This window comes from Pleurodeles waltl, chromosome 4_2 (genome assembly GCF_031143425.1).
Source record: "Pleurodeles waltl isolate 20211129_DDA chromosome 4_2, aPleWal1.hap1.20221129, whole genome shotgun sequence".
Taxonomy (NCBI): domain Eukaryota; kingdom Metazoa; phylum Chordata; class Amphibia; order Caudata; family Salamandridae; genus Pleurodeles; species Pleurodeles waltl.
The window spans coordinates 958213839-958285927 of record NC_090443.1 but is presented as its reverse complement, the minus strand read 5'-3'; the positions used below and the strand labels follow the sequence as shown (position 1 = coordinate 958285927).

The following is a 72089-nucleotide window of genomic DNA, read 5'->3' as shown; positions in this document are numbered from 1 at the left end:
TTGAAAGAATCTTCCTCTCGTTTCAAGGAAATTTTTTTCACCTGATCAAAGTTCGACGTTTTTTATATTATTTAGGAGATGCTTTTGAACGTGGGACTGCAAATAAAGGTGCCTCGTTTCCTATCCCTGAAAGTGAGTATAGGGATGGGAGCTACACAGTGTTTCATCTGTAAATAAAAACGTGCCGGAGCCCAAAGCCCTTCACTTAAACACGCGGCTGCTACACTGAAATGTGCGAGCACAGTATACCGAGGCAACGTAATCCTGAAGCCATCTCGGACCTCTTTAATCCATTTACAGCCACTCCCTGCCCTTCAGCTCACTACTGCAGCTTTCTGCGTTCTCTCTTTGTGACGCGTTTTCGTTTCTCTTCCTCCATCTTTTTCGTATGTGCCTTTTGCTCTCAGTAAATGCTTGAGGCAGAAAAATAAGTGCCGGTCCTCAAAAATAAGTGCTGGTGCCCGCACAGGAAATCACCGGATCAAATTAAGCACTGGAGCTACAGTGAATGCTCACACCTTCCTTTGCAACTCCTCGCAACCCCCTGGGTGCAAAGCAGATGCACTGCAGCCAGAGGGTACAGAATGTCAGTGTGTGGTTGGAAAGGGGATCGAAGCTGCCCTTGGGACCCTCCACTAGCTGCCAGCCAGAGAGACAGAAATCGATGGGAGCGAGAGAGAAAGACTCCAATGGAAGGTGAACTCTTCTCATTCAGCCACTTTTAGTATACTATTCTGGGCTTTCTACCTATTAAAACCTTGCAATATAAAAGTTCCACTTTCAATCCCATGCTCCCAAATGAACAATTTGTTCTCTGCTTTACCACCACTGACCTGAAACTCACTGGCCTTCTCCCGAGGTCTGCTGATAGACGTTTTGTGAAAAACATATTGTAGAAACTTGTCAATCTCTCACTGACACCTGATCAGGCTCAAACTAACTGCATTTTTTGGAGGGGCTTCCTACCTAGAGTGACCATCTCTCCACACTATTCTTTAGTGCACGTACTACCCAGGCCCTGCTCATGCTACCTACTTCACTTAATTTTATTTTAATAACTAACCTACTTTTTATGACAAAGATTCTGTAAAGGTTTGCAATATGGCATATTTGGAACTAAACAAAACAAAATCTTTTAAAAAGTAGGCAATGACAGTCTATACAAAGTCACTGAGGGCAGCAAAAAAGACACTCGGATACAATCCCATTGGTCAGAACAAGCAACCAGATTCCACTGGAAGCAGAAAAAATGGGGAGTGGTGGCAAAGCAGAGGATACATGAGAAGATAGCTACTAGTACCACACAGAGAGGATATTAAGAGTTATTGATGAATTCACGATATTATACATGCCTTGGCCCCCTTGGCCACACATGTTGTATGGCATCTCACAATCCATCCTCTCTGAGCATTTGAAGTGAGAAAGGGGTGCAGGCCTCCGGTTGGGCTCTGTAACTACTGCACCATACCCATCTGAATGTAATATCTCTTATTCTATCTGGAGGACAAAGCAAGCCAAACCAAAATGTCTGCTCTTCTGCCACCAGTCACTTCAATCAAGGGTAAGGACAAGGATGGATGCATGTCATGCCAACAATGTTCAGGCTTGAACGGAGGTTTGAATTCGCAGTAGTCCAGGATCCGTAGGCTCCCTGTTTATAAATAGGCCTCCTTGTTTTACATCTGGAGGTAATCCAGGACTCTTAATGCCACTTGTGATTTGCCTGGGCTCACAGAAGCGAAAGGCACAGTAGGATCAGATCAGAGCTTCTGTGGCTCAGTGTTGCTGCTGGACCCTATAATGCTCCCTCTCTCTAGTGTGTGTTTGTGTGTATGGTTGTGTATATGATGCGGAGTGATGTACAGAATGACAAAGAGACTGTATCTAGTATGTCACTAGTCAGTGCCATTCATCCGCCCCACACCATCCTCTATACCAAAAAAGCTCTTTCTTACCCCTTCTCCTTGATCACCACCATCAGGTATTCTTCCCTCAACACCACTACTCCTAGAATATCTTCTCAACTCATCATCACCCATCAACATAAACCCACTCCAGCCATCTTCTTCTCAATTCCTTTGGCACTTATCCCCCCTTTGATAGGGTGCCAGCCTATGTCTATTCCACTTGCCACCATTTTCTAATATAAAATATCATTCTTGGATCTCTTTCACTTTAAACACCCCACATTAATTTAGTGAGTCCTCTTCTTACACATCCATCTTTAACCTTGACCCAATCATCCACTCTGATCAAGCATGTCACACTCTCCTGACTGAGTTGGGGTTTGACCTTCACATTGCAATCTTTCAACCAACTCAGTAAGAACTTAGATCTTGGTTTCCATCCTCTCATTACCTCAAACAGAGAAACAAACTTCACACTGTTCACTGTGGGACTGTGTCCACATCAATTTATCAACAATGCTGCACACATTGCCACCACTCTGAATTGCCTTTGATATGCTCCTTTCACCAAACGGTTAGCCCTTTCTGCAATACCATTAACTTGGGGAATGTACAAAACAGTGCAATGTTGTTTAACAAATCAATCACTCAAGATGTTTTTCATTTCCTGTGAGGTAGGTTGCCTACTCTTATCTGTGATCAGGGTATAAGGAAAGTCCCCCTCCTTGAATACCTCTTCCAGGATGGAGATGTTTTTTTTTGTGGTAGTTTCATTCATATATTTCACCACCAACCACTTCCAATAGACAGGTACTAAAACCATGGCAAACCCAAACTTCCTACTCACTCCAGTCAATGATCTAATAATATGTATATAAACAATATGCCTTGCCTCTCTGAGATCCCATATATGACCTCATGCAGACTGTGGACCAATCTTGATCCTCTTTTCACTGTCTTTGCACACAGAACAACTCTCCACCCACTGAACAGTTTGAGTGCCCCCCTACCCCGGCCACCAAAAGTCCTCCTTTACTCTCCTCTTAGCCACTGATTGACCTAATGCACCTCCTAAGCAAACTGTATTATTCTCCTTCGCAAATTCTCAGGGGGAAAATATTTATTACTTCGCATTAACACATGCTGATCATTCAAAGATAGCTCATCCAAAATCTTGATAAAAGGCCCCACAGGTGGAGCAACAGCACTCTTTCTTTGTCCTTCTTCAACAAACATGTGACTCACTACCCTCAACACACCATCAACCTTCATTGCACATTCCCACTCATCCTTGTTAAATGCCCCACTGTCACATGTCATCCAGCCAAGCCACTGCCCCTTCCTTTTTGCTAGCTAACACCGCCTCTTCATCCACAGATCACCAATTCACAGGTAAACAGAAGAGACCATCAGCTTGGGCATTTTGCCAGTCAGAAATATATTCAATATCATATTGATATTCCTGCAAGTGCGCTGATAGGCTTGCGCATCTGGATGAGCCCTTACCCTGTCTCCCTGGTGTCAGCACCTTGACAAGTGGCTTGTGCAGCATATATATAGTTTAAAGTTCACACCCCACAAATAGGTTCTAAAATATTCAGCACTCCAAGCCGAGGGCAATGTCTCACACTCAATTACGGAATAATTGTGTCCAACTTCCATCAAAGAGTGCAATGCAAAATCCACCATTTTCTCAGCAGAACTGTGCAATTGGGACAGAATAGCTCCAATGCCCATACAGCTGCCCTCTACAGTCAAAAGAGATTGTAAATTTGTGTTGAATGGTTTGTCTTTGATGTGTTCAAAACACTTGAATAATTCTCCAACTCATATAAACACACACCCTTTCCTCAACAAGACTCTTAAATTCTCTTTCTTAGGAGAAACGTTCTCTACAAATTTCTAATAATATTTCATCAGCCCAATGAAGGACCTTATTTGATCATTATCTTGTGGTTGAGGGGATAACTTGATGGCATTAAAAAGGTCTGTTTTGGGTTTCAACCCTTCACCTGGAATTGTGTGTCCCAAATATTCTATTTCCTTGACTAAGAAAATGCATTTAACCTCGCACAGGGAAAGCCAAGCCACAAGCAATCTGTCCAAATCCTGTTTTAGAGTCTGATTGTGCCGTTGTACCTTTGTCCCTAAGATGAGAATATCATCTTGGAAATAGTTGATGTAAGACAAACCCTAGAACACCTGAGACATCATGCGTTGAAAGACACTTGCAGTTAATGATAACCTAAAAGACATACATGTAAATTGAAAAGTGCTTTCCATAGTAATGAGTGCTGTTAGACTCTTGGGATCCTTATGTAATCAGATCTGATGGTATGCAGTCTTCAAGTCCAATTTTGAAAATAACTTACCACCACTCAACAACAAAATCAATGAATTGATATTGGCTAGGGAGAAAATGTCAATGACACTCTTCAAGTGTATGCAGAATCTCAACGGGCCATCAGACTTCTGCATTATCACCCCCGGTGATACTCAATTGCAAACTTCTACCGGTTCTATAACTCCCTCCTTTATCATATCACTTAACATATTCCTGACTTCATTCCTGACTACAATAGGTACCTTCCTCAATCTGTGTTTTAATGGTCCTGCCCCGGTTTGACAATTATGTTATGTGCATACCTCTTTACTTCTTCAGGTTCTTCTCTGAACACCCTATGAGCCCCATCAATATGTCATCAACACTCATTTCTTCCCCCACCACCATTGGGAGCCCTTGGGTTAATGATATAAGGTAAGTCATATTGATGCATCCAACCTAGAACTGGTGGGCCACTCTCCACAATATAAACCTGTGGATCCACTACGGCATAGAGATCAGACTGCAAGCACTCACTGCACGCCGAATCATTCTTGAAGTCCCTTCCTCGCTTGGAATCATTCTTGGAATCTCATCCTCGCCGCCAAATTGAAGAACGCGGTCTAGACAGCTTGAATGTCGAAGAAGATGAGTTTAATGTCTCCTTCCTGAGCGTGACATTGCTTGAGCCAGGCACACTTCTGAGTCAAATAAAACCCCACACTTCAGAAGAAAACAACGAAACACTAATTACATAAAATTCCATATCAACTTTTAAAGGCACAACAAAGGTCTTGCAACAAAAGGAGATGAGAGGTCACATTTCTTCTACCCAGAAAAGTACAATCAAAATTAGAAATACATATGTACATCGACACACTCCGGGCGTGTGTGTTTCACCATTTGTTTTGTCCCTGCTCCTGGGAGTCAAACTTGCAGCCTACCCATTACTTACAATTGGATGACTTTCCTGTCACTCTCATTTGCTTGATTTCAATTTGATGGCTTTCCTTGCTCTTTCTTGCCCATGTGCTTCTCCCCCCACCCGCACTCGTGTTACTCTCTCTCTCACCCATGTACTTCTCTCCCCGTGCTCTCTTTCACCTGTCTGTTTCTCCCTTTGCCTCCGTGTTCCCTGCCTCATGTTGCTCATTCCCTCCCCTCTGCTTCTTCTTCCATCCACTGTTGCTTCATCCCTCCCTTCCCAAACTGCTCCCACAATCGTTCAATCATTTAAACCTTATTTAAAAAAATATATATATATTTCGTGCTAGGTTTTAAAAAGTGCTTTTGCGCTACTTTTTCATTTACCGATTAATCTTGGATCTGCAGATAAAAAGTAAAAAAGGCCTGTTTGCTTTTGCAGGCCTGCAGATACGTGTTGACCACGTGCAGATGCCTTCCCAAATGAAGGTGCAGCCATGTCATTATGCCTTTTTTTAGGTCGAGCGCGCAAGCCCTCTGGCCTGTTGTAATCTCTCTGGGGGCTTTTAACCACTCCCACAGCACGACCATCACTATCACTTGTTAATGGGCTTGCCTTTCAAAAATCCTTTATCATTGGTAAATGCTATTTGTTTGTCCCTCCTTGGGGCAGTTTTATTAACGCCTTGGCCATAGACCCTGCATCATGGATAACTGCACGTTTGCTGATATGTTCGCCTACGAGCAAACTTATTTTTTCTTTTGTGTCTCTCCTTCGCGCTCACACTTATGGCGGTCGTGGCGCTTTGAATCGGCTCGCTTATGTCAACTGTTTTACTTTTCATTTTCAATTTATGTGGCAATAAAAGTCCAGTTAGGAATTTGGGGCCAGATGTAGGAAATTCCAGCTTTGCGACTCGCAAATTGCGAGTCGCAAAGCCGGATGCAGGATGGTGTCCCTGACACCATATGCGAGTCGCAAGGGGGTCGCAAAGGCCACCTCATTAATATTAATGAGGTGGGTCGCAATTTGCGACCCCCTTGCGAGTCGCAGCACTCACAGGGATGGTGGCCTGCTGGAGACAGCAGACCACCATGTCTGTGACTGCTTTTAAATAAAGCAGTTTTTTTTTTGTAATGCAGCCCGTTTTCCTTAAAGGAAAACGAGATGCATTACAAACGAAAAAATGAAATGTGTCAGTTTCATTTTTTCAGAGCCATTCACAAAGGGGAAGGGGTCCCATGGAGACCCCTTCGCTTTTGCGAATGGGTTACGACCAGTGTGACACTGGTGGTAACTGCGAATTGCTTTGCGACTGCGTTCGCGGTCACAAAGCAATTCTGCATCGCGATGCGACTCGCAAATAGGAAGGGGAGCACCCCTTCCTATTTGCTACTCGCATTCCCATTTTGAGAGTCGATAACCAGGTTACCGACTCTCAAAATGGGAATGGGCATCGCAATGTGGCTTTTGTGCCTCGCAAACAGCAACTTTCGCTGTTTGCGAGGCCCAAAAGCCTTGCTACATCTGGCCCTTACAGTGCTAATAGCTCTAACTCAAGCAAACCAAGACCCATTGCATTGCAAATGCTTGTTAAGCCTTTCTATACATTGACTTTAGCTTTAACATGTCAAAACTTTGATGTTTACAGAGTGAAAGTGCACGGTGTCATACTACATTCAAGTTAAGGACTGCCTGTTGAGCAGAATTCATGTTCAGTTCAGATATATTATACTTGTGATTATTTCGTATTTTTTAATGAATTTACTGAGCACTGGGCTGTCTGCACTGTCTGAATGTTGCTTACTACAATATGTAAACGCACCATATACAGCACAACTGGGTCATTTCTCGTTTTTGTGACTATACATAATAACGTGTATCATTGAAATTGCTACTAGTAACCATACTTAGGCCTCGTGTACAAAGTTTTGCCGCACGGCAGCGTTGCAAGCCTTTTTGCTGCGCTACCCTGTGTCAAATCAAAAGGGCAGGAATGTGCCATAACTACAAGATATGGCACAATCCTCTCCTTCTTGCCTGCACTGGCACACAAGTTGCTCCCATGTGCCAACACAGGCACCCTTACACCATGGTGCAAAGATGCCGGGATGATTGTTTATGTGCAGAAAGGGACACCTTCCTGCACAAAAACAATCACAAGAGGAAAAAACAGGGAGAAATAATGCTATTTCTCCCTGTTGTGTCACTCTTACGTCACTCCTGGGGTGGTGTAGGAAACAAAGGTATTCCCAGGTTTATGAAACTTTGTAAATCTGTGAATGCGTCAGAATACATGGGTATTGCGTGGGAACACCCACAGCAACACTCATAGAACGCCCCTTTCACGCAGAGTATTTCTTGAAAGGTGTGTCATGTTTACCAGGTCATTTAAAGCCAAACAAAGTGCCTTTGCGTGGCCTTGTAGATATAGCCCTGCAGCCTGCTCTGCTGGTGCGTCAAAAAAAGTGACGCACCGGCAGAGCAGGCTGCTTGTAAATGAGGCCCTTAATTAGGCATTATTATGGTAGATTATTACAGGCACTATATTTAGTGAACCCTAGGGAGAAGTGGGTATGTTTATATTATAGAGGTTCTGGTTGGGTATAAGGGTATAGCCTGGTTCATACAACTAGATCTTTGAATAAAGCATAAAAAAAGAAATACAACACCAATATCATGTTATTACTGATCAAGGAGTGCTAGGAGAAGTGATCAATAAAGCTCCAGCGTCAACAAGAATAACAACTAATGTCCTTTCTCACGCTATGTGAATATTATTCAAAATGTATTCACAATTTTGGAGATAAGACTGAAGTTTTAAGACAGCTCATTAAAAATAACAGCCCTTTTATCTGGGAAGAGAAAGACAGAAATGTTCCGAGAACATTAAAAATGTATTGTTTCTGCCAAAGCTTTAAAATGCTTCAACCCACCTCTAGAACACATCATCACTGTTGATGCCAGCAGTTATGGCATTGAAGCAGTTTTAAGCCAACAACTGTAAAGAACACAATTGCATTTGCATCCATCTGCGTGCAATTACTCTGTAATTGAAAAAGAAACCCTAGCTTGTTCCTGGGCTGTTGAAAAATGTAAGATAATGTAGATACTGTTCCACCAGTCTGTTCCACTACTGAACCGGTGTATATTGTACCACCACTGCAATAATGGATACTTTTCCAACACTGAACTGGTGTATATTGTACCAGCACTGCAATAATGGATACTGTTCCACCACTGAACCGATGTATATTGTACCACCAGTGCAATAACGGATACTGTACCACCACTGAACCGGTGTATGTTGTACCACCGCTGCAATAATGGATACTGTTCCACCACTGGACCGGTATATATTGTACCAGCACTGCAATAATGGATCTGTTCCACAACTGAACCGTGTGTATTGTACCAGCACTGCAATAATTGATCCTGTTCCACCACTGAACCGGTGTATATTGTACTAGCACTGCAATAATGGATACTGTTCCACAGGTCTGTTCCACCACTGAACCGGTGTATATTGTGCCAGCACTGCAATAATGGATCCTGTTCCACCGGTCTGTTCCACCACTGAACCAGTGTATATTGTACCAGCACTGCAATAATGGATCCTGTTCCACCACTGAACCGGTGTATATTGTACCATCACCGCAATAATGGATACTGTTCCACCACTGAACCAGTGTATATTGTTCCAGAACTGCAATAATGGGTACTGTTCCACCACTGAACTGGTGTATATTGTACCAGCACTGCAATAATGGATCCTGATCCACCACTGAACCGGTGTATATTGTACCAGCACTGCAATAATGGATCCTGTTCCACCACTGAACCGTGTATGTTGTACCAGCACTGCAATAATTGATCCTGTTCCACCACTGAACCGGTGTATATTGTACCAGCACTGCAGTAAAGGATTCTATTCCACTGGTCTGTTTCACCACTGAACCGGTGTATATTGTACCAGCACTGCAATAATGGATCCTGTTCCACCGGTCTGTTTCACCACTGAACTGGTGTATATTGTACCAGCACTGCAATAATGGATCCTGTTCCACCACTGAACCGTGTATGTTGTACCAGCACTGCAATAATTGATCCTGTTCCACCACTGAACCGGTGTATATTGTACCAGCACTGCAGTAAAGGATTCTGTTCCACTGGTCTGTTTCACCACTGAACCGGTGTATATTGTACCAGCACTGCAATAATGGATCCTGTTCCACCGGTCTGTTTCACCACTGAAACGGTGTATATTGTACCAGCACTGCAATAATGAATACTTTTCCAACACTGAACTGGTGTATATTATACCAGCACTGCAATAATGGATACTGTTCCACCACTGAACCGATGTATATTGTACCACCAGTGCAATAACGGATACTGTACCACCACTGAACCGGTGTATGTTGTACCACCACTGCAATAATGGATACTGTTCCACCACTGGACCGGTATATATTGTACCAGCACTGCAATAATGGATACTGTTCCACCACTGAACCGTATATATTGTACCAGCACTGCAATAATGGACCCTGTTCTACCACTGAACCGGTGTATATTGTACCCCCACTACAATAATGGATCTGTTCCACAACTGAACCGTGTATATTGTACCAGCACTGCAATAATTGATCCTGTTCCACCACTGAACCGGTGTATATTGTACTAGCACTGCAATAATGGATACTGTTCCACCGGTCTGTTCCACCACTGAACCGGTGTATATTGTACCAGCACTGCAATAATGGATCCTGTTCCACCGGTCTGTTCCACCACTGAACCAGTGTATATTGTACCAGCACTGCAATAATAGATCCTGTTCCACCACTGAACCGGTGTACATTGTATCACCACTGCAATAATGGATCCTGTTCCACCACTGAACCGTGTATATTGTACCTGCACTGCAATAATGGATCCTGTTCCACCACTTAACCGGTGTATAATGTACCAGCACTGCAATAATGGAACCTGTTCCACCACTGAACCGGTGTATATTGTACTAACACTGCAATAATGGATCTTGTTCCACCGGTCTGTTCCACCACTGAACCAGTGTATATTATACCAGCACTGCAATAATGGATACTGTTCCACCACTGAACCGGTGTATATTGTACCAGCACCGCAATAATGGATACTGTTCCACCACTGAACCGGTGTATATTGTTCCAGAACTGCAATAATGGGTACTGTTCCACCACTGAACTGGTGTATATTGTACCAGCACTGCAATAATGGATCCTGATCCACCACTGAACCGGTGTATATTCTACCAGCACTGCAATAATGGATCCTGTTCCACCACTGAACCGTGTATGTTGTACCAGCACTGCAATAATTGATCCTGTTCCACCACTGAACCGGTGTATATTGTACCAGCACTGCAGTAAAGGATTCTATTCCAACGGTCTGTTTCACCACTGAACCAGTGTATATTGTACCAGCACTGCAATAATGGATCCTGTTCCACCACTGAACGGGTGTATATTGTCCCACCACTACAATAATGGATCCTGTTTCACCACCTTACTGTGTATATTGTACCAGCACTGCAATAATGGATCCTGTACCACCACTGAACTGGTGTATATTGTACCAGCACTGCAATAATGGATACTTTACCACCACTGAACCGTGTATATTGGACCAGCACTGCAATAATGGATCCTGTTCCACCACTGAACGGGTGTATATTGTCCCACCACTACAATAATGGATCCTGTTTCACCACCTTACTGTGTATATTGTACCACACTGCAATAATGGATCCTGTTCCACCACTGAACCGGTGTATATTGTACCAGCACTGCAATAATGGATACTTTACCACCACTGAACCAGTGTATATTGTACCAGCACTGCAATAATGGATCCTGATCCACCACTGAACCGGTGTATATTCTACCAGCACTGCAATAATGGATCCTGTTCCACCACTGAACCGTGTATGTTGTACCAGCACTGCAATAATTGATCCTGTTCCACCACTGAACCGGTGTATATTGTACCAGCACTGCAGTAAAGGATTCTATTCCAACGGTCTGTTTCACCACTGAACCAGTGTATATTGTACCAGCACTGCAATAATGGATCCTGTTCCACCACTGAACGGGTGTATATTGTCCCACCACTACAATAATGGATCCTGTTTCACCACCTTACTGTGTATATTGTACCAGCACTGCAATAATGGATCCTGTACCACCACTGAACTGGTGTATATTGTACCAGCACTGCAATAATGGATACTTTACCACCACTGAACCAGTGTATATTGTACCAGCACTGCAATAATGGATCCTGTTCCACCACTGAACGGGTGTATATTGTCCCACCACTACAATAATGGATCCTGTTTCACCACCTTACTGTGTATATTGTACCACACTGCAATAATGGATCCTGTTCCACCACTGAACCGGTGTATATTGTACCAGCACTGCAATAATGGATACTTTACCACCACTGAACCGTGTATATTGGACCAGCACTGCAATAATGGATCCTGTTCCACCACTTAACCGTTTATATTGTACCAGCACTACAATAATTGATCCTGTTCCACCACTGAACCAGTGTATATTGTACCAGCACTGCAATAATGGATACTGTTCCACCACTGAACCGGTGTATATTGTACCAGCACTGCAATAATTGATCCTGTTCCACCACTGAACCGGTGTATATTGTACCAGCACTGCAATAAAGGATCCTGTTCCACCACTGAACGGGTGTATATTGTCCCACCACTACAATAATGGATCCTGTTTCACCACTGAACCTTTGTATATTGTACCAGCACTGCAATAATGGATCCTATTCTACCACGGAACAAGTGTATATTGTACCAGCACTGCAATAATGTATACTTTACCACCACTGAATCGTGTATATTGACCAGCACTGCAATAATGGATCCTGTTCCACCACTGAACCGTGTATGTTGTACCAGCACTGAAATAATTGATCCTGTTCCACCACTGAACTGGTGTATTTTGTACCAGCACTGCAATAATGGATACTGTTCAACCACTGAACCGGTGTATATTGTATCAGCACCGCAATAATGGATACTTTTCCACCACTGAACCGGTGTATATTGTACCAGCACCGCAATAATGGATACTGTTCCACCACTGAACCGGTGCATATTCTACCAGCACTGCAATAATTGATTCTGTTCCACCGGTCTGTTCCACCACTCAACTGGCCTATATTGTACCAGCACTGCAGTAATGGATACTGTTCCACCACTGAACCGGTGTATATTGTACCAGCACCGCAATAATGGATACTGTTCCACCACTGAACCGGTGTATATTCTACCAGCACTGCAATAATGGTTACTTTTCCACCACTTAACTGGTGTATATTGTACCAGCACTGCAATAATGGATCCTGTCCCACCACTGAACCGTGTATATTGTACCAGCACTGCAATAATGGATCCTGTTCCACCACTGATCCACTGTATATTGTACCAGCAGTGCAATAATGGATCCTGTTCCACCGGTCTGTTTCACCACTGAACCGGTGTATATTGTACCAGCACTGAAATAATGGATCCTGTTCCACCCCTGAACCGGTGTATATTGTCCCACCACTGCAATAATGGATCATGTTCCACCACTTTACTGTGTATATTGTACCAGCACTGCAATAACGAATACTGTTCCACCAATGAACCGGTGTATATTGTACCAGCACTGCAGTAACGGATCCTGTTCCACCAGTCTGTTTGTCCACTGAACCGGTGAATATTGTACCAGCACTGCAATGATGTATCCTGTTCCACCTGTCTGTTCCACCACTGAACCGGTGTATACTGTACCAGCACTGCAATAATGGCTCCTGTTCCACCACTGAACCAGTGTATATTGTACCAGCACTGCAATAATGGATCCTGTCCCACCACTGAACCGTGTATATTGTACCAGCACTGCAATAATGGATCCTGTTCCACCACTGATCCACTGTATATTGTACCAGCAGTGCAATAATGGATCCTGTTCCACCGGTCTGTTTCACCACTGAACCGGTGTATATTGTACCAGCACTGAAATAATGGATCCTGTTCCACCCCTGAACCGGTGTATATTGTCCCACCACTGCAATAATGGATCATGTTCCACCACTTTACTGTGTATATTGTACCAGCACTGCAATAACGAATACTGTTCCACCAATGAACCGGTGTATATTGTACCAGCACTGCAGTAACGGATCCTGTTCCACCAGTCTGTTTGTCCACTGAACCGGTGAATATTGTACCAGCACTGCAATGATGTATCCTGTTCCACCTGTCTGTTCCACCACTGAACCGGTGTATACTGTACCAGCACTGCAATAATGGCTCCTGTTCCACCACTGAACCAGTGTATATTGTACCAGCACTGCAATAATGGATCCTGTTCCACCACTGAACCGGTGTATATTGTACCAGCACTGTAATAATGGATCCTGTTCCACCACTGAACCGGTGTATATTGTACCAGCACTGCAATAATAGATCCTGTTCCACCACTGAACCGTGTATATTGTACCTAAACTGCATTAATGGATCCTGTTCCACCACTGAACCAGTGTATATTGTACCAGCACTGCAATAATGGATACTGTTCAACCGGTCTGTTCTACCACTGAACTGGTGTATATTGTCCCACCAATGCAATAATGGATCCTGTACCACCACTGAACCGGTGTATATTGTACCAGCACTGCAATAATGGATCCTGTTCCACCACTGAACCAATGTATATTGTACCAGCACTGCAATAATGGATCCAGTACCACCACTGAACTGGTGTATATTGTACCAGTACTGCAATAATGGATCCTGTTCCACCACTGAACCGTGTATATTGTACCACCACTGCAATAATGGATACTGTTCCACCACTGGACCGGTGTATATTGTACCTGCACTGCTATAATGGATCCTGTTCCACCACTGAGCCGGTGTATATTGTACCAGCACTGCAATAATGGATACTGTACCACCACTGAACGGGTGTATATTATACCAGCACTGCAATAATGGATCCTGTTCCACCGGTCTGTTACACCACTGAACCTGTGTATATTGTACCAGCACTGCAATGATGGATCCTGTTCCACCGGTCTGTTCCACTGGTGTATATTGTACTAGCACTACAATAATGGATACTGTACCACCACTGAACCGGTGTATATTGTACCAGCACTGCAGTAATGGATCCTGTTCCACCGGTCTGTTCCACCACTGAACCGGTGTATATTGTACCAGCACTGCCCTAATGGGCACTGTTCCACCACTGATCCGGTGTATATTGTACCAGCTCTGCAATAATGGATACTGTTCCACCACTGAACCGGTGTATATTGTACCAGCTCTACAATAATGGATCCTGTTCCACCACTGAACCTGTGTATATTGTACCACCACTGCAATAATGGATACTGTTCCACCACTGAACTGGTGTATATTGTACCAGCACTGCAATAATGGACACTTTTCCACCACTGATCCAGTGTATATTGTACCAGCACTGCAATAATGGATACTGTTCCGCCACGGATCCGGTGTATATTGTTCCAGCACTGCAATAATGGATCCTTTTCCACCACTGAACCGGTGTATATTGTACCAGCACTGCAATAATGGATCCTGTTCCACCCATGAACCGTGTATATTGTACCACCACTGCAATAATGGATCTTGTTCTACCACTGCACTGATGGATACTGCACCACCAATGAACTGATGGATACTGCACCACCAATTAACTGACATATACTGTCCCACCACTGCCCCAATGGATACTGTACGATCAATGAACTAATGGATACTGTACTACCACTGCACTGATGGATACTGTACCACCTCAACACTGATGGATACTGTCCCACCACTAATCTGATAGATACTGTCCCACCACTGCACTAAGGGACTCTGTACCATCCCTGAACTATGTATGATGTAATGTATGATGTACCGCCACTGAACTGATTGATACTGCCCACCACTGACCTGATGGACACTGTACCACCACTGCACTGATATATACTATCCCTCCATTGAACTGATATATACTGTACCACCCCATAACTAATGGATACTGTACTATCCCTGAACTAATGTATAATGTACCGCCACTGCACTGATTGATACTGTCTCACCCATGAACTGATGGATACTGTGCCACTTCTGAATCTATGGATACTGTGCCACCCCTGAACCGATAGGTGCAGTACCACCACTGAAACAATAGGTATTGTACCAACCCTGAACCGATGAACCCTGTACCACCCCTCACTGGTGAATACTGTACATCCCCTGCACTGATAGATCCTGTATCACCAGTGAACTTATGGATACTTTACCACCCATGATCCAGTGAATACTGTACTACCACTGCACTGATGGATAGTGTACCACCATTGCACTGATTGATACTCTCCCACCACCACACTGATGGATATTGTCCCACCACTGAACTGATATATATGCTCTTCCACTCCTGAACCAATAGGTACTGTACCACCACTGCACTGATGCATACCGTACTACCGCTGAACTTATGGATCTTTCCAGCTTGGCATTCTCCTCCTCCTAGGCCTTTAAGAAAGCAACACAGCCTTCTTAAAGGCCTAGGAGGGGGAGACAAGAGGTACAAACAAGGGTGCTCAAGCATTTCTGTGTGGCTTCCAGTTTTGCCATCAGAGCTGGGATGTGCTGAATGACCTTCTGTCCCTATTTGATTGCATACAGAATGGTGAAGATTGCATCTTTGGATACAGTTATGAAGCTGGAAAGTGGTCCATGTGCCCTGTCTTTTCAATTGCCCTTCTTTGGCACCAGGCTATTTGGCCCTGAAGTTAATGACCTGTATCACTATTACATTGTCAAGACAAAAATAACTGATATTTATAAAACATTGTGAATAACCTTGGTGGGTTGTGGCAATATGAAGGAGGTTGGGACTGTGGTGAAAATGTGAGTACCTTGAGCATTTTATGGCACAATAGACAAGCTACATTATTAAGAACTGGATATAACACTTTATCAGAGCTTCCTGGTGGATTATGTTTCAAATTGTGAGAAATTATGCACTATTACCCCTATTGAATCAGTATTTTTTGTTAGAACTGATACAGCTTGAAAATCAGTTGTCATGGGATTTGGTCGTGTCCCCAAAGAAATGTGCACAATTGTTGAGGGAAATGTAGCATTCTGGGTCAGTAACAGCCATGACTGATAGGGATTAAATGCTATTTTTTATACAGGGTAAAAGGGTCTCCCCCAGTAAACTTTTGTAAATATTGTGGTAATTGGTGCATTTTGAAAACACATCGGGCCAACATTATTGGTCGTAATTGATATGGTTTAAAGTCCTCTTTTCGGGAGGCTTAGAAGGTCTATCAATAAAAGTGCTCAGAGACTTTTCTAGGGAAGAAAGCATGTTAAAAAATGACACTAGAAGTATTATTCGGAGATGGTATGACTTAAACAATACTTTCCTGATCAGTTTGAGAAGTCTGCCCTCACAGATGGGCATGGATTCGTTTTGCGATTAGAGCATTTTAAAGAATATTTGTTGGTAAGATTACGTGTTAAATTTAAACTCTATTTTATAGAGGCGTTTGCAGGATCACTCACAAGAAATTAGTTGGAAATATCATAGGAAAGATGCATTTTATCTTAAGGCTTATTAAATATGAAAGTTTGTTAAGAGTAATGTGACTAACCTGACACTTTTAGGGTCCTTATTGAATTCTCAAAGAACATTTTGGGTAAATTGTTATTTTAAAAGCACAATGGACAGATGCCATTGCTGTGAACTAAAGGACACCTTTACAGAGGTCGAAGCAGAGATTATATTAATAAATACTGAACATTATTAATTTTAAAGTTCATTGAGCCAGTTATATTTTCCGGAACTGACTATGGTGTAAAGACTACTTTCGGAGTAAATAGGGTAGTTAGAGTTTCTCATCCACAGAATTTTCACGTTATGCAGGAAATGGGGTGCGACGAATTTACGCAACTTCTGCATTGTGTCACTGATCACTACTTTGTGGCCTTATCTGAGTTTGGTGAAAAGTGGAACTTCGACAAGTTCATAGCTCACAGTTCATCGGATCCTAACATAGGCTGAAGTGTCGTTTAATGCTTTTAAATCTTAGGACCCAATCCTTGGTGATCTGTACGCACAGGCTGCATCGCCTTGACCAGCAGGAGAGATGAGTGACCACTGATGGTTTTGTGGCATAAATGGAAGGTGGAGAGCAGAGTCATGGGTGTGTAGGGTGGTGGTAAATGGAGCTGATGGGACCCGGACTCAGATGCTGAAAAGCAAGACTATTGAGGTACAGTTTCAAAACAATGCAGATTACTGGCTAAATGTTCATGCGAGTTAACATGAACTTCTAATGTGATCATTGCTAGGATCTTTAATTATCCACAGGCTGGTGCCGTCTCTGCAGAATGTGGTTAAGAAACCCGGTTCTGTGTCTCAGTCTCTGCAGCGGCTGCAGGTGGAAGCCTTGATCCCCCAACAAGATGTAGGTAAGATCAGTGGATCTATGTTACTAAACTGTTTCCCAGCTGAAGACACTCTCATTCCAGGCAGCATGGGTCTGGTTTACTAAGGTGTTTTCCAGCTTAAAACAGTCTCAGACCAAGAAAAATGGGACTTGTTTTCCAAAGCATTCCTACAGCTTGAGATACTGCTACACCCGTCAACATGGATCCGGTTTGCTACGTTTTCCACAGCTCACCCCAGGAAACATTTGCCTGGTGTCTTTAGGTATTTTGGGGTGTGTTTTTTTCCCTATCACCTTCACTATTGTTATTCGTGGATGCATAGTACAGATCCACGTGAGCTGTTCCCATGGAAATAGTTCTGTGTGACTCTATAGATAGTTCTAAAGCTCCTTGTATGCTGTAGTCCCACGACGGAGCGCTCTATTTCCTTTGCACACAACAGATATTTGGTACCATTTTATGGTCCTATGCCAGGCTGTGTGAATTGTAAGCTACGGTGCTGGCCTAGGACCCTGGGATGTTTCTAGGAATACTTCTGAGAAGTCCAGGTGAGATCAGCCTCTGGTATTTGAGGTGTCTGGAATGACCCTACGGTGGAAAGAATTGCTCCTGTCGGCAGTGGCAGGAGAGGCTGCCAGGACTTTCTGCAGCAAAGAAGCAGAGCTCAGGGGCACACACGGTCAGAGCTCTATGGGTCCTCCTTATCAGGGCTGGTGACAATCAGCCGGGGTCACCTCTTCACAAGCCTGTGAGACACTGCACACAAAAAAAAACATTGTGTTACCTTCAGGTATCAAAACACTGGGAAGAGAAACCGAAAAGAAAGCCAGTCTTCACCAAAAGTGCCTGTGTTCGGACTCAGATGTACAGAGCCATGGAAGTGTAAACAAGCCTTATTTTACTAGGAATGAATTATTAATTTAGTTGCACCTTAGCATTACTAGGCCTCAGTCTACTACTTTGAAAATCATTGACATCTACTGAAGAAAAGTGTTTATTTTATGCGATTGGGTGTTCCACGTGCATGTGTTTTTCTCTGTTTCAGAAAATCATCAAAATACAGCAGGAGTCAAGCTTTTAAATTGGATTAGACGTGTTCCTGTCCGGTGGGGGAAGGCAGGATGCTCTTTCTGTTACATGTTTTTCAAAGCTGCCCAGCCCAGATCCAGTTTACTTAAACAAGGTCATATATTCCTTTGTTTTATAAGTATGAGTTCTTATCCTTAATTAAATAAGTAAATATTTAACTCATAAGATATATTAGGGGGTTCTAGAGGTGCCTGCAGCTAATAGATAGATTGGTTGTCATAACTGAAATATTTCTATTCAGGTCCTTGCATGTAATATCATGTCATGAAATGCATTTGCCTTCTGCTCCTGAAACATTATAAGTTAAAGTGCTATTTGGAGATAAGTCCAATCGTTTGCCAAAAGACTTTCTGCTTCACAGCTTTTGCTGAGATTTTTGCATTGTCTGAAACATTTTCTTTGAAATGTTTTCCTCTGAGCTGACAGCCATTTGACCTTTTCTTTGGAAGGCAGATCTTATGTCAGGCTGCTTGTTCATTTACCTGATTAACTAACTACTTTTTCTTTCTGTAATGAAACTATATTTTAACAAACCCACAAGGCTGATAACTTTACAATTTTGTTGTGGGCAGATTTAGTGATAGCTTTGGATTAAGGGGGTCATTACAACCCTGGCGGTCCAGGACCGCCAGGGCTGTTCTGACGGAAGCACCGCCAACAGGCTGCCAGTGCTTCCCATGTTATCACGACCGCAGCGGAAGCGCCACGGTCGCACTGCCGGGACCGGCGGTTTACTGCCACGTTGGTCCCGGCGGTTTACCGCCACGTTGGTCCTGGCAGTTTACCGCCACGTTGGTCCCGGCGGATTTAATCCGCCAGGGAAGCGCTGCTAGCAGCTCTGCCCAGGGGATTACGAGTCCCCCTACCGCCAGCCTTTTCCTGGCGGTTTGAACCGCCAGGAAAAGGCTGGCGGTACGGGGATTCGTGGGCCCCCTGACAGGGCCTCGTGCAGCTTTTCACTGTCTGCTATGCACTATGCTATGCAGACAGTGAAAAGCGCAACGGGTGCAACTGCACCTGTCGCACTGCCGCAACACTGCCGGCTCCATTTGGAGCCGGCTCCTGTGTTGCGGCCGAGATCCCCGCTGGGCCGGCGGGCGGAAACTAGGTTTTCGCCCGCCGGCCCAGCGGGGTTCTCCTAATGGCCACGGCGGGAGTGCGGCTGCATTGGCGGCCGCCTGGCGGTCCGATCTTGGCGGGCTTCAGCCGCCCACCAATGTCGTAATGAGGGCCTAAGTCTCTGAAGGATTCTGATGTTCCAGTTCCTGCCCAAGAGCTCCCTTGGTTCATTAATTAGAGCGCCAACAGAAGGAGGAGGATTGGCCTACCAACCGAGCTACAGATTCTGCACTCTAGTTGTTCCATACACGTCACAGATACATAGTGCATGCTCCAGTATGAGCCTGCCACATCCTGTCAGGGTGAGGTGGCCCATTCTGCAAATCACACACAGTGATGCAAATAGACCCCCCGCCCCATCCTTCACATAGCCTTACTCTTTTGGACCTGGAAAAAGCTGCAATACATTCAGATTAGCTGTTCCCTAAGTTGCATTAACAGAGAAGCCTCTGTAAACTGCGGGTGAAAAAATCATTTTACAGTTTGTGGATTTTTAAACTAGAATGTGGGTGATTTGCAAATTGCAGGTAATTTGACAGGTCTGGACCTCATCCAGAAATATGCTGAAAAGTGGAAGATTGTTCAACCTTTTTGGATGGTTCCTGCTCACAGCTGCTCCTTTGTGCCTCACAGGGACCCACAACGTGTCCGGGCGTCCCTTCATGGCAGAGCACCTGGCCAGGGGGCTGCATTGTCTGACAAATCCTAATCCCCACTGCCGCACCCTCCAAATGCCTGATTATGTCCTTTCAGAGGTCACGGGGGCACCTTTAGCTATTGGTTCATGGCAGTACAACTCTGGGCATTGTCTGAGTTGGTTAATCTTTAGAGCTTCATTTACTGCAAGAAGAACGATGCTTCTGGGTCTCTCCTCTCCTTCGTGTTTGTCTTATATCAGGCTCAGCTGGCGGGTCCAACCCTCCTGTTCAGGAGGGCCATCACCTCGGTGCCTCCGATCCAAAGGGATCTCACCTCTTAGTCCCTCCTATTTCTGGTCTCCAGGCCAGACTGTAACTTTCATCCAATCTAGCACTTAAAATGAGCGAATCAGGATCTTCATCACATCCGTCTTCAAGCTGCTGTCCTTGCAGTCAGTGATTTCCATTGTGTCTTATGAGACTTTGTGATGACTCTACAGCTGAAAGAAATCTCTTTCACATCAATGTCCATCGGAGCTGTCAAAGGTTGATGCCGGTTACAGTGCGCATCCTTCATTCCAAGTTCATGGTTCTGCCCTTCTGTCTCTCCTCTGCATCTCTTGTCTTCACTAAAGTATTTCAATTTGAGGGAACACACGTGTTCGCTTGTTTAGACCACTGGTTAATATCTGCTCCTTCCATCCCTTGTTCTAGCTTAGACCTGTCAGTTCATTGTTGCTCCAATAAGAGTTGGCCTTGAGTCTGTCTTCCTGTTTGAGGGTTGGAGATTGTGTCTTCAGTCCCATAAGGGGCCCTTCCGTCAGCATCTGCTCGGGACTACTTGCTGGTCTAAGGGTTCATAACTGCAAATCCTGCAGCACAAACTTGGTCTCAGGCCCATATCAAACCTCTGATGCTTTACCTTCTTTCTCACTGGTTGCCGGTGACCCAGGATTTTGAGGTCGCCATCTAAGTCACTCCTGCTGTGGTCCATGCCTAGTATGGTGGTTGTTTCTAAAGTATCTCCAGAAGGGTGTGCCTCTTTCCCCCTGACTTTGTTGTTTTGGCACTTTTTTCATTGCTTAAGTCCCTCATATTTTTTCAGCCTGTCCCATAGATTTGTTTTTGTTTCAGAAACAAACCCCAAGGAAAATCTCAATAACTCTGATATGCATGGAATTGTCTTCCTGTGTAGGAGGGACACTGATTGTTCACCCTTCTCTTGTCCACCATGACTTTCATGTCAAGAGTTACTATCAACCCGCCCCTATCAGACAGCGCCATCTGTGGGTGCTCTCTGGAAAGCCATCTGCGGCTCCCACAGGTAAATGAGATGGGGAATCCAAGAGGTTGGTGTCTGCCAATTTATTAAGGATGCTCTGTTATCACCAATCTATAAGTAAAGCCTTAAATCCCCCAATGGAAACACTGCACCTCTGTAAAAGGAGATCCAACCTAGTGCTCAGCTTTTCTCAGCTGTAATATGGGAAAATGTGTTAAGACAATCTAAGTATTTTAACCAGAACAGTCCCGTCAGATTGCAAAATCGCTATGAACCCCTTTCAGTAATGATGGCAAAACAATCTCTCCCTGGTGAAATAGATTAACAGATGAAGGCGTGCCTCCAGCCATGCAACGAATTAGCACAAAGGGAGTCAAGGAACCCCTTAAAAGGTGTTGTGAAACGAACACATATTTACTTAAGGTAACACCATGCTTTTACCTGATTACTCTACACAATGCCAGATGCTTTTTAAAGTACATTTTAATGTCATTTTTAGTAAGGTGATGACTACCATGGGATCGTGCTATGGAGCGGCACGTTTTTTTACCTTTGGCCCATCCTACACATATTCCCATTCAGGAAACAACCAGTTTTCAGCATTTTAAAGAAACAATTGACAAATACCTGTTTGAAAATGGCACCAACTTCCAAATGTGCAGAACCAGAACAGAGAGGGACCTAGCCATCACTGAATCTAAGTCAATGTGGGGATGTGAAGAAAGAGCAGGTAGGAAAAGAGAAAACTGGATGGGGAAAACAACTAGGGCTTCATTTACAAGGAAATGTCGGGGCACGGATCTGCGCCAAATTTGGCAGTGCCACACTCCGACATTTAAAAAACGCAGGGATGCACCTTATTTACAACGATGCCATGCACCTCTGTGTGTTCCCTAGCGCTGGTGTTAAAATTAGCTGCCTCGCACCAACGCAGGCACCCTTGCATCATATTGCAAGGATGCCTGCGTTGTTGCAGGGAATGTTTGTGTATTCGGAGGACGGTGTCCCTTCCTGCGTATAAACAATCAATAATGGGGATTTGTTACTTCTATGTGCGCTGCAGAATGCACGCCCCTCTGCCACAGAGCATTACACGGCGGCGTTAAGCCATGCAAAGTGGCTTAATGCCGCCTTGTAAATATGGAAAAGGGCACAGCGCCACCAAAGCGTCGCTAAAAGTGACACTCCTGTGGCACAAGGGCCTTGTAAATGAGGTCCTAAGTCCTCCGTGGGTTGCCATAGTCACCCAGCGATGCAGGAAATGAACTTTCTGAGAGCAGTTTGGCTTTAGTTTACCATGCACTCTCATTTCATAACAAAGTTTAAGCCATGGAGGTGTTCATTTATAACAGCGAAGACAAAAACAGACCAACCACAAGAAGTCGAGAAACTTTAATGAAGTTTGAAGTGTGCTGTGTTTCCATTGGAAATTGTAGAAAAAACTTTAAAGAGAAAGGTATTGAATGAACATGCATGGTGCATGGTTAATGAAAAATGCTCAAAATTCTGAAGGAAATGCTAAGTCTGGAGGAGAATCCACCAGTGAGATTGTCTCCCTCATTCTATCCCTTTGGTATCTTGTGCAAGGTTCATTCATCACAATGACAAAGTTTATTGACCTAACTAAAATTCTTATTTTAACTAAGTAAGCTCCAAAACTAATTTCACATCATATTGTAAAAGGCTGCAAATCTGTGATGTTGAAATGTGCACCATAATGAATATTTCTTATTTTCAATAAGGGCTCGGCTCATGGTTGAACATTACCGCCATGCCGACGAAGATGTTTCCTTTGGCGCCTGTAAACTTGCAGGGTCTCTGAAAAATAAACAAATAAGAAGATTTTATTTAGTATAGTACTGTCTTATACGGAAGAGTCCCTAGTGGGCATCAGAAATCGTTACAATTAAAGGAAGCAAATTTAGGCGATAGCATTTAATTTCATGAGGGTGTATGATTAGGAGTGTGCAATCCTATGCCAAAATGGCCTGAGCTATGGCAAGTTTTCAGGATATGCACATTAAAAAAAATTACATACACTGATTCCAAATGGGAATTAATAACATAGCTCTCGGTGACGATCATCTATGAAGTCATTCCAACACTCATGGATCACCATGAGCAGGGGCGCCCATCCCTGCATCAGATGTTTCACGCAGAGCTTGTTGGCTGACAGTTCGCACTGCACTGGCACTAAGTGAGAAAGATGATGCTAGAGTACTTCCTTTTGTAATCGGATGTCTCATAGAAACTTTTTGCAGTGCTCCTTATGTGATTTCTTTGGTGGTTATGTTTAATATGGATTATTAGACTATGTAGTTCGTATAGACATTATATCTTTATATGCATTTTCTTATAATTTTCCCAAGGGGTGGGCTTAACACGAGTAATTCAGTATAGTGTAATCACGCAGAACTACCTAAAAATTCTGCAAGATACAGCACTGTGTGCAGCGCCACTTTTTTCAAATATGCCCCATAGGGCAGGGCTTAATTTGTAAATAAAACGGTGCTGGTTGCTTCAATTAAATGTGTGAACATGGAATACAGAGGCAGCGTAATCCTGAAGCCAGGCTTAATGTATGCACAGGGGGCACCCCCGTTAGGGGGGCCAAAAAACATGACGCAAATAAATCTGTCAGATTTCTTTGCATCATTTTTTCACAGCACTTTTAACACCTGCATTTAAAGGAGGCTTCCATTGGTTACAATGGGCCTATGGTTGCTTTGCAAGATTAGCGTCAACATTTTTTACACTAATCCTGCAAAGCGCCTGACTAGCGTAAAACATTCTGACTATAGTCCCCTAACTACAGCCATGGTGCACCGTATTTTAAATATGATGTACACATGGTGGCGTTAGCGGGGAGCTAAGGGGTGCTAAGGGGTGCAAGAAAAGTGGTGCTGCACTGTGCCCCATAGCTCTGTTTTTTTGCAGCAGGCATATTAACCCTCTGTGCTACTTTACTTGAGTCATAGCTGCTGCAAAACTCCCATCTCTCTCCCTAACAGGAACATTAATCACAAGAGGTATCTTGACATTTTAATTGTTTCTTGAAGGTTGGACGCACAAGGGACTTTTCAGCAGGTGCTTTTAAATCGAAAGTTTTGGAAGCTGTTGCTAAACACAGCGCCCTCCTGAGGTCAGCACCTGGTGCGGTCGCACCGCTCACACTGCCCAAAAGCCGGACCTGACTGCATGGCCTAACCTACACAGGCTCAAACTGCGAACTGGAGGGAGAAAAGTGGGTGAATTGGGTCTGAACCTACAACTCACCTCAATTTCGTAAGGAGAACAGTGGTGGCTAAGGGAAGGCAATGTAAACAGTTTTACAGTCACAAGGAGAAGGTCATACACAGTAGGAAAAGATTTGTTTTGTTTAACTTTTTTGTTAGTTTCTCCTATTTTAACCTGGTGTAATTCGGTATTAAAAATAGTACAAAACAAACAAATTAGTCGGCAGTATGTTGTTTTTTTAAGAAAGGGGCAATTCCCCCACAGTTGCTGTTGGTGTGGGCTACATAACAAAGGGGGGCCCCATCTTTATCGAAAGGGTAAATAACCATGCGTAAAAGGGATTGATACATACATAATAGTGTTTTTCCATTTTTATGTTATTTTTACATTTTGAATTGATATGTCAGACCTTGTGACTGGAACTTGTTAAATAGATACATATATTTTTCGACCAAATATTTAGCCATTCTTGGCATTCATCAAAACTAGTTCAGAGGAATACAAATAGACATTAATATTTTTCCAAAGGCGAAATTATTGAAGAATGATGTAGAAACTTTAAATTTGTTAGGGACATGTACGCATTGTATCTTTTTGCAACACGCAGATGTAAAATGAACAAGAAACTGAAATCAGTACCATAAATGACTAGATAACCCACATTCAAACTGCCAGGTTCAGATCGAGACAGAAAATAGGCCTGGACACCAAAATAAAAGTGCCCCCTATTTAGTGAATCAGATAGGTAAAAGGAGTGGCCCATGTTTTCAAACTGTGGCCGTTTTGAACTTCCAAAGACAGGCTGCATAAGTCTTTTACAAGATGAGGAAGATTGAATGGATTTGAGCTTGCAGCAGGCAACATTTGTTCTGTTATCAGAGAAATCAGCAGTCACAAGCATTGGCAATGCCAGTAGGTCTGGTTTTAAAGGAATGATGCATGGTAATATGAACCTTTACAAGTAAATAACACAGGAATTGCTGTGTATTTGTGTGGACTCAAAGACCTGTAGAATAATATTGGTGTAGATTAAAAAGGTCAGGTGACAGTTGCACTGTTAAGCCAGATCCATGTAGTTTAATGACTCACCTCCTCCCATTTGTGCTGCTGCCAGAGAAAAGCAACATAAAATAGCTAGTTACCTAAGACACCTTTATAGCAATCTAATGTCATGTGTCTGCCCCTGAAAGTTCAAGTCATTGTAGTTGGATAAAAAAACAAAATGATTGCAGCTGCTGGAGGGCAAGCACTCTTTTGTGGAAGCACACAACGTCTGCCTAATCAAAACGTACTCCTGGCTCCTGGAGTGGGTGGAGCCAAATCCCCTCTTTAGTGATGTTCACTTAATTGTCTGGTGACAGCTGTGCTGTCAAGTCAGACCATAAAAACCGGCTCAGCAGACCATAAAAGAGGCCCACAAACAGGCACAAAACCGGCCCACACACTGGCCTGTCAGACCAGCCCCTCGGGTACTGCCCGATTGCCCTATAGGCTAGTCCGACCCTGCAGACTCCATGAAAGAGGTCTGCCTGGTGACAAAGATGCAATGGCACACAGTCCAAAGAGGTGAGCCCTCGAAGTTCCCATTCAGCCTCATTGCTGTATACATTGCTCCAATTACACCCAACTAGATGTGGCCAACATTTTGCCATTTGTTTCAGGTGAGAAGCCCTCCCCTTTAATGTAGAGGGACAGATTCTCAGTTATTCTATGTTTGATGTGAACAACTTGTCCGTGGCTTTTTTCCCTTGTATTCTGGTGTTAGTTCAATCACAGACTCCAAAGAAAAAATCATGACTGGATATGTTATTTACCTCTCATAGGTTGCCTTGAGATCTCTTATTTGTTTGGCTGAGGTTTTACAGGTCTCACACCGCTGAATGGTGGAGCAGGAAGCTCGCTGTATGAATAGCAGTGGCTCAGTTGAGCCAATGGAATCAGTAGCCGTCCTGTTTGGGGGTATGGAGCGGCCAATGAACAGCCTTGTGTGCCACTTATACCATTTCCCTTTTGTGTAGTCACTGAGCCATTCTTGAAATAAGAGGGGGCGTGTCACACAATTAGCCAATGCTGCTCCTGCAGCAGTAGCTCTGTCTCAAGCAAAGTGAGTATTCATCTCTTTCAGGGAGGATAATCGTTCCAAGGACATCTGGCCAACACGATCTACTACAGACAGTCGGCTATGCAGTGGTAGCGTGTCCTTGGCATCGGCGAGACCTGCTTGCTTTGCCAATGCCAATGCTTGTCCTACTGCCACAATAAATCTGATTTTTGCCACCACTGTTTTGCCTACACTCTTTACTAATTTGGATTCCCAAAAAAACTCTTACAGCACTAGTCCAGATTTCTTATGTGTGACAGTGGAAAGTGTAAGGATCTGTTATGTGAGAGCGTTAATGGACACCAGCCGGCTTTCTCCGCTCTGTATGGTAGGCAGGTATACCTGTACTGTAAGGAGTCAAGAGAAATCTATTGTGAGTTGTCCCAAAATCTTGGAAGCACAACATTTCTTTAATACAGAATGCATAACTGTCAATGGCACAGACAGTGCAATCTTAAAACAAGCATCTCAAATGCTCGTGCTCCAGAATGAGCTGAGGTGCTGAACCCTGGCACATATTCACTCAAATTAAAGATTAGCAGGCGCTGTGTTATAGCTATAATTATAAACTGCATTTCTAAAATGGCGGCACAGTTTTGTGTGCTGTTCCTTTTTTGTTCCATCATAGGAGTACATGGATATAAATGTAAGAATTATAACTGGATCTCATAATTTGTTTTTATTAAAGTGTTGCTGGTTTCGGCGAGGCGCTCCAATGCTCCATGGGACTGGATCAATATTATATTTTATGATCTGTTAAGTATTTACCTCCCCTTACGCCTGACAACCCTCCCCAGCACTCAGAATGGAGACATTTTATCACAATGGCTTGTGATTACCACAATTAGGGGCATATTTATACTTTTTGGTGCAAAACTGCACTAACGCAGTTTTGCATCAAAAAGTTTTGCACTGGCTTGCAGCATTCTTGATCTCCAGCCGGGCACCATATTTATGGAATGGTGCAAGCTGGGGCAAAGGGTAGGCTAGCGTAAAAAAAAATGACGTCAGCCGGGTGGGGGTGGCGGTATGGGAGAAGGGGGTTTTGCATTAAAAAATGATGTTAGGCAGGTTAGAGTAAAAAAAATGGCTCTAATCAGTCTAGCATCATTTTCTGATGCAAAACCATCCATACCACATGACCCCTGTCTTAGAAAATACAGGAGTCATGCCCACCACCCCAATGGCCAGCACAGGGGACCAGGGTCCCCTGGGCAAGGCCATTGCACACAGTGCCATTTCAGGCCCCCTTATGGCACTTAAAATAAAATACCTGTACTTACCTATACTTACCTGGTATGGGGTCCCCCATCCTCCGCTGTCCTCTGTTGTGGGTGGGGGTGTCCCTGGGGCCTGGGGAGGGCTCCTGTGGGCTTATTTCATGGTGTTCCACCATGGAAATAGGCCCAGAGGTCCCTAACGCCTGCCCTGACCCAGGCGTTAAATAATGGTGCAAAGCAAGCTTTCCACCATTATTTGACCCCTCCCCCCGTGCGTGGGACAAATATGGCGCTAAGGCCACAGAGTCATTTTTTGCACAGGAACGCCTACCTTGCATCTCATTGACGCAAGGTAGGTTTCCACGTCCAAAAAAATAACTTTAACTCCATAACTTTGGTGCTAGACAGGTCTACCACCAAAGTGTAAATATGGAGTTAGTTTTGCACCAAACTTGTGGGAAAAAAATGACGCAAATTAGACGCAAAACAAGTATAAATATGCCCTGTAGTACTTCCCGTAATAGTCTGTGAGTAAGAATGATGCCACCGAATAAAGTGTGAGGATGAATAATGGCCCTGGATAGTCATGCTAGCAGGCTGCATCATGGTATACTATCCCGCTTGCATTGGAATTTCCTAGGCTGGTAGTGTGTGGTATTACCTCCACATTCTGAATTCCACACTTCAAAATGGGGTATGATGTGGTAATAGTGCATGTTCTCTCCTGTTCTGATATGTGAAACCTGGAATATTCAGACTTTTTGTCTTCATATGTTCCACAAAGTTCTAATAGCTGAAAAAAGTGCAAAAGTTTCACCCTTCTTGCAATTGTGTGTTTGAGTCCAAATTGTGACTACAGTGGCCATCACAATGAGGCACTATGGGGCATATTTAAGAACCCTTAGCGCCACTGTGGCGTTAGAAGGCCAAAAACACTGCGCCATATTTACAAAGTGATGCAATGCATGCATTGTGCCAATTTGTAACCCTTTGCGATACATTATGCCTGTGCCAGGCATAATATGCGCAAAGGGGGTGCTCCCCTGTTAGGGGGGGGGGCTGAAGAAAATATAGGAGGTTTTTTTGTGTCATTTTTTTCGGCACTTTTAACGCCTACTCAGAGCAGACATTAGAAGGGGGCATGCCATTGATTACAATGGGCCCCTAGGTACTTTACAGGTGTAGCGCCAGAATGTTGGTGCTACTACTGCAGAGTACATCAATAGGGTAAAAAAAATGACACTATTGCCCCCTACCCTGCGCCATGGTGCTCTGTATTTTAAATACGGTGCACACATGGTGGCGGTAGCCCCTAAATGTTGCAAAGTAGGTGAACACAGAGAGATGCTTGGTCTTGATACCACTATGCCTTCAAGTCGCCTTCATTGGTCAAATTAGGTCATTTGCAGGGGTGAGGGCTCCTTAGGAGAGGTAGCTGAAGGTCCTAGCTCCTTTTGCTACCGGAGAAATGAGGATGAGCAGCTGTTGCACTGTCTCTTCTTCTTGCTGCACCTGGTCTGCTCTTTGCAAGCAGAGGTCAGAAAGGATCTTAGACAGACTAGGTCTTCATCCTCCCACCCTACAAGCCAATAGGAAGCAAACAACTAAAACTCTGATTGTGAGGACAGGACAGTGTGAGCAACATGGCATATCAGTCAAAGGGAGGCAGGTGGATGCGGGGAGTGGGGCGTTCAAATTGGAACCAGTAGCATCTACGGAAAACTGGATCACATGGGCCTGCCCAAGTGCGTTGATGCACTATGGTACAAAAAAAGTACAGGCCTGTGACCCTATTTCAAGGGACATTGAGCCCTGCTATGCTCCTCTTCATTTAGGTAGAAAGTGGATCTCAAACAACAGAGCCAAAGGAACTGGATGCTGTCTGTATATGGTGCCACAGTAGATAGAGCCATAGGAAGAGAAGTACAATTGGTTGAATGATGTGCCGGCCTTGCACCAACTCCGGGTAGATGTTAATACTGACATCACCAAGGTGCAAAAGAAGATAAGATCAGGATTCTGCATTTCGACTGGTAGTGGGCAGAGGATTTCTCTTTTCGCTTCCCCATGTAATTAAGTTACTAAACACACTGATGGTAAAGTAGGCGATTACCATAGACCATATTTTAATATGCTTCAGTGCAACACTACTTGTTCAAACACTAAAGGCACTTATGGTAGAGTAGGCGATTATGGCTTAGATTATATTTTAATATGCTACAATGCAACACTATCTCAAACAACTACAAACAGCGGCAAGGTGAATCCGTAGTTTTGAAAATCAAGGCATTTGGGTGCCTGTCTAGCGTGGGGCACAGATGCCGGTGTCTACAATGTGACATACCCACTCCTGAATATGATAATTTGGTGGGAGATACTTATCACCAAAACCATTAATTTGATTAACCACTTTGGGCAGAATGAGTTTATGAGATATGACCTCATCTGGAATGATATTTTGCCCTTGGATTCACCAATTAACTTTAGTGTTGCTTGAACTAATACGCCCTGAAGAAGTTCATATTTATGAACGAAACACATTGGCTGAGGCTGTATTGTTTCAAATGAGGACAGAGTGAAAATAAATGCAATGCTACCAGTTCAAACAATGTTTCCAAATTAATTTGCTTTGGGTGTCTCCTCCCTCTGCGTAAGCAACCCTTTTGAAACACAAGTAGAGTATAATTACGTCGCATTATTATTCACTTACGACATTTTGGTGTCATCAATCATCCTCCTCCTCCTCCTCATTTTTTGGCACCTCTACCGCCACTGGTGGGTTGCGCTGACAATCGTGCTTCTCACCGCTCTCCTCAGAGTTGGCTTCAATGATATGTTTGTAGGCCAGCTCATCCGTCTCGTTCAGCTCCAGGCAATGGCATGAGGTCTGGCTCGGGGTGAACGAATCGCCCCATTGGCTGAGGCACAAGTCTGTCCCATTTTCATACATCTGGAGGGAAGAGGGCACACGTGTTATGTTATCATCAGCTGTATGGTGTACTTCTATTTCTATAGCACTCTCAGAAGTCTGGGTGCCTCTTCTGGGCGGTTCTGGGATTTCTCATTGACTGGAGTCATGGTTGTTGGAAATTATAGTGACGGCTGCTCTGCTGAATATAGGGATTACTGATGGCCCATGTTGCTTTACTGAGATGAATAAAATGTGTTTGAAATTGCTTCTGACATTTGTGGCTGGATTTATGTAGAATTTAGGAAGCCGAAAGGCCTCGCTATGTATTTTGGACCACAAAGGTGAATGGTTGTCTACTGCCAAGCCCATAATGTTAGGTAGCATTGTGAGATGGCAACCCATGACCAGCAGTATGTCTGTTGGTGTCAAGTTGTCTGCATGACTGCAGTGGCGAGCTGGAAGAAGGTTTTCTAACCCTTATTAGAAAGAGGTGTCTGTGGCGCGTTGGGGCACCATCAACTTGCCAGCTGTATAGCTATGGAAGCAGGTTGCACACAAGTGGGTCCGGGCGGTCTTGCTAATGTGTTCTATTGTTTTGATGAGCATTGGCATCAGCACTGAATATGTTCCATGGCTGGTGTATTGCTTTGCAAAAGCCATTCCCGGAAATGCTGGTTTGTGGTGAAAGGCCTAATAAATCTGTTTCTGTGGGCTATGCCATGTGTTGTTCTGTACTTCCTGTGGCAATAATACTTTGCTTTGGTGCCTTTTGTGGGTCATGGTGTGGTGTGACTAACAGGTTCCATTAGCTTTAATATGGGTGGTTGTGTTTGAAGTGGGAGGTGATGTTGGCTTCGAATGACTGAAAGTACACAAGAAAGTACGGGGTTCTCTAAAGAGGGCATCGCGGGTACCAGCGTAGCCCTAGGTTGTACGTGTTCCTATTTGGAAGGGTAATGTCAGTGAAATGTCAGTAAGTAACTGCAGAGTGCATGCGCAGGGAGAGACACCGGGGGGAGTTCCTTTTACGGACTAGGTGGTCTCACACACTATATAGTGTCATGCTTCATCATTTGACCACCTAGACCCACCCAGGTAGGACAGTGCCACCTGGGCGGACTCAACCTCACTGTTAAAGGAACAGGAGGGAGTGCGTAAATAAACTTGTTTCTGGAAAGATCGGGATCCAGCTAATCTAGTGAAAAAATTAAAAACACCTAAGCAGACACCTGTGAGGAGTGACAAATTTAATGGTGGTGTCTGATTGGTGTAGTTAAAACAGGGGTTGGGACACCTCTGTGAGGATAAGGACTCACAGGGTCACCTAACTAATAGCCTCGAATGACTGTACTGGGTATATTGCTTTGGTGCTGTGCGGTGCTGTGCATAGGTTGGTGTGATATGGCCTCACTACCATATTCTATTAGCTGTGCAAGGGCATTCCATGTGAGGCATGGGATGCGCTGTTGGTGTGACATCGCTTACTCAACAACATAGCTTTAGTGTTCTGTGTGACTTTTGCTATCAAGGATGCAACATCCTATTACAATTGTACCACAATCTTCCAGAGGAAACGTCTGTTAAAAAGGTGGGAAATTGTTGGAACTATTTGAAATTCAAGCTGTCCCCATTCCCAACTTTCTAAGAACTGCTTATGTTTTATTCCAAGCAAAATGAGAATGATAAATGAGAATTTTACATTCCAGGTCAACAGCACCTTGTAATGCTGGTAGATCCTGAAGGTATTTTCAATTTATTTAACATATATGGTATCAAGACAGTGCGTCCCAATTGTAAATTAACACTTCAATAAATATAATACATACCAAATATAATATAATTAAATAACACACTTCAATAAATGTAATTCATATCAAATGGAATATAATTAGAATAACTGGTAAGCAATAACAACTTGCTTTTATGTTAATATTAAGTTATTTATAAATAGCATTTGTGTTGTCAATTTCAGATATTACTGTCCCCCAGATTAATAGCACCCAAATTCTCATCATCGGAAGCTAGGAAGATTCAACAGGCCTTGCTGGACATCAGACTTGTGATCTACCACTCACAGAGATGTCAAATGTTCTGCATGCCTCTTACCCACCATGCTGAAGGTACAGCTGATGGTCGGTCTGCTGGGAGAGGTGGCAAGGTCTCCGGGCAGAAGTGGCACTTCAGGTAAGGCCTGCCTCCCAATTTTGGGGATATATATTTTCTACAAATTAAGTATTGACCTTACATAACAGGTGATACTAAGCAACTCAATGTCTCGACCTAAGCGAGATGAAAGCCTTGCCTTTGTCAGGTCAGAAAGTGGATAGGTGGCAAATGGCTCAAACTAGCAAATTAAAACAAAATGGAGATTCCTATGGTCTGTATCCAACTAATACTTAATAGTGGATACATCTGATGGTGCCTCTCAGGTTTCTTTAGTAGTGGCCAGTTGTAACTCCCATTGTATAGCCTCTTCCGTGTAAGTGACCACGTCTCATAAATGACTTGGAAGACTACCACAAAGTAAGGGGCTGGTAGAAATGGTTATGAAACTGGTTGGTATCCTATGGGGAATCTTCTTTACCTATATTACGTGAAACTCAGCCAACACATGTTTGGCTTTAAGTCAAGCCAGTAGTAGCCATTTGAGCTTTCTCAGGGTGAATACCCCCCAGACTTAAAATACAAGAATCAAGATCAATTACAGCATCAGTGTCTGTCTCAATATACTGAGCAAAAGGTAAGTCCATAGTGCAGTATCCACAGTGCATGTATGTGTGTAGCATCTGTTGGCAGCTTCTCTCAGCTATAATTGTGTTGGGACGACACTTTAGCTTAATACTGGTGAAGAACCAAAGATTGTCCCTATACTAATAGTTTTGGGAAATAATGCACAAATAGGAAAACTCAGTACTAAGAGCCTAATTACGAGTGTGGCCGTCCTCGGACCACCAGACTCACGGTGGCTGTAAGACCATCACGGTTGTGGCAGTCCGACGGGCACATTACGAAATCGGCAGGCAGCCCAGCCAACCTACCGCTGTCTCCGCCTGGATCGGAGATCCCAATGGGCTGACGGTGGCACAGGTTGGAATCAGCCAGGGCGGCGCTGAAGTCAGTATCGCCCTGCTGATTACAACCTGGTTCTTGGCCAGCCTTTTCATGGCGGCTTCACTGCCATGAAAAGGCTGGCGGAGAACAGTGCAGGGGTCCCCCTGCCTAGCACCCCTGTAATGCGCACGTGTGCATTACAAGAGTGCTGGTGCCCCCTGGGGGCAGCAGCTTTACCACCGGATCAATTGCGAGCTGGCAACAATGCTGCAGCCACTTTCCCGCTGGGCTGACCAGCATAAACCCTGGCTTCCGCCGGTCAGCCAAGCGAGAAAGTCTTAATGAGGCCTGCGGGGAGTTAGCCAGCACGGTGGCAACCATCTCGTTGGGAGTCTGACAGACAGGCATTCCCGTCCGCCAAACTCATAATCGGGCCCTATATGTGTGCAGAACTAATTATGGTATATATATGTATAGTGAAATTGTAAAATACAGAGGATGGATAATGAAGGGAACTGGAGAAATGTAAAAGCGACAGCATTCTATTTTGGTACGAATGCAAAAAGGAAAGAAACATGCATTTTTTATGTGAATACATGACATATGAGTCAGCAAATTGTTGTGACGCTTGCTTTACCAATTCTCAAAATTGTGCATTTACCTTTGCATAAAAGCTGCTCCAGACAAGGCCAACACACAACTTTACACAAAAAATCGCCCTCTGAAACCCAAATCGTGTGTGAAACAGTTTGACTTTTTTTTCGAATCTTCATTTTCACATACTAGCACCAGAAGCTAGAATGTCACACTGATCGCCACCAAATATGGGCACAGTAATTCAAGGTTCTAGAATATCTGTAGGTGTCTATAGAGGGCTTTCGGTGACAAAACAGGCTGTTTTGCAGGCAACTGTGACACTGCTCTTCAGGTTGCAAGATACAACAGGAGACATCTTATCGCCTTTGGAAGTAAGGCAACCCCTTCCCTTACAGATGCAGATTCCATCCGTGCACTTTTGTGTGAACCCATAATGCATTCTGAGAGATGTAGCCTTGTTTTGCTTTTATCGAACTGAGGTCACTAACACATCTGACATCTATGATTTGTAGGTGAAACATTCAGGACTAGCAATAGTACATTTAATGGCTTGAAGTGGGGTAGTCACCCTAAAGAGAAAGATTGTCTGCAGTCTCCCATGTAGATCATTGCCCTGCAATGAAAAGGTGTTAGTCTCGAACCACACCCTACAGAATCACAAAACAGTCTGAACAAACTAAGCTTCTGAGAAAACAAATCTGCTGTTTCAGTCTCAAGGTAAAAGTCTAACAAAGTCACCGATTCCTAGAATGTTTGGACAAAACATTGGATAAACTATTGAGTTTTTTTTTTAAAATATCGTGACACAGAAACATCATGATGCAGAAATATTGCTGATATTCATATCGATTTTAGGTAATATCGTTTGCAACTATATCTGTGCCCTTAATACCATTTTCAACAATATAGTTGAAAAAATATCATTTTTAAACTATCTGTATCTGTTTTAGTTATATTTTAATTATACAAGTTGAATATTGTTTGTATAATTGTTGTTAATATTATAATTGCTGTTAATATTTTTAAATATAATTAGAAATTTTAAGTTATTATTTTTATGTAATTGTTAATAGTCATTTATAGTGTTGTACCGGGTTGTAAATTTTGCAGGAGTATATGGTGAGAAGTTAATTATTAATTGTTAATTAAGTATCAATTAATTATCAACTAATTATTAATTTGTAATAGAATATTTAAGTGAATTATACTTATGCAAATTATGTAATAATTATATTTTTATGTTACATATTAGTTGCAGGTTGTTGGGTCTGTAGGGGTATAGGATGGGAAGGTAATTAAGTAATAATTAATTATTAATATTTAATGTAATTATAATCATGCATATTGTTTAATAATTATATTTTTTATGTTATCTATATCATTAGTGAGTGTTGAGGCTTGCAGGGAAAGTTAAGTATTAATTAATTATTAAGTAAATATAAATTTTCAATAAAATATTACATTGAATGATGAATATGCAAATTGATAAATATTTTTATTTTTTTATGTTATATTAGCTGCAGGTTGCTGGATTTGTAGGGGTATTGGGTGGAGAGTTACCTAAGTATTAATTAATTGTTAATTAAATAATAATTAATTACTCATTAATTCTCGATTTTTATTAAACATTTTAATTGAATCATAATTGTGTATTCTTTTCAATATTTATGTTTTAAAAATTATACATTAGTTGTAGGTTGTGTTCACAGGCTCATCGGAAGCTAAGTAATAATTAATTATCACTTATTTATTAATACATTTTTTTTATTTAATAATGTTCATTTTGTTAGACCTTTTTATAATAATCAACTAATAACATTTGTTTAGCTGATATTAATTTCTAAAAACATTTAATAATGATGTAAAATGTGTAAATCTTGTTTAAATTTATATATATAATTTTAATATTATAATATTTACATTTTTGGTGCATTAGTTAACATATTATGTTATGTGTTTTAAGTGAACTACATTCTTCTTTCCAACTCTTTCCTTACTGTTGTGCAGACTGGAGTGAGAATAGTAAATATTACCCCTCCTGAATCCAATGCTACCCCTACTGTTGCACTGACTGGAGAAAGAATAGTACATTTTACCCCTTCTGAGTCCAATGCTTTCCCTACTGTTGCACTGACTGGAGAAAGAATAGTCAATGTTACCCCTTCTGAGTCCAATGCTTTCCCTACTGTTGCACTGACTGGAGAAAGAATAGTCAATGTTACCCCTTCTGAGTCCAATGCTTCCCCTACTGTTGCACAGACTGGAGTGGGAATAGTAAATTTTACCTGTCCGAAATCCAACGCTTTCCACGCTTTCCCTACTGTTGCACAGACTGGAGGCAGAATAGTAAATTTTACCCCTCCTAAGTCCAACGCTTTCCCTATTGTTGCAGAGACAGGAGTGGGGATAGTAAATTTCATCCCTTCTGAGTCCAACGCTTTCCCTATTGTTGCACAGACTGGAGTGGGAATAGTAAATTTCATCCCTTCTGAGTCCAACGCTTTCCCTATTGTTGCACATACTGGAGTGGGAATAGTAAATTTTATGAGTCTACCGCTTTCCCTACTGTTGCAGAAATTGGAGTGGGTATAATACATTTTGGATCTATCAAGTATAATGCTCTTATTTCCAGAGGTTAATATATTTAATAATATTTTTTTTAATTCCTGCAATATTAAGAGTTGATTTACATTTTATATTTTATGATATATATACATTTTATTTTTGGTAGATTTTTTTTATTTTAATTATTTTGGTAAGTTATTTAATGTTTTATATTTGGTTTTGATACATTTTTTTATAATTTATTTATGTTTATATACATATATAAATATATGTATGTTTTTATATTAATAAATTGATAAAAAGGCAAAACAAAAATATAATTCAATATATATTTTTAATACTAGTGGTATGTTATATATATGTATACATGAACATACACATATAAACATATGTTTGTATGTTTATATAAGTAAATATTTATTTTTAATAATAAATGTCACATTTATTAAATGTACATTATATTAATGTTATGTATTACAATATTTAACATTTACTATCTTATACTGTCTATTTAATGAAAATGTATATTTTTGTCATATTTTTCACAATCTTAGTGTGAATCAATATTTTTTTCGATATTTTTGTATTTTCCATTATATGTATAGGGAAACGATATTCGTGTCAACAACATTTTGACACAATATTTGTGCATCCCAATGTTTTGGGGCTCGATATTATGTCACTGATCCATTCCTAGAGCTGTGCAAGTCCAAGATTCTTCTCTACAAGTACCACAGTGACTATACAAACCTGGCTGTAGGGGATGCACTCATTTTTGCACTGGTTTCCATTCTCGTCAACTGTCCAGTCGGTCATCCAATTTCGGACGCAGGTGAGGTCCTCTTTGCATGCATCAAACCTGATTAAAATGAGATACAAGTTATTTCTTGCCCCTTCCTTCAATGTATAGAAACTGTAGCTGAGTTTGACTGACTCCATAGGTTCCTACATTGGAGCTGGAGATTTTATTTCTGTGAAAGTTTTAGGATGTTGTGGGGTGGTACAGAGTTAAAGGCAGTGATGGTGAAACTACTTTTTGATACACCTGGGGTTAGTGTACCATGAAAAGGGCATTTCTAGCACTGTTCCACCAAGACCAAAAGATCCCTTTGCTTATTGTAATAGTAGCAAAGGAATGCCCCTCACAAGATTTAGCAAGAAGTAACTTAATTTGGCTCATGGTGATAGCAGCAGCCTTCATTACAGCTGGGAGAAGTGTGGGCAGGTTACGTACAACTGGGGACTTGTATTTTCTTGTTCATTCTGGTTCTTGTTTGTGTTTTTAGTTCCTCCTCAGTTTGTTTCTTCTCTGTTAATCTGTGTAAAGTTGAGATTCCTCTTGCACATATTACTCAATTAAAAGACAAATCCATACCTGATTGTCTCCTGGGATGCAGGGCTCCGCCCAGTGGAGTGTGGCCATGTGGATACAATCCCCATCCTGTCTTTTGTTAAATCCCATGTCCCCTTTGAGGGCTGTATGTATATTTAGACCATAAAAAGTATTTTACATTGTTCACCACATGAAAAATATATCATGTTATCTGGTGTGCCTGCTTTTCACAGCGATGAGCTCTAGGTGTGAGGAGATGTTAATCGAAATATTTTATATCAAGCTGAGCTAGTGGCAACCACATCATCTTTCACGTCTTCTGCTCAGTCCATCCCATCTCATCCACGAGCCATAGTATTCAAAAATACAGACAACAAAACATAGACTACAAGACTGAAGATTAAAAAATGTAACTTCCAACTTGTAGACCATGTAATATATCTATTCACAAAAAGCAGAAATGCACCTAAAGCCACCATCGAGCATTTGCCACAAATATAGTAGAACAAAATTGCAATGTAACCAAGTCCTATGATGGGTGGGAAGAGGGTCTGGCTGAACATGATGATTTTGAAAAGTTGGATATTTTTGTTGGGAGATAATTATGTTTCGTAATTATTTTTGTAGTCTACATTTTTACATATGTCAATGTACATGCTATACCTACAGTCTCACTCCATCAATTCGATAAACAAGCATTGGAAAAGCCCATAGAGCTTGCCTTTAAAATGCGAGTGCAAAAGTAAGTAAAATTAAAAACCATCTGAAAACAATGGAGAAAAAAACAAACACATATCCTAAGGTATCTCTCGACTGTGTCTTTAAGTTCGATATGTTCGATCTTTTTAAACAGCAAGTTTTTTTCAAATACTTTTCACCCAGGAAACCTAAAAGAATTTGAAAACCTGTTCATGTGTTTCAGCTTCATAACAACAGAGGGCTAGTTGCAGGTACTTAAAAGAAAATGGAGGCTGTCTAAGATTATTTATAACGAGGTGCCAGAATTTAAAGGAAAATGCTCACCAAGGCCCGATTTATTGTTGGCAGGACTCTGAACTCAAACAAATGCTCCAGCCATATGGTACCCTGCAGCAGACGAGGAAGCAGATTTATGTGCCTCCAGGAGAAGGGACATTTCCTTTTTTAGACAACACAGTAAGTACACCTTCTTCCAGAAATGTGTAAGGGCATCATCACATGCTTCCCTTAGCATGATAAATGCTGCATTTGTGGGCCGAGGCCTTGTCTTTCATGCTAGAATTTAGTCAAATCCCAGAAAAATAAACTTGTTGCTGTGCTCGTACTCAAAGGCTGGGAGGTGTGAGGTACAATTCGAAGAGCGTGGGGGCACAGATGTGAGGGGGGGATCGAGATATAAAAATGCAAAAAGACCTTAGATAAATGAATTCCTGACAGGAAAAGCAAAGTACCCCAGTAGCCTATAATCTCTAATCCTTTATTTACCAAAATCGTATTGACCTTGAAGGAGGAAGTAATATATTTAAAAAGAAGGTTTATTAAATAAGAACTTGAATCCGTCAAAAGAGCATTTTTATCTCACCCCAGGAATTATAAGAGGGTGAGTTTGATGGCCACGCTAAGGCATTATCAAATATGTATTGCTGACTCCCGCAATTTCACTTGAGAACTATTTAAAATATGTTGCGAACTAACGAGTCAGCCCTCTAACAAGAGAGTGGAGAACATGCCTTCCCACAAATGTATTCATTTTCTGGGATCTTTCTCTCATTAAGGATTAGCTGATCTGACACAGAACAATGGGACAGGTTCCATCATCTGAGGCCCTGATGTTAACTCTGAATTAAATTGTTTTAGAGTGATGTCTCGCATTATGTAAAAAAGGAATTAGAAAATCTGTGAACTTCAAAGTCATCTTGCAGAGGTGGTTGTAAAAAAATATATACTACATTATTGTCTTCCAACATTTCGCGTTTAGTAAACACTTTTTATAAGATGGGTTATATCCCTTAGCAGCAAAGAATACTATTACATTACTACATCTTGAAAAACTCTGTTATAGATCTTTGGAGAAACCCCAGAATCCATCCCTATCATCCAAATGCAGGAATATATTTTCAGGCCAATTCCTTATTTTCAGATTTTTAGCTGATTTCGACCTTGCTGGGGAACTGATGCAGTTATGAAACCTCTTTTTTGCAATCAGAAAATGAGATGTCCTGCTATTTTAATTATATTACATCCGTATACCACATTTGATACCATTGGCTATGGGCTGTTGCCCAGGCACTTGGACCAGAAACTGGGAGTAAGAAGAAAGGTGCTGGATTCGATTTGTTTAATTTCTTGGGGAGGTAACCAGGGGCGGCTCCTTCACAATGGCGAAGGAGCATGCCCCCCTGGCTAAGCCAGGAGCTGAAAGATAAAATGATATTTCATTATCGTTTTATCTTTCAGCTCCTGGCTCAGCCAGCAATGTATTCAGGGAGGGGTGAGGCTGGGCCACGTGAGGTGGAAAGGAGAGTTTGTGCACTTAAGTGCGCATGTGTGTTTGGCTGGCAATCTCAGGCCGGCCAAACACACATACGCATGTAGGTTTCTTCAACCCGGCTGTGTTGAACATCCGGACTGGAGAAACTGTACAGACCCCAGGGCACTGTCTGAGCGGCAGAACAAGCCGTTCAGATCAATCCTGGTCTTCCTATCATGCTAGCTCTGGCATGATATAAAATTATTATTTGTTTTATTTATTCCCACCTCCCTCATCCCTGTCCTTAGACCCCCCCCCACCCCTCCGCTTGAGATTTGCAGGGGCCGCCGCTGGAGATAACCAGCGAGTCCACATGAGAAGAGTCCACATTGGGCACTTTTCTTCTTCCCCATTCAGGCTGGTAACCAGTGCTCCTCGGTGATCTGGGCTTTCCCATTGTGGTTCAATGGATATATGGTCGCCCTTGCACCTATCATTTCAGCCTATGGTCTGTGGTATCAAGCGTTGCACATGTCACTCAGATCCTGGTGCTCCGGATAGACATTTTTCACAGCATGCTCAGCAAAGCATGGATAACGTCCAACTATATCTGCTCACATCCTGGAAAAAATGAAAGCATTACGTGGAATTCAGATTCTAATGTATTGTGGAAAAACATCTGGAGTGTCTTTCCTGCTTACTTGTCAAATTAGTTTCATTTGGACATCTGGGGGTAATCTTCTCGATGTAGGCTAGCTGATGTGAAACTTTGGAGTCAATTACCTGTTTTTGTATTACTTAACTGGGTTCCAAAGTTTTACATTAAAAATCGAAAAAAACAGCGGATGATGGTCTCTTGTCTACTGTGATCTAGGGTTGGTTCTTATTATGCTGATCCAATTTCAGATGTTAAGTGTATTGTGATTTTTTTGTGCGTTTGTTAATGTTTTGCCTACGGTCTCTATTGTTATTATGATGTGTTTGCTTATTCTCATTTGTATTCTTTTTTTGTTAAATGTGTGCCTTCAAGCTTTATTGTACTGAGTATTGTTGATCAATATCAAATTTGATAAATACACCTACAAAATACAAATATTTAAGTGTAATTCAAATGTTGTCTATATTTTCACACAGATTCCTCATTTCAGCCATTTCTGATTTTTTTTTGGCAGACAGTGGTAGTACAGATCTGTAATGCATCAGTTCAGCACTGACATAAATATACACTGAACCATTGATACTTAACGGATATTACTTGTAAAGGGATAGTCCTAAAATGAGAATCAAGGCTCAAATGAGGAAGCCAAGATTTGTCCCCAGGTCTCTTGACTTCAAATTGGATGTGGTTGCAACCATGGGTTACTCAAAAGGGACACAAAGTAAATAACAATAACTTCAACCAGGAATGTGGTAAGATGTACTAGATGTTCACAGGGACCTGGACAAAATGTGATGCGTGAATTAAACGGTGTGTCGTTTCACCTCCCCTTCTCCAATACATTTGATGCAATAACGCTGCTGTCCAAAAAATTGAAGAGTGGGGCAAATCTGGACTTACCATGGACAGTGTACATCACACGCCTGACTCTGACCCAAAGAACATACCTCAATCCAAAATAATGCCGGGACTTACCAGCCATCGCAGAAGCTTTGGCACAGTGGAACGTGAACTATGGCCGCCGTGAAGTTTGCGTGCATCCAGTGAGCCGCATGTGGAGAACACTGGTAGAAACAATGGATATTCCTGAGGTAATTTTCACACCTGTAACACAAAGGGATGTTGTTTACAACATACGCTGTACTCTGCTGATACGGAGAGGCACTGTTTGCCAAAATCATTACATAGCATAGAAGGCGGGCGGTAAATCCATGTGCAATGCAAATGCGTCCTAGAGCAGATGGGCTGGGATCTAGTACGTAAATTTAATTGACTCAGGCTTGTTGCAGTCTGTCGTAATTGGTGACATCACACGTTAGCTCTGCACTTGCTGCAGCCTTGAACAGAATTAGTAAACCTAAATGTCTGTGCGTGTCATAGAAATGGCACCAGGGTTTTAGCAGGAAAATTGTAGAGGCTAAAAACCCTGAAAAAGTTAATACAATAGTCAAGTTATAAAGAAGGCATCACTAGGCACTACAGACCACAGGGCATGAAAATGAGTCTGTTGTTAATGTGTTTAGAAAGGCAAAGTTACTGGATGGATGCCAAGATCTCTCTCATAGAGCTTGGTAATCAGAGGGGAAGCTTGGAACCAGGCAGCTCACAATCCTGTTCGGGAGGCCCACAATTTGCTTATATGACACATACATCACTTGGTAGATACTTTGAAATTGTGGCACCCTTGAACTGGCATGTTATCTGTAGTCTTTCTGCCCTTGTTGAATCTGACCCTTTCTGAAGGGTCATTCTCAAACTTTTTGCCTTCCTCCCTATATATTTTCTGAACTCTTTTTGTTGGCTACAGGACTCCGGGCACTTTATCACTGCTGATCAATGCTAAAGTGCATGTGCTCTCCCTTCTAAACTTGGTATGATTGGCTTACACCTGATTGGCTTATTCAACTTACCTGTAAGTCCCTTATACAGGATCATCCTTTATACACAGGGCCTGTAAATTAAATGCTACTAGTGGGCCTGCAGCGCAGCCTGCGTCACCCACAGAAGTAGCCTTTCAAACCTGTCTCAGGCCTGCCACCGCAGGACCTGTGTGCGCAGTTTTATGCCGCAGGGACCTGGCATCTAAATTTACTTGCCAAGTCTGCAACTCCTCTTTTACTACATATGTCACCCCTAAAGTAGATCCTAGGTAGCCCTGTGGGCAGAGTTCTGTGAAGGTAGGACATGTGCCTGGTTGTGTGGCCTATCCTAGTAGTGACAAACAACCTATTTGGTTTCTCATTGCTTTGAGTGCTGCCTCTCTCATAGGATTGCATTGCAAATGCCCTTTCATATGGCTAAGTGGTTTTCTCTGATCCATGAGGGGTGGCATTGGTATGTTCAGTATGGTTGGAATGGTAGTGAGAAATGCTGCTTACTGGTGTAGGTGGATTTTTATTACCATTGTAGAAATGCCACTTTTAGAAAGTGGGCTTTTCTCTGTGCTTATAACTCTGGTGCTTTTGCAGCTTGACTCCAATCCACGTCTGGGGTAGTGACAGCTGGGCTTTGTGCATACTTTCCAGACAGCCATCAAACAGGGAGGGTGGAATTGTAACAGGAGTATATCTGCATAATGAGTGGTCTTCCTGGGCTGGGAGAGGTAGAGGTGAGGCACACTTACATTTGTATAGTCTGTGCCCTGGCCTCACACAAAATCCTCATTTACCCCCTACTGATGTCTGGAGCCAGTGTTGGAAGAGAAGGGGACATTCCTGGAACTGGTTAGAGATGGTTGGAACCCCATCCACACCTTTGGGGAAGCTGTGCCAAATGAGTATAAGTACAAGGGGTTGAGACAAAGAAGAGCCACTGATGGACTTTGCTGAGCTGGGCACTAGATGCTGGAAGAACTCGCCAGGAACCGCCTTGAGACTGCTCTGCTGTTGTGCTGACCCGTGACCTGCTAGATCACTAAGAGGAACTGCTACTGCTCTCTGGACTCTTGTGCTGGCCTGCTAGCCTGCCCTCTGTACTTGCATTGCTTTTGTGCTGTTGCCCTCTGCTGGGAGAGTGTAGAGTGCCTCAATGCCGGAGGAGTGCTGTATTTTTTCTCAAGAGTGCTTTGTGCTATTCCTGAAGCGTGTAAAGAGTGTTTTATTTGATTTCTGAGCGCATCTGCTCCGGGTGCTGAAAAAGCATCTGTGTCCTCGTGCGCAGGGCCCACCCCCTTCCAGAAGTGGAGAAGTCGCGAGGAGACCGCTGACCTAGAGCAGATGAGTGCGCTCCATGCCATGCCCCGGGGGCACAAGCAGGCACCACCTTTTGGGCCATTCACCGCTGCATCCCGGGCTGACTGTGCAGGACCTTGTGAGAAGGGGGGGCACTCTACGAGCCGCAAGAGGCTGACGACAGGGTCCGCAACCCATGCTGAAGAGTGGGTTGCCCTGCTACATGAGTGAGGAAGAGAGCCGACTCTCCCCACTGGTGCCGCAAGGCCCGGGTGAGGAGTCCCAAGGTCGGCTGTGACTTCACATGGACACATGCGGCTGCCAGAGTGAGTTTGCGTACCTCGCTGGGTACAGGTGAATCCAGATGCGGTTGTGAGCCACTCCACCGGAGACCAGGGGAGATCTGGTCTTTGTGAGCAGCGGCCCATAGAGGCTCAGATGCACTGCAATGGTGCCCAGGAGCCATGGGGGTAATCTGCCTTGACGGTGGCTGTGGGATCATTCTCGGGCAGCCATCCATGCTCGCAAGAGGCACAGGAGAAGACCCCATGAGGTCTCCACACAGCTTTCAGTGGTGGGTGCCCCCCAGATTAGCAGCCTAGCTCGGGGGGGCATTTTTCTATGGATCCACTGACAAAACAGGGAGGAACTCTCATTGGAGGCACCAATCCTGTCAATTCAGTGTGAGCATTACGGTAATGACTGTAGGAGGCAAGCAGATGTCTCAGTGCCCCACAGTCACCCTGAAGTGACTGTAATCATTACAGAAGGGGTGCAGGGAGCATTGCAGCCTCCAGCTGATGTACGCTACCATGCATTATATACTAGAGGTTCAGGAGCACAGGATCTGTCGGTATAGTCAGAAAATCTGTATCTTTGAGAATGCTGATGGTGTGCAATGAAGATGGTAAGTTGTGTACTCCAGGGATGATGAGCAATCTATGTGTTTTCTAACCCTCTATATTTTTCCTGCCTCTCATGACCTGAGGTTATGTTATGTGTCAATTTTGCCTTGTTGGGGAGATGGACATATTGTCAGGGCCTGTTGGGTGTGCAGGGGGAGGGAGTGTTTGTTATGGCCTATGCCTTATAGGAATGTTTCAGCAATGTTTTCCCTATAAAGTATTATGACATATGCAGTATGGAAATGCATTCTCTTATTTTTCGTTTATGACGATGATGGTCTGACGACTGCTTGCTTTTGCAGAGTACTAGTAACCTGTGTGATGTTCTGACAACTGCTTGTGTATCACGGTTTTATTGGTCCATGTTGTTTTTCGTCTAATGATGGTTTGTGCAATGCAGTTTATTTTATATACTGTGGTGTATTTATTGTGTCATGTCTGTTGTGCAACCGCTTTACACATTGCCTCTGGGATAAGCCTGACTGCTCGTGCCAAGCTACCAAGGGGTCAGCAGGGGTTATCTTAGGTGTGTAGCCCTCTTGCCCTGACTAGAGTGGTGGTCCCTGTCTGTCTGAGGTGCCTAACAACCACGAACTCCATTTTTAACAACCCTCATGTCCTTTTCCACCCGCTTTCCTTTGCGACCACCAGTGCTCAGCTCTTGTTCCGTCCCGCGTGACTTCCTGCTAACTCTCCATTGGTTAAACTGTGCTGCACTCTTTACATCTCCTTGCTGATTGGTCGAACATCTTGTGCGCATCCTACTTACAACTGCTGAACCTCTTCTGTGTTCCTATCTACACATGCATGGCTTCGGCTTGATCAGACAGTCTCACACCAGCCCTTTCCCTGACCATGCTGCTGTTGCCACGTGACCGCCACGTATTATTATCCACCATATACAAGCACCACTAAGTTCCTCATAGCTCTTTTACCTTCACTTGCCATTATGTCCATAATTATGTCAATATTTTTGTCATAAACACTTTTTATTGATTTTAACAAGAAACTCAGCATACCTGCTTAGTCATTGCAATATAGCAGGACAAACACCCGACAAGTGTGGTGTGTGGCTGATCGCACTGATGGTAGCAATGTGGAAATAGTCCTACCACGGTCCCTACTTATATTACTATTCACTGAGGTCTCTTTTAATTCAGTATTATAACCCACCATCGAGGGCTGTAACAGTTGTTAAAGGCCCTGAACCTCAGTTATAGACCCGAGCCACAGGTGAGGGCCTATTACAAAGGCGAGAGCCTTAAAAACATTACAGGCAGAGTCAGAATGGCTATAATGCTATTCGAACTTTCTACTCGCTGGGGATACTTATTTATATAATTTTATGTATTTATTTATCTTGTGCCTTAATTAAAACCATACTTGAAGAATAAGAGCACTAAAAACCGAGCACTTAAAGTTGTGGTCAGTGCAGCTAATACATTGGTCAAGATACTTAAAGCAGAGCACAATAAAACTCTATTTGTAAGTTTCAGCACACCACATACTAGTAATGTGGTACATCTGCCATTAACATCTCCACATTTTGGCTCAGATTTACTAGAAAATGACGGAGCACGCTCTGCGCCAAATTTGGCAGCTCCGCGCCCTGTTTTTTTTAAAACGCAGGGATGCTCTGTATTTAATAGAATACCGTGCACTCCTGTGTTCCCCCCCGTGCCAGCGCTAAATTTGCTGCTGAGCAGCAACGCAGCCTCCCTTGCGCCTTTGTACAAGGATCGCTGCGTTGGGGAAGAGATTGTTTTTGTGTTGGAAGGGACACCTTCCTGCACAAAAACAATCTTAAATTGCAAATTGCTCTTTCTATGTGTGCTGCAAAATGCAGCACACTTAGAAAAAGCAAAAAATTAGGAGATATTAAAGCATTTCTCCTCATTGCGCCACTCTAACGCCACCTTGTTTTTGCGCTGTCTCAGGTTCACGAAATATTGTCACGCCCACAGCAACAAAACCTGCACACCCCATCTACACAAAGTGTTGTGTGTGAAGGGGTCGTATTTACAAGGTGGCGTTAAGCCACAAAAAGTGGCTTAATGCCACCTTGTAAACATGGTGCAGGGCAATGCGCTAACGGGGCGTCACAAAAACTGACGCTCCGGGGACGACTGGGCCTTGTAAATCTGGCCCTTTGTGTCTCAGCGTCCATGTCCTTTTAAGACAACAGCTTAGCTTATAACTAAACATCTTCAAATCACTAACACTCTCACACTCCTGTATATATCCATGTCTGGTCTTTGCACCCTTCTTCACAACTCATACACAAATAACAGCTACGCTCACACACCCCTGCCAAAGGTGCACAGGGATTGTTAATAATTACATTTGGTGGGGAACAACCACGATCATTGGCGTTTACTCTACAAACTAGTTACTCCAGTGACCTGAAGGGCTGTGGGGCCAACATTATTTGCCAACTTTTACCCGTCTCCCTCTGCCAAGGGGGGTGGGCCAAACCATGGAGGTGCTCATCCTGGGCATTGTTGTTTTGCAGCAAAACCACATCCCTGTTTGATGTTATATCAGGGCTCGGTAAAACATGTCAATACCACCAGCAAAAAGCTGGCGGTCTCTGCACCGCACGAAATGGGACAGGTTTTATACTGCACATTTACCCTCCATTTCCTCATTTTTCAACTACAACTTCATATGCAGGGGAGGACACATCAGGACACATCAGAATGTAAGAACCATTAGATGACATTTTGGACTTCATACATCATTTAGAGTTTGGAGGGAACTGAAATGCCTCCAGTTTTTGGAGGAAAGTCTAAATACAGACTAGAATTCACCCGCTGATTTTTCTCCACATGAATGGACCTATGGTGGAGTAAATTCAGCCGTAGATTGTACTCCGTTCCTCCAGAAGTTGGATGATTTTCAGTTCAGTCCAAACTTTAAATGAAACCTTAAATATGGACATTGAAATTAGCACCTTGGGTGTAAAAATTCTCATTACACGAGAAATAGCCTCAAAGAAGTCCCTTAAGAACCGTCAAACTCAGCTTCCCGTGGACTTCCCTAAAAACCAAACAGCCACATCATGAAGCCCATACAACTGCTGCTGATGTACTCCGTGCTGCAGGGATGGTCAGCACCAATGGCTCCTAGTAAGAGCAGGATTCAGCTTCCAAATCCTCTGCCTCTTCTACAGTGCCGGGCTGGATTGACCCTACCTCTTTTTCCACCAGACTCACCACATTTGCTTACCACTCGATCAATATGGTCGCCAATCCACTTCCACTTGACTGCACTCGCCACTACATAGATAGGCATGGCTAGGAGAGTTTTCTCACCCAAAGCCCTGAAATCTGTAAGACATTATTTTGCAGATCAAGAGAACTGAAGGCTTTCCTCTTCACCAACTCAAAGTCTGATAAATAGGTCTCCCGGTTTGGTAGGCAGTCAACCTTGGCTACAGAGACCCACTCCTCCGCTAAGTCAAAGTCACCCCTACGCTTCTGCATCCCCAGTGTCCCCTCTGTTCGATATCTCCTGCATTAGCTGTGTCCTCCTATTCTCCTCCTCCCATGCCGTATTCCCTTGTAATGATCACCTACTTGTAACTCTGTAATGTTGATAAGGAAAACTGGCCAATTCATCACAATGTACACATAGTCCTAGCAGGCAACATCTTTGTATTTATAATACAGAGGGCCTTATTTACAAGGGGTTTAGGCCATCATTGTTTAACTTATTTGGTGCAGCTGTGGCGCAAGCAGTGTTCTACACTGCTCCATATTTACAAACTGACGCAACGGGTCCAGTGTGTCAGTTTGTAAAGCCTTGCGTCACATTATACCTGTGCTAGGTATAATGTATACAAGGTAGACGTTCCTACGGGAAAAGCCATGCAGAACTACTGCAGTGAAATTTAAATTTCCTGCATCATTCTGTGACTTCACTGTGTCAGAATTTTGCCGCTTGCTCAGAGCAGGCATTAAGCTGATGAAGGTCTCTTATCAATGGAGGCCTCCTAGCATTGCTGGAGTAGCATCAGAATTCCTGACGCATCTGTGAAAACATGCTCCAGGGAGCTCTGTATTGTAAATACAGCGCCTCCATGGCATAGTAGGGGGTCGTAGGGCAGCACACGAAATATGACAAATCAGAGCCGATGCATCAGATTCTTGTAAATGAGGTCCAGAATACTTTTTTACTTACAAGACTCTTTAGGTCTTTTAACCTTAGTACCTTTATGACATCCCCAAATTAAAATAGAGGTATGTGCCAGTAACACTCTGGAGGCCTCCTTTACGTGGCCCTAGCGGCACACTGCACCATTGGAGTGTAATTTTTTTGTTTTATGCTCCAGTGGTGCAGTGTGCCAGCCCATATTTACAAGGCCATGCAAAATCACCTTACATGCTTTTCATGCCCTCGTAAATATGGATCCCTTTCACACATAACACTGCATGAAAGGGGCATTCCATGGATGTTGCCTGAGATGTTCCCATGCAACACCCCTGGAACCCAAAGGAATCTGATGGATTCCCAGATTTACAAGTCTAGGAATGCGTCTGATTCCTATGCCACGTCAGGGGTGACGTAATAGTGACACAACAGGGATAAATAGCTTTATTTCCCCTCGTTCTTTCCTCTTTCTGAAGCACACATAGAAAGAGGAGAACATCTCTTGTGATTTTTTTTGTGCGGGAAGATGTCCTTTCCTGCACAAAAACAATCATCCCCCCAACGCAGGCACACTTGCACCATGGTGCAAGGGTTCCTACGTTGGCGCATGGCAGACATTTGTGCACCAGGGCTGGGGAAGAGGACAGAAATGCGCCGTATCTTATAGACATGGTACATTTCTGCCCTTTCCCAATGGCACACAGCGGTGCAGCAGGGCACTTGCTGTGTCACGGGCCTTGTAAATGGGGCCCTGGATTTCTTGTATATAGATAAAGGGCTGTAGGAGAAGATAGCGGCCTTAAAAGAGGAAGAAACGTTTGTGTATTCATGACCATAGTTAACATAATTCTATTGTCCAAAGGTTCCAAACCACAGACACTGGGATCAAGGATCTGGTGTGCACAGTTCTTAGCACTGCCTCAATACATTCAGCTCACCTGTCCTCTCTACAACCCACTTGTGAGAGCGTGGGGTGTAGATCAGACATTAAACCCATTGATTCTAAGTCCCCTATACTGCAGTGCCAGCTGAGCTGCCAGTTGGTGTTGATATCCTTTAATGGAAATAACATCTGCCAACAGAAACAGACAGGACTCATCATTTAATCATTCATCTATTAATATGCAGCCACTACGTCAAATGAACCTATTGTGGTAGGATCTTAATCCTTGTGGTCTCCAGTTCTTCAAAGGAAACCAATCATTTTCAATCACCAGCTTGAATCCCCCCAAAGCCTCAGATCAGTCCTAGCTAGAAAGGATCCTGAGGTCATCAGACACACTTTTGACACATTATCAGAGCCTCTCTTACGGTGCACTGAGATTCCCGCATCTGTTCCAGTAGTAGTTGTCCACGGCAATGACTGGGGATTCGGCCAGCTGGGATGTAAAGTTTGCATGGCAGCAGGAAGCTGTTGTGGATGACATACAAGACATCAAGTGACACCGTTAGAAAGAGAGAATCACACAGGAGAAAAACACTACTGATCTGCCTTGTCTGCCATGTCCAAGTCTCCTGTCCCATCTGGTACGTCCACATCTACTCTCTTGTCTCCCATGTCCCTATCTATTGTCATTCATTTCATAGTCTCCCATCCTGAGACTTCCCACCCCTGGCTGCCTTTTTTAGACGCCAGAAAGGCTTGCTACCATTACATCAGGCATAAAATTGAGAAATATAGCAGTAACTTTAAAAAAAGAGCTTAATGGAGCAAATTTGTAGTATTAACAGTAGAATCAAGATAAATAGTGTCTGTGTTTATTTCTAAGCAATGCAGGGGGTTATTTGTTTGATAGATGTGTGCTATAGAAAGTTGTAAATGCTCCTACCGTTTGAGTAGATGGTACAAGCAGCCATGCCCTCCTCAGGACTGGGCACAGGCTTGTGATCGGGTCCTTTGAGGCAGCTGTGTCCACATGCTCCCAGCGTCAGAATGGCCAGGATGCCCAAGCTCACTAGTGCCCGCATCTTCCAACTGTGTCTGTAGAGGAGACAAATATAGTGACCTTCAGTAAATTACATCCAGTGGTGGGCTACCTTTCGGCAGCTTTAGCAGCTGTGAAAATCTTCATCTATGCCAGGGAAAGCTTAAATTCCGATGATAATTTGCAAGAAAACACTGTCTCTGTTGCTGGCACAACATCCTGCAAGTTTAGCTTAGGTTGTTATCTGAATGTCAAGGTTCTTCCTGCACTGGTGAAGATGCTTTGACTTTAACACAATGGGCCCCATTTCGAGTTTGGCTTATGGGAAAACCTGTCCGCCAAACTCCCGACTGGGTGGCCGCTGCCTACACGGCGACCTGCCCACAAGCATCATTAAGAGTTTCCCGCTAGATCAGTGGGCAGAAACCTGAGTTTCCGCCTGCTGGCCTAGCGGGAAACAGGCTACAGCATTGTCTTTGGCTCATAATTGAGCCGGCGGCAATGTTGTAGCCTGCAGGGTGCACCAGCACCCTCGCAATGGTGCTGGCCAGGGGGGGCCCTGCACTGCCCATGCCAAGGCCCCCTGCACCTGTTCTCCGCCAGTCTTTTCATGGCAGTGCAACCGCCATGAAACCACTAGCAGAGAACAAGGTCGTAATCCCCAGGGCAGCACTGCCCTGGCGTATTTAGACTGCCACAACCCTCCAGACCGCTGGATCTCTGATCCTGGTGGACCTGGCAGTTCCCTGGCGGCCTGACCGCCAGGGTTGTAATGTGGCAGTCAGACCCCCACATTGGCAGCGGTCCGTCCGCCACCGCGAGTCTGGCAGTCTAGTGACTGCCAGACTCATAATAAGGGACAATATCTGTTTTGCTCCTTATGATGTAGTAGACACCGAAAGCAACATTTTTATTAAGAGCATTCTCCACCTTATTGGCCATTGTAGTTCACTTTTACTTTCTAATGAATGAAAATCAAAATAACACGGGTTTACCTTTTAAATATGTTTGTTGTGTGCGTGTGTTGTTCTTTTGAAATCGGTAATAAAAATATTTATAAAAATATATATATTTGTTTCCTGTAGCCATGATGATGCAGAAGAATTGATCATGCCTGAAACCAGAGTTGTCTAACGTTTGGTTACAAGGGCATAGCCCATGGCACATTTTCAGAAAAAAACACAAAAAAAATTACTATTTAAATGAATTGTATTTAATCTTATCCTTTCTCGTGTGCTGAAAATTAGACATTACTTTGGTCCACACATGCCGATGGATACTCCTGCTTTAAGCTGTGACATATATTATTGAGCTCACAAAATAAATCCATATATTTTATTCAAGTTGCACAACTTGCATTAACTTTTAACAACAACTTAATAACAAGATGTATGTAGGTGTCTGTCCACAGTTGCCAACTTTGTAAGAAAGCTTGGCCGCACAATGCGGAGGTCTGTGTATGCAACGTCACCATGCCAACAGGCAGAACAGCAAACTATACCCATTTGGAGAGGAGATTCCTTTTTTATTAAAAGAACACGCCCTCTCATCCCTGCCCTATAAAGCTCCAGGATTCCTTCATGCATGGGATTAGAGGGTAAACAAATGTCCTACTTTGTGTCCACTTTATAGCTCTCAAATGTTGAAACCCGCCAAAATATGGCTGGTCTCAGTTGCTGGAAGACCATAATCTAAATTTTAATAAAATAACTCATCTCTTTTTAACCAGCTATGTATTGCGATGAATTGTAGGTGCAATTATATAGCACTTCATACCCAGAAGCTTATCGTGCTCAAACCAACTGGGGAAATGTGAGCCTGTTAATTCCCAACAATCTCCATCTTGTGGGTAAGATAAAACAAAATACGTAGAGGAAGGCGGCAACTGCGTTTTGATGGTGTTAGGAGGGCAGAGATTTGAGGGAGTGTTGGGAGTATCAGTTCCAGGAAAAATTATATTTTTAAAAATTAAAAAAACATTCTTGAAGGCACTCAAATATTTCCAAGCTTTGAGATATCTGTGTGCTGTCCAAAAGCGCCTTGACAAATTTGGAAATCTGCTAGTAAATATCTCCCATTTTCAACATTTGCATAGAGTGACAGTGACTCACCTCAACTAAGTACCACCAATCGCCACCCAGCTACCATTTGCAAGGCGAGTGAAAGGTAGCACTAATCAGATGGCACAACCCTTGCCTTATCCACCACCAGTGGCCTGCAATTCCCTGTGAACTAAGAATTGGGTGGCAGTAATGGCTACCTGATATTTACATTGGCTAGCAGGGTGGAAAGATGGCAGGAGGACCCCTAGCTCACAGCTAGTGTTAGCACCCAGTGGAAATGTGGGGTTCCCCTCTGGCCCTCCATGCATGCACAGTATGGTGGGGGTCCCCAAGCAGGCATCAGTCCATGACAGGGAGGGGTAGCTCTTGTCACCCCTGGGCACCATAACAATCCATAATAACCCAAGTACCACCTTCCCTGTGATACACAAGCAGCCCAAATATAAGAGCCCTGGGGATTCACTTGCAGATATCCTAATTATGTGCAGTACTAGTGAGTGGATTCTATTCTCTACCTTAAGTTCAAAACTGATTTGCCAATGTCCATTTCTCCCTTCCTCAGAAATGCCCAGTTTTGCTGTCAAGCAGTGGGTTATCAATAAGGGTATGGACCAGTTTACCCCAAATCAGAAATAGAGATCCAAAAATCGAGAACCCATTTTTAAAATATCAAGGTTATAATAGTATCTCAGTTCATATTAAAAAAAATATGCATCAAATCCTCATGTTCAATTTGGGTGCATTTATTAATCTCATACAATGAAGATTTCTTGGGGCTATGTCTAATAATTGTTGTATCATGTTATTGGAAGCTGTCTGCAAGTTAGCTTTCCACTGTTGAAGTCTTTCTTGAGATGTGATCTCGATAGGAGGAAAAATCAAAATCCTTAAGCCCCGTAGTATAAGATCATGCTCAAGATATTTTATGCGTGAGGCAGCTTCCCACCATTTTGATGTCTCTTTTTTAACAGCCCGTTCCAAGGCTAGAAAAGTACTTTTTGCGGAAAATAAATTTGTGGTATTAGGTCGGTTCAGGCCAGCACCAGACAGTTAAGGGGAAAGGTATTGTAAAAGAAGGACCTATCCAGGACTTGGAAGGACCTATCTTCCAAAATCGAGGAGAGCCAATTAAAAGTGGTACCCTCAATTCCTACATGGGTAATTCTTTGAAGAAGAATTTAGTGATCCACGATATCGAAAGCAGTGCTCAAATCTAATAGAATGATTGCTGCATAACCACCTGCATCTAGACGTTGTCGAGTGTCTTCTTTCACCGCCAAAAGGGCAGTTTCCGTACTATGTTGAGGTCTAAAGCCCATCTGGGTGGGATGAAGCAGCTTATGCTCTTCCAGAAAGCCTGTTACTTGTTTATTAACATATTTTCCAATTATTTTGGATGCAATTGAGAGGAGAGTTATAGGTCTATAGTTGCTAAGTAGAGAAGCATCTAGCATAGGCTTTTTCAATAAAGGTTTATGGCTAGCGTGTTTCCAGGATTGTGGTAACTTACCCGTTGTGAGAGAGTCACTAAGACTATTGGTTAGAACAGGCAATATGATGCCCATACCTTGGGCTAGTATAAACGGAGGGGCAAGATCTAAAGGGGATCCAGATTTTATTTTTGACAAATAATCCCCAAGTAATTTTCCAGTCATCGGCTGAAAGACTGAGAGAGTGGGTCTCGGAGAGTGGGATTCGGCAGGGGATGTTAAAATAGGCTCTTGAGATGAGTTATTAGGAAAAGTGGCCTGGATGTCAAGGATTTTCTTTTGGAAAAAACATTCCAGGTTATTACTATGTTCTTTGGATGCTTCTATTGAATTGGTAGAGACTGGTTCATTCAATAATTCCTTGAGTATAGAGAAGACCTCCTTAGGGGAGTTGGGAGATTGTTCTATTCTGGAGGCATAATAAGCTGCCTGCACGGATTTAATTTCCATATGATAAGACCTAATCGCTTTCCTATATTCAAGTTTGGAGGCATTACCATAGTTTTTCCTCCATTTCCTCTCCAGTTTCTTACACTCCTTTTTTTGGTGCCGCAACTGAGGGGAGAACCAGGGTGATTCCCTCTGCACAGTGTTTTTAATAGTCGTCTTGGTTGGTAGTACAATATCTAAGGAGTTTGGGATCCAATTAGTTTACTGCTGAACAAGATTCTGTAAAGGAAGAGAAAGTGCAAGTATGTTTTAAAGTATCTAACCAGTCCCTGCGATTCAGTTTTGACCACTGATGCAGAGTCAGCTTCCTAGGTGGTTGATAGGTTGGGGTCGATGATGTAAGTGAGAGCAGGAGTGGAATTAAAAAATGATCAGACCAAACCAGGGGGAGAGAGAGCTGTGCAGCAAGAGATCGAAGATTACTGAATACTATATAGGAGCTGCCTTTGTGGTTTTGTTTTAATCGAAGTCCCTGGACTATAATTAAGGCTCTCAGGGGCCTATTTATATACTTTTTGAAGCAAAACTTCAAATACGCAGTTTTGCATCAAAACATTTAGCACCAGCTTGCGCCATTCTTGAGTGCCAGACGAGCAGCACATTTATGGGATGGTGCAAGCCGATGCAAAGGGTGGGCTAGCATCCAAAAATATTACGTCAGCCAGGTGGGGTGGCAGGATGGAAGAAGGGGGGTTTGCACCAAAAAATGACGTTAGGCTGGTTAGAGGCAAAAAGAAATGCCTCTAACCAGCCTAGCAGCTTTTTCTGATGTGAAACCATCCACATGGCTCCTGTCTTAGAAAAGACGGGAGTCATGCCCACCACCCCAGTAGTGGCCAGCACAGGAGACCAGTGTCCCCAGGGCATGGCCATTGCACCCTGTGCCATGCAGGGGGCCCCAAGTTGGGACCCGATGGCACTTTAATTTTTTTTTTAATACTTACCTATCCTTACCCTACTTACCTGGAATGGGGTCCCCCATCCTCTGGTTTTCCTGTGGTGTGGGTGGGGGTGTACCTGGGGCTTGAGCAGGGCACCTGTGGACACATTTCCATGGTGTTTAACCACGGGAATGGGTCCACAGGTCCCCTAACGTCTGGTCTGACCCAGGCGTTAAATAATGGTGCAAAGCAAGCTTTGCACCACTATTTAGCCCCTCCTCCCACCCCTGCGTCATTTTAGTATGGGGGGATAAATATGGGGCTATGGAGTTAGCACCATTTTTTAGACGGAAACACCTACCTTGCATCTCATTGAAGCAAGGTAGGTTCACAAATCTAAAAAATGGTACAAACGCCAATATTTTGACGTTAGACGTGTCTAACGTCAAAATATAAATATGGAATTAGGTTTGTGCCGAATTTGCGTAAAAAAGAATTACGTAAATTCAGAGCAAATGGAGTATAAATATGACCCTCAGTTTTCTGTTGCTTATGTTTACATGTAAACAAAGGCAGAAAACAGTGTGATTTCCAGGCTGTGATTATTTTTAATAGGGAAAAGTACTGCAAGTTGGTCTTTTCTGAGGGACTCCTCATGCTGTCAGTCAAAACTACCAAGTCCAAAGTGATGCAAATTGGGAGCAACAGGAGCCAAAACAGGGAAAGGATTTATTTAAGTAACTGCAGATGTTTAAATACCGTTGTACTACACTGGCACTATTTTATATGGGACAATTGTTGTAATAAGTAAAACTGCTAATAGGGTTGACTTCTCACAAAAAATCAAGTGTCAGTGCACTATTACTAGTTAATGTGAAAATACCTTAGTTCTAAATTAAATCTTTCATAGAACTTAAAATATGTTGAATCAATTGAGATAATATGAGCGAAAAATTAAATATAGATATATAGAGTGAAATGGTAAAAAAAATAATTACCATAAAACCTGAAGCTCCAAGACTTATACTGGGTTAAAATGATTTAGAATAGGAAACCGAGGTCTGGAACCATGTGCCCCACAGACATGGGTGTTCATGGTTGCTCAGTGATCTCTGCACTGATGAAACTGGTACAATCAGCATTAAACATTCTAATTAGAGGCACAGGTTCATAAAGAGTTAATAGAATGTCCCACCCTCCTAATAAATGCTGAAAGTCAGATTATGAGAGGCCCTGTTGTGTGAGACAGTGTATGTTACTTTTCCCATCGGTCATGCCCAGTGTTTAATTTGAGCCAGTGGTTACAAGTGGGGCCCACCAGCACTGATTTTGGGGGACCGGCAATTATTTTTCATCATCAGACTTTGGCCCAGAACAACAGAGACAAAAAGGTAGAAATGGTTACAATTAGGAGAAAAGGAGTGACAGAAAAACTGTGGCAAAGGAAGAAGGCAGGGACAAACCAGAAACTGTAAACGTTAAAAAAATCTTCAATGTGTTTTGCAAAGAAGGTGCCCGACTGATGCTTTGCTGCAGGGCCCACAAAATGTTGCAGGACTTGGTGCAGGCACGACTGTACTACTGAATATCGACCCCCAGAATATCGGGGTACAAGAATATCGAGGACAGAATGTGGAGGGACAAAATATCAAAAGGTTAGTGCACATAGATAAACATAGATTTACTATCCCTAACTTCAGATCTACATACCTTGAAGATATATGTAGCGCATAGGTACATATATATTGATTTAGGTGTAGAACATCTGGACACACTTACCTGTCTATTTTGTTTTAAATATTTTGCCCTCAATATTGTGCCCCAGCGAAATTCTGGGGTCGATATTCAAGGTGAACACTGCTGGCACTGAACACTGCTAAACATAAAAGTCACTGGATACAAAACTCTTATAAAATGAGCTTTGACTTTGTCAATATTAGCACAATCTGGAAAGCTGCAGAGTAAATCGTGAAATGCGCTTAAAATCTGGTCACCTTGATCAAAACCACTGGCAGAAGTTATGGAGGCAAGCAACTAGACTCTGGAGTGGATGTACATAAAATGGTGAATGAAAACAACAATGTGGGCTTCTAGTTGCATCAATAGCTATTTAATTTATCTGATCAAGAACGTTGATCAGAGAACACTGTTGTCTGCTTTTCCTACTCAAGATGACGTGAACGTACCGCATGTCAACTTCATATATGATACAGAAATGGCTTCTTGGTCTGTACAGTTTCTATTATGTTTTTTAGGAACAGGCGAGATGCAATGATACATGGTCATGTTTGTGAGGTGGATAAATCTTCCTAGTGTGGCAAAGGTGCTGTGTGTACTGCAGCTGTCTTCTGCTGTTTGGGAGGCATGAGCTCTTTACCCTTTCCAGCCCTCTCAATCTTGGGAGCCTTCAAGGCGGGTGAAATTGTTTGGCTTGGAAGGGGAATCCACTGAAATCAGTGGAAATTTAAAAGGTAAAGGGAGGACAGCTTCAAGGGCAGGCATTTCACGAGTTTGGATGGCAAATATGAGTCAAAGACTTGTTTGCCACCCACCAAATAGGAGTGAGTTGAGAGGAATGACCTTCTATCTGGTCGAGGCACATACATACAGGAGGATAATTGCTGCCGGGAGAGATACCAACCCAAGCCCTGTGCAGAAGTGGACCAACCATTACCACTACTAGGCTAATGCCTGGTCGGTCAGCTTCATTGAAGTCTCTGGGGCCAGCCCCCTGCAGGGTGAGGACCGCTTCATGGTCGATATTCACATTCATCCTTACTAGCATCACCAAACAGAAACATAAGTTGCGTGGTGCGGGCGCCTTCTGTCCCTGCTAATTGCCTCAGCTCTAGGCATAGAGAGGCTCTGCTCATGTTCACAGACAAAAGGGGCGTCATATCCTGAGCCGGCTTTAGCTTTGATGTAACCCCATGCAACAGTCTCTACTGGTGCCCCCTGCTCCAACACGCGTACATCAAATGATACACATTTTCCGTTTGGTGTGGGCTGTGCAGCCAGTTGCATCCATTTCCATAGAATCATAATTTCAGTTGAACCATGTGTGACCACCGTTCTGCCCCCAGAGTTCTCAGCCATGCAGCTGGCACGAGCTCCACCTGGTCTAACAGGGAGGGTGGTGGAGATGGGATGGGTGACGGAGTGCAAGATGAGGAGGGAACATTCAGGGAAGATGGAGAACCATTGGCCCACTTGTGACCAATGCCATCACTCAGTCTACTATGCAGAGAGGCCAAGGATTGGATCATCATGTGGTCTGTATACCTTTATGAACCAGTAGCAGGCATTGTTAGACTCATGCTGCCTTCAGCCTTAACTCCAACACCCTCTGTCGTGCCCAGTCTGGTGACTCTAACAAAGAAGGCAGTGGAGGTGGGGTAGATGCAGCATGACTGAACCTTCCGGTGTTGTGTGTCCTTAGTAAAACACTTCTGTTGAGAAGATTTGTAAACTTATCCTACTTGTTACCTAGGTCTACATATTTTATATATTCTTTATTACACTTTCACATATATGTATTTATTCATTGCAGAACAATATACATGCGGGCACAGTCTACATCAGTCCAAAGGATGGCTTTAAATGGTGGGGGAGGACATTGCAGCGATGATGTGTGATTTTTCCAAGGAATGGGAGGCGCAGTTGTCTCTGTGCCTACCATAAGTGGTGTGGCAAGAAGCCTGGTGGTAAGCAGGCCAGGCCATGGCCCACCAGGTCCTTGGCTGCAAGGAGGAGGCCACCACGGGGCTGGATCCCCGCTGTGCTCAGAAAGAGAAAAAGCTGCACAGAAGAGCGGGGTCTGGGGTGCCGCCAGGCCAAGGCAGCTAGGCTAAGCGGAGCCCCATCCCACCGTGCAGCAGGACGACTGACAGATAAACACTGCTCAGGTCCCTCCAGCTGCATGAAGAATCACACAACAAATCCATTAAGCCAAATTTTCATGCACGGGGCACCAAGCTCAGAGGGGCACGGGGGACCTTTGCACATGCATTCTGAAAGCACGCACCCTGGGGACTTCCTAGGGTGTGTGCTTTTGTGCTGCATTGTCAAATGGCGCTCCCGGGGCTTGGTGCTCTGCGTGGTGGCACCACCCGCGCCAACCTATAGTCGACTCTGATTATAGTTTGTCGGCTCCTGGCCCCACAGAACGCACCAGACCCATTTGTGTGAATGGTCTTGGGCCTACATATTGTGTCTGCGAGACATAAAGAGAAAGTTGAAAGAATCCTTAAATTCTGGTCTGTGTGACAGACGTGGGTTACAGACAGGCTGTATGGCACACCCTTCGAGAAGGACAAAGTTGGATGAGACGATAGGTGCATGTACAAAATTGAAAATGTCGTAGGGCATTGCATCTATTCCATGTGTAAAGGGGCTTCTCCTCGGGGAGGGGGAGGGCCATATGACAGTAGGAATTCTTGATGTGAAACAGTAGGACTCCAATGTCTATGCCTCCATTGTCTCACTGGCTATGCCAAACTAGTTTGGTTATACCTTGTTGATGTTATGTTTTCATAAATCATCCATGTGGTGGTACCAATGTCAGCACTATACAGTATGGATTGGGTGGGGGAAGCCTTCCTACCAACTTTATCTTGACTTCAATGTAAGCCGCTTACTGTTGATGATGAACCCTTTTGTAGCCTGCGGCTGGGAATGACAACTCATAAGCTATCAAATGTCGTGTTAACTGTACCACCAAAACCTCAATAAAGAAAGTTTAACAAAAAAAAAGAGAAAACATTGTGTAGCTGGGTGTGTTAAGGGGAGAAAATGTGTGATAAAGAAAATGGAAGAAACGAAGAGGGAGGACAGATAGACAAATTGATGGTTTGTACTACGGCCCTAAATCTCAAAGCTTTACGCAAGTTGTACATAAACGGACATGTCGTTTTTTTCTTCTAAAGTAATGGGTTTTCACTAAGAAAGATGCGCTCACACATAGGTTACTGTGCGAGTAAACCACACATTCTGGAGTAAAGAGAAGGTGGTTCAGGACAGGAGGGTTGTGAATCGCAATTGTAAATGGGAAAGATACTTGAGCGAGTTGGTAACAGCTAAGGTAGGGGGTGGGGTGTGGGAGATAAAGGCCCATAATTATACTTTTTTAGCGCCGCCTTTGTGTCATTTTTTTACGCAAAAGCGTTGCACACTTACAAAATACAATTGTATTTTGTAAGTATGCACCGCTTTTGCGTCAAAAAAACGGCGCAAATGCAGCACTAAAAAAGTTTAAATATGGGCCAAAGTGTGGCAGCAGCTGAACCACAAGTGGGTCTACATTTGCTGTAAATTGCACTAAAATGTGACTTGTGAGGTACCATTTCACTGATATTCTGATTTAGCACAGACTATTGTAAAACAAATTTGTAAAAACTACTGCATGTGCACTACACAGTGCTATTATAACTGAAGATGTCCGCAAACCAGGCTGTGGTGAACTATATTTTGTCTTTTGGGTGTTGAACGTGTTGTGAGGTTGTCAGGAATGTGTGCAACAGTGAGCTGGCTCGCTAGAGAGACACTAAGGGCCTGATTACGACCTTGGTGGATGGGATACTTCATCACAAATGTGACGGATATCCGCAGCCGTTTTACACGCTCCTTAGGATATAATGGAACTTGTAACACAGAGGGCGTTTGTGACGAAGTATCCCATCCTCCAAGGTCGCAATCAGGCATTGTGATTATGAACAAAACATTTTTGCTTTGTTGCTACTGTGAGAAGGGCCACAGTTTATAGCTGCAGAAACAATCTGTTTTTCATAGAATCTTTACCTCTGTGGTTTCAAGAGTTGTGTTCCTGATTGTAGATGTGGGCAGGAATTAACACATAGAAGGGAGAGGCGATGAGTTTGCAGAACACGTTTGCATTGTTTAATGCTGCTCAGGTAGAAGACGTGAAATAGTTGAGCTTTTTGGCAAATGGTCTTTTAATAGACTCAAAACCAGATGGGCTGTCTCTTCGCCTCTCACCTGCCCTGAGGATGATGGCTGCACAACAAGGAGGAGGGTAAACTAAAGGGTTTGTACGTGGTAGATGCTGACGAGGAGACAGGCAAGGTTGGACTAGGAAAGGAGGGATGCCGAGGCCTTGTGGGGTCAGCCAAGAGGGCCTTGTGTGCATGAGGGAAGAAGCTTTGCTACGTCAGTGTGTGTGTAAATGGCACATACACAGGCATACACATGCAGTCACACAAACACACATACACACACGTACATTAACCGACCAAGCTATCTCACTGGCAGTGGGACATATGACTTGCAGATTAAACAAAACAACCACAGCAGGCACTCAGCCTCCTGAGCTATCTCATTGAGACTGGGACCTGTAACCTGCAGGTGACAATGCTACTATGACATGCACTGGCTGCATCGATTTATTGACACCTATTTATTGACATTGGCATCTATCTATTTATTGACACCTGTTCTCAGGCTTTTAGCGTAGAGGGGGAAACATGTATCTGTACCCAGGCCTGGATCTGTAGCAATCAGCAATAATAGACGTTTTATCAGGCCCCTTTGTTAACTGTCTGCTAGGATTAAGAGGTATTGTGACATCCTTCACCGGAAGCTTCTTTAGTACAACACACAGATACGTCATTGTTTACGTGGGTTTGAATGGCTTAATAAATGTTTACTCTTCAGAACAATGTGCCCCTGCCCACTGGCATCTGTCAGACCCCACAGAGCCTCATGCCCCATAATCTCCCCCACACTCTCCCATCACTCGAAGTGCCATCTTTTTTGTTGGGTACATTGCAGAGCTTCTTGTTAGATCCCAGACTCACTCCCACTGAATCCCACTGACTAAGCTAGCCCACTTCCGGGACAGGAGTATGTTTAGTGCTCAAGACAATACAGAGATCTGCCCACTGGGAGGGACATCTTAAGGATTTTGGGGGCCCTGGGCCAAAAGTATCTTGGGGGCCCCAGTTCAGAACAGCTTTGAATTTATAATCCAATTACAGCTCTTTCATGCCCTCTTTGGACAGGTCACTGACAGTGCACAGGAACACTCATCCAAATTCTAAATGTGAAAAGTGTTCACGTCTAACACTCATGGTAGTGGAGTGTGCTTTCAATATTGTAACACAGCAGCAGCCCACTAACATTACACGTAGTCTCTGTGACACCCTCCCATTTCTCATATGTGATATTCTTTTTTGATCTAAAAGAAACTTTCACCCATATTTATATTTTTTAGCACCGCATTTGCGCCGCTTTTTGACGCAAAATAAAGTTTAAGAATTTTTCAATGTCATCAGGGCAAGACTCCCTGCAGAACAGACATGGTCTGTCAGTGCCCCCCTGAAGGGCTAGTGCCCTGGGCCAGAGCCCACTTTGCCCGTTCCGTAAAAAGCCCTCTGCCCACTGGAGCGCTCCCCATACTTACAAAAGGCAATTTTTTCGTGCTCCCCCCGGGCCTAGCTCGCCTTGTGGAAGCACACAGGTCCTGTGTGGTATCAAGGGGTTATTTTCAGCCCCTCTACTTACCTCTGCCGCTGGGGATGGTTGTGCGGTTTCAGCTTCACTTCTGACGATGAAAGACTGCCCGGTCTTCTCCCTTGCAGCGCCTATATACCCCTGGCAGCCCTGCAGCCCCCAGCACGTGTTAAAGTACATTCACCTCTTGAAAAGCTAACAAACATGCTCTTATCTCGAGGACAGTGACGGTGGGTCAAGGCACAGCCGCCCCCCAGCACTCAGAGACCAGCACCCTCATCCTTGCTTGCTCTTTTCAACACGCTGGATGTTGTATGTTTCATTTACATTCTCAGATTTGGTTGGAAGACATTCTGAACATTTGTTCTGGATGAGAATTAGGCCTGGGCGAAATTTAAATTACGCTGGCAAAATTCACCTAATTTCAATGTTACGCTTGCTATGCGAAATTTCCAAAATTATACCATAAAGTCTCTTCACCTAAATACGAACCATTCGGGGTATACATCTAAAGAGAGTGGTAACATTTGTAGTAAAAATGTATCACAAACGCATGGAAACAACAGCATGCGAGCACCTATTGTTTGGGTTGCTTTATTTGAAAAGAGTTTTTTGTGCCAAAAAATTGACACAAGAATACATTTCTCTTTAAAGTATAGCGTGAGATGATAGATTTGCATTTGCGAGAATTTCGCACACCCTGAGGAGAATGTGTGAATATGATCAGAGGCAGAATCTGTGCAAAGAAGCACAGCAGTACACCCCCCTCTATCCGAGGCACTAAGACATTTTCCATACACCATCAGGCTGGTTCTAAAGCGGAGACAGAAGGGCCAGGTACTTCCAAGGTGCCCCTGGCCTGTTCATATGATGAGAACCATCAGTGGTGTAACAATAGCCCCCGCAGCCTTCTGCGGTGCGGGCGGGGCCACAGAGCTAGAGAGGGCCTTTTGCTGCACTTTTCACAGGTGGCAGGCCTCTGGCCTAAGAGCTCCTGACTGGGTCCGTAACATGGGAGAGGTTAGCAGGGGGGGCTCAAGTTTTGTTACGCCAGTGAGAGCCATGAGTTCCTTTTTTGTAATGTTTCATGTGGGGCCTACACCTCTGCTATCTCTCCTTAAATGCTTATGGGCAGATTTAAGAGCCCCTAGCGCCACCTTAGCGCCACCATAGCGTAATTTTTTTTATGCTAAGGTGCCACTAAAGTGACATTTCCCTGCGCCATATTTACAAAGTGGTGCAATGTATGCATTGTGCAACTTTGTAAACCCTTGCAGCACATTATTCCCCCTAAGGGTGGCCGAAAAAATGGCTCATTAAAACCGAAGAGATTTCCTTGCGCCATTATTTTTGGCACTTTTAATGCCTGCTCAGAGCAGACGTTGAAGGGGGGCTACCATTATTTATATTGAGCCCCTATGTACGCTGTAGCAGTAGAGCCAAAATATTGGTGCTACTCCTGCAAAATACATCAGTAGCGTCAAATAAAATGATGCCATTGCCCCCCTACCCTGCGCCATGGTGTGCCGTATTTTAAATACGGCGCACATGTGGTGGCGTTAGGGAGGGCACTAAGGGGCGCAAGGAAAGTGGCGTTGCACCAGGTGCAGCGCCGCTTTTCTTAAATCTGCTCCTTACCTTTAATGACAGAGATCCATCACTGGGCCTTTTTAAGCACCTTGGGCAGGTGTGAAATTAGCAGGGGTGGAACCTGGTGATGTCATGGGCAAGTGAACAGCCGGTGCTTTCCTGTTACACTCGCGCTGTAAGAAAAGCGACTGCCATACAAGGAAAGAGAGTCCCATCAAAGGGGACTCTGGAGACAAATACAGTAACATGACAGAACCCATCTGAAAAAGGTTTTACCTTCCCAAGATTAGTGAGTTAAAAAGTATATGCAATTAGAACACATATATCTCAGCAGTGGTATATTTTGTGGTGACATATTTTCTTTTCTTCCTGATATAAGGCCACTCCTAACAATAAGAAAAATAAGTAAAAAAATAATAACTGTTTTCATGTAGGCTTAAAAACCACAATCGCACCATGTCTGAGTTCTGTAAAAAAATAATATGATTTATTGTTTTCCAATTTATGATACTCAATGTACTCCCTTCGAAAGGATGGAAGGCTGGGTCTGTCTACAAACATGAACAAAAGAACTGCTGCTTTCCGAAATCGGATTAAAGAAAGATCATTTCATACCTCATGTCATGTGATTTTCATTGGTACACAGATGAGTACACTTGCAAGCATTGTGCCTTATGTACGAATCCATATGCAACTTGCAGGACACTGACTTGATTCTCAGTAGGGACATCTTAGCTTTTCATCCTTCTGAGAGTGCTGAAATGGGCATCACTGAATCAATTAATATGAATATATGTCATTCATTTATACAAAGTGGCAAGATATGCTGCAACGAGTGCCATATAAACACAGGTTATGATATATTTTTTATAAAAATTATATATTTCAATGGATGTTGAAGCTACAAGGGGTGTATGCTACAACACATAGGAAAACAAGACTCATATGCAATATAACACTTCAAGCAATGTGCTTTTTAAAATAAAATGCACATAATAGCACTATACAAATACTATAACTACTCCTGATTATGCAGGGAGGCATGTCTTGGAATAGAGGTGACCATTCAAAATTAGTTAAGAACTTTGTGTGGCACTATCATTTTTTTTTTTTTTTTGGGGAAAAAACACCTTAACTGTTGTATTTCAGTTCCTCCAAGATATATTAAGCCCAAAAGCACACCCATTATCCACTAACTGTACTAACTGCAAACTTTAGGTCCACGATTGTCCGTTGCCTGCCTAAAAGCTTTTGTTGCATCCAGCTGACTTTGCATATTTTGTGACATCTTGTGGCTGACATAGCCAGCCAAATTATTGGAATGGGCAGATTGTGTTCAGGTATTACATTGCAGTATACTGCAACATTTACATAGTGCTTACTTCCCCTTTGTGGGGCACTGAAGCGCTTGCCTACATAGGCAACATGCTACGGTGTGCAGGGTGTGTCTTTGGAAGTGTGTTTTTTGGGTTTTGATCCTATGTGGGAAGTGTTTCCATGTCATGCGTGATGACCATCGAGGAGATGGGTCATAGGATGCAGGGCTTAGCAGTGTGATGGATGAAGAAGTGGGAGAGAGGCATGTAGTTTATGGTTTTCAGTAAACTGGTAGCTTTGAGCAGTTCTGAAGGTCCCTTTATCATAGCAGACATGGTTGGAGAGAGAAGCTGTGGAGAGACCTGCTGGGATGGACTTATCATTGTGAGATGTAAAGGATTGGTCATAGAATGCAGCTAGCTGGGACCTGCAGTGGTGTACTAGATCATAGTCCTCCGATTGGACAGCAGTGTGTGGTAGATCGCTTCAATTTCCACACATGTTGAGTTGGTGATGGTTGGTATATGAATTAGGACAGTACTGAGTGATGGACAAGACCCATGGGAGATATGTCTTATGTGTGAGTAAGAGGATTAAGCTATAGTTGGCTTCTGACTGTTGAGTGTTATGGTATTAGTATTATTGTGGGCCAGGAGAGTTAGACATGAATTGACATTGCTATATAATACCCAGGTTAGCCATAGGTCAGTCCTTCATAACTTACCTGTACACAGAAAGTGCTGTGTAGGTTGGGCTCTTTCGCATCTGTGGGCTGCAAACTTTAGACTGTAATGGAAGGTGCAATTATCGTTCTTGTTTTACTCCAGGGTTCTGGGATGAGGCAGTTATCTTGGAAATAGCCATGTTTTTCACTGTCTTCTGCAGTGTATATGCCCTTGAAGCTTCCAGTTTTGACTGGTAAAGAGTTCCGGAAATTGGCGGCTTCTACAGTAAGCAGTGTCTCCTATGTAATTCTTATAATAAGGAGGTATGATCCGTGGTTTAAGGCTGGAGCACAGTGTCCTGTTTAGTTTTTATTGCTTGAATTTAACTTGTAGACAGAAGTTTTTGGTCCAGCTTCATAGGCCTCTGCTATGCTTCAGTTATGATAACGAAGAACGTAGATATCAAAATAAACGCCGCCATCACCCTGGCTAATCAAATCATAGCGCTCTGTAGAAGCTGCTTTTCCTATTTAAGAGGAGGGTTGAGGAGGATACTTTCATTTCTGAGCTTTCCATAAAAGGAAGTTGGTGTTAAACACTTTTGTACAATTTTGCTTGGAGTAGTATAGTTTTACTTATATTGTTCTTTGAAAAGGGTCCTTGCATAAATTACAGTACATCAATACACTCCCAATTCCTCTCCCTTAAGTAAACATTTAAAAAGGGTCAGTAGGACAAGCCCACAGTTGCCAACACAAAATAGTCCTAAAGCAATTCCATTCACATAAGGATGAGAGAGAAATCAGCCCACCACAAACCACCCACATCAAACAAAAAGAAAGACACTGATAAAAGATCTATGAGTTGGAGCAGGGAACCAAAAAACCCCATCTCACAAGCCCCAGGTCATCCAGCAGTTTCCAGGACCCAGGGTGGCTGATCACAGAGAGCAGCCTATTCCAAACCATATGAACAAAAGGTGAAAGAGGTTTGGACAAGTCAGAGACTGAACCAGCAAATACATCCCACAAACCTTCATCCCAACAGAGAACACAAGATACAGCCCAGCAAGCATCACAGGCATGAAGTATAATCTCCACCCAAGGAGGAAGTCAAAGGAAGGAGGCCAAAATCAAAACCAGCATCCTAAAGCCTCTAGAGGGATTAGCATAGAGGAAGGGTACAAAAAGGATCTGAGACTGGAAGTGCATACTGCACTCCCCGAGACCAGTACAGAACACAGGAGAGAGCCAAAGACCAGTCCTCATCACAGGAAAAAGGGGTCAAACAGCAGTCCTCAGAAAAAGAGTATCCAGCGCCACACAAGGGGCAAGGACACTTCAAGCTCCAATTCCTGCAGGATGCAGTGAAGCTGTAGGCCAATAACAGAGCTAGTACCAATCAGACTCCTGTAAGTCTACCTGGAAGGCAGGGGCACACAAACTTCAAACAAAAATCCAGGAGACAGATACAGGACACACATCCCACTAGGCTAAAGCTCAGTAGTGGGCACATGGGGAAAACCCATGGTCAGTCTGCACACCAGGAAAAGAGGTGCACCCAGCTTTAATCCAGCAAGTGGGCCCCAGTACCCAACATATTGAAGGTACACTCTTGCCTAAAGCCTAGTTCGGAGCATGTTGCAGAATGCCTATACTCTGCTCTCCAGTCCAGGGGGAGCATCAATATCCTAAAAAGAAGTCTGCAGCATAGTCAAGAGAGAAAACCCAACACCAATGACAAGCCCAGCAAGGCGCCAATCAAAGGCAGGGTAAGTACCAGAACAGTACCACAGAGCCCTCAGCAAATCTAGCAGGAAGGTATGTGCACACAATGGCTCAACAAGATGTAACAAAGCAGAAACAGGGTAAAATTCCGCACACCACAAGCTCGAGCTAATGGAAGCCCAAACCATACTGCACCAAAGGAAGTAAAAACAAATGGGGGCCACTTACCAGTCTTTCATTGAAGGAGGCTCCAGCATTGCACACTAGGCACAGCCAGCCCCAAGATGAGCAGGGAGAAAATAAAGGACCCACTTGCATATCCAGTGAAGGGAGGGAGAAATCCACTTCAACTGATGGGGGCCTAATGAGACATCAAGGAGAGCAAGCAATGCCAGGACCTAGCAAAGCAGGAAACCCTGGAAGCAGCACTACACATACCCAAAGAAACCCACTGCCCACAGAACCAAGACAACAAGGCCAGAAAGGGCCCATGAATCCAGCAAAACCAGGAACACACACCACAACTAAACAAACTGTCAGCAGCAAAGGAAAAGCTTCAAACTCGGCCAAAAAAGTCAAGCAGTAACACCCATCCACAGACAGGATCACAGGATGAATGCATTCCAAATCAGACAGGCAAAAAAGGAGGAGATGTCTGGGTAAATGTGGTCCTTTCTAGGCACACCTGGGTGGAGAGGAGTTTACATGTTTTCTTTTAGGTAGGTGGGGGGTGCCTGTCTCTAGTGTGTGGACACAACCTTATGATATAAGGACTGGGACATTGATGTGAAGAGGAAGTAATGGTAATACTTTGTTCATGTATTGAACGATTATTTTTGTTTCTTAACATTATTCTCTGCTGTTAGGAAATGGTGCTCCTGGCTACACTGGCAGACTTGAAAGTGATAAACAACAATGTTAGACACCTGAGAGAAGGAATGGAAAAAAGTGCGAGTGTAGATCACTATGGTTTCCGAACAATGCTAATGCATTGGTTCGGTGGGTATCCCTGGGAAGCCCCTTGGGGCAGCCAGGCACTCTATACATTTTATTAGCATAACAGAACATATTGCCAGAGAAATTCAAAGGACAAAGACACACACATATAGATATATATAGAGAGAAATTCAAAGGACAAAGGCACACGCACATATATAAATATATATATAGAGAGAGAGAGCGAGAGAGAGAGAGAGAGAGAGCATTATGCGACAAAATGAAACAACACAAGGACCATAAATGGGTATGCATGGGTGTTCTAGTACAACCCTCAAGAGCAAAGAACAGGACAGCTGATACAAACGCTTCCACATCTCCCACATTTCATCCGGAGGGACCATGAATACCTTAACAATAAGTTTATTTTTCATTAATGCCTTGTTACAGTTGTCTGCTTTCTATGGTCTGGCTTGACAGTGTAGCTGTCACCAGACAATTATGTGAGAATCACCAGGACAGGGGCTTTTGCACGCCTACATGCTGGGAGCCAGGAGTACATGTTTTGATTGGACAGAAATTGTGTGCTTCCACAGAAAAAAGTGCTTGCCCTCAATCCAGCTGTGATCATTTTGTGTATTTATCCAGCTGCTTGAGCTTCAACTTTCAGGGGCACACATGTAAGATTGCAATGGTATTAAAGTGTCTGAGATACCTAGATCATTTATTGTGCCTTTCTCTGGCAGCAGCACAGATGGAAGCAGGGCAGTCATTAATTTACATGGATTTTTAGGTCTGGCTTGTCAGTGCAACTGTCACCTTACCTTTTAACCAAATCATATCTTTGCGTATCCATTTCCATACTATCTACTTTTAATGCTTCACACAACCATACAGCATTCCTTTAAAGCCAGGCCTATTGAACTTGCCAATGCTTGTTAAATACTAAACATCAGAACTGTGCACACATTCCCATTCACAAATTGGAATGTTGGACCTGGAGCTTCAAAGGATTACAAAATGTCCACAAAGATAACCCTTGTGTGCCCAGAAAGGGCAAATGCACAGGGTTCATCATTGGATGCCAGAAAGCATGGCTGATTCTCCAACAAAGGCAAATTTAGCTGTGCTCAGAATTTTCGCTCTGATGAGCTTTATTTATTCAAGGCCCCTGGGACTCAGCAGTATTCTGTGTGCTGAAGGGGAAAGGATGCACTAATTGCGGTATGGGCTCAGAGAGAAGCCTCCTCATGTATACTGTACATCGTGGCCATGTTGTAACACGGCCAAAGTCTTGTTGACACAGCTACAGAGGGCCCCAGGATAAGCAAGGACGCGGGCAGAGCTCTTTAGCACAAGTATGGAAACCCCAATTCAAATGCAGACATGAACATTCTAC

General features: G+C 43.4%; 1 protein-coding gene across 1 annotated transcript; it reads right to left on the bottom strand.

Moving 5' to 3' along the window:
• Window positions 1-23207: 23207 nt before the first annotated feature.
• Window positions 23208-64565, bottom strand: LOC138293527 (riboflavin-binding protein-like). The gene is made up of 7 exons (XM_069232772.1): window positions 64507-64565; window positions 52009-52160; window positions 51491-51590; window positions 42928-43056; window positions 38263-38371; window positions 31099-31338; window positions 23208-23648 (listed from the first exon to the last, which is right to left on the bottom strand). The coding sequence occupies exons 2-6, from the start codon at window positions 52145-52147 to the stop codon at window positions 31114-31116; spliced, it is 702 nt and encodes a 233-aa protein (XP_069088873.1). The 5' UTR covers window positions 52148-52160; window positions 64507-64565; the 3' UTR covers window positions 23208-23648; window positions 31099-31113.
• Window positions 64566-72089: the final 7524 nt, after the last annotated feature.

Bases quoted from the DNA above. Each gene is read 5' to 3' on its own strand.
- LOC138293527 (XM_069232772.1), bottom strand. From the start codon at position 52,147: ATGCGGGCACTAGTGAGCTTGGGCATCCTGGCCATTCTGACGCTGGGA. The intron at 43,057-51,490 runs GTAAGAGAGGCT...TTTGTGTTACAG, and splicing joins TGCGGGAATCTCAGTGCACC to GTGTGAAAATTACCTCAGGA. The intron at 38,372-42,927 runs GTAAGTCCCGGC...CATTTTAATCAG, and splicing joins CAAAGCTTCTGCGATGGCTG to GTTTGATGCATGCAAAGAGG.